Source organism: Oncorhynchus masou, chromosome 11 (assembly GCF_036934945.1).
Source record: "Oncorhynchus masou masou isolate Uvic2021 chromosome 11, UVic_Omas_1.1, whole genome shotgun sequence".
NCBI classification, from domain to species: Eukaryota; Metazoa; Chordata; class Actinopteri; order Salmoniformes; family Salmonidae; genus Oncorhynchus; species Oncorhynchus masou.
This window is the reverse complement of record NC_088222.1, coordinates 23,287,486-23,359,574: the sequence shown is the minus strand read 5'-3', so window position 1 is coordinate 23,359,574 and position 72,089 is coordinate 23,287,486. Positions and strand designations below refer to the sequence as shown.

The 72,089-nt window shown below is 42.8% G+C and overlaps 2 protein-coding genes across 3 annotated transcripts; both read right to left on the bottom strand.

The window, feature by feature from the left end:
• Positions 1 to 4,412: 4,412 nt before the first annotated feature.
• On the bottom strand, positions 4,413 to 15,734 carry LOC135548351 (glycerol-3-phosphate acyltransferase 4-like). Its single transcript, XM_064977863.1, has 13 exons — positions 15,632 to 15,734; positions 14,322 to 14,795; positions 11,164 to 11,233; positions 10,759 to 11,053; positions 10,467 to 10,541; positions 10,269 to 10,358; positions 8,277 to 8,370; positions 7,897 to 8,012; positions 7,691 to 7,746; positions 7,445 to 7,530; positions 7,229 to 7,357; positions 6,962 to 7,041; positions 4,413 to 6,773 (listed from the first exon to the last, which is right to left on the bottom strand). Exons 2-13 carry the CDS (start codon positions 14,484 to 14,486, stop codon positions 6,506 to 6,508), a joined length of 1,524 nt encoding a protein of 507 aa, XP_064833935.1. The 5' UTR covers positions 14,487 to 14,795; positions 15,632 to 15,734; the 3' UTR covers positions 4,413 to 6,505.
• Positions 15,735 to 28,042: 12,308 nt separating this feature from the next.
• On the bottom strand, positions 28,043 to 63,260 carry LOC135548350 (calcium-binding protein 1). Of its 2 annotated transcripts, none has more exons than XM_064977860.1 (7): positions 62,245 to 63,260; positions 38,891 to 38,921; positions 37,975 to 38,118; positions 37,298 to 37,407; positions 36,899 to 36,973; positions 36,694 to 36,766; positions 28,043 to 29,303 (listed from the first exon to the last, which is right to left on the bottom strand). In XM_064977860.1, exons 1-7 carry the CDS (start codon positions 62,935 to 62,937, stop codon positions 29,278 to 29,280), a joined length of 1,152 nt encoding a protein of 383 aa, XP_064833932.1. In that variant the 5' UTR covers positions 62,938 to 63,260; the 3' UTR covers positions 28,043 to 29,277. The 2 variants fall into 2 exon arrangements, with proteins under 2 accessions (XP_064833932.1, XP_064833934.1); XM_064977862.1 differs by lacking the exon at positions 62,245 to 63,260 and adding an exon at positions 39,833 to 40,025.
• Between the last annotated feature and the right edge of the window lie 8,829 nt (positions 63,261 to 72,089).

Sequence of the window (72,089 nt, the reverse complement as noted above, 5' to 3'; positions counted from 1 at the left end):
TTCTTCTCCCGCGCTATCTTCGTCGCGTTCACCCGGTCTTCCATGTCTCCTGTGTTAAGCCCGTTCTTCGCGCCCCGCTCGTCCCTCCCCCCATCCTTGTCGAGGCGCACCCATCTACAGGGTTCGTAAGATTTTGGACATGCGCCCTCGGGGTCGTGGTCATCAGTACCTAGTGGATTGGGAGGGGTACGGTCCTGAGGAGAGGAGTTGGGTTCCCTCTCGGGATGTGCTGGACCGTTCGCTGATCGATGATTTCCTCCGTTGCCGCCAGGTTTCCTCCTCGAGTGCGCCAGGAGGCGCTCGGTGAGTGGGGGGGGGGTACTGTCATGTCTTGTTATGTCTGTTCCTGTCCTTTCTCTTCACTCTGTTTCTCTCTGCTGGTCTTTTTAGGTTACCTTCTCTGTCTCTCATTCTTCAGCTGTTCTACATCTCCCATAACTAGCTCATTCACTCCTTCCCACCTGTTCTCTCTTCCCCCTCTGATTAGGTCTCTATTTCTCTCTCTGTTCCTGCTACTTTCAGTGTCTGATTCTTGTTTGTGTTTTTGATGCCAGAAGCAAGCTGTCGTCCCGTTTGCTTCCACCTTGTCCTATCCTGTCGGAGTCTGCCTGGCAGGTGCATCCTGCATTATACTAACGTTCTTTTTGTTCCATTGACTACGTTGGAAGAGGATTTATGCCATTCCTGTTTTTCATTAAAGAACTCTGTTTTCTGTTAAAACCGCTTTTGGGTCTTCACTCAAGTACATAACAGTTAATGTTGTAAATGACTATTGTAGCTGGAAACGGCAGCTTTTTTATGGAATATCTACATAGGCATACAATCACTCGTGTTCCAATGGCACATAGTGTTAGCTAATCCAAGTATATCATTTAAAAAGGCTAATTGATCATTAGAAAACCCTTTAGCAATTGTGTTAGCACAACAGTTTTCAGCTGTGCTAATTCAAGAAGCAATAATAGTGGCCTTCTTTAGACAAGTTGAGTATCTGGAGCATCAGCATTTGTGGCTTCGATGACAGGCTCAAAATGGCCAGAAACATAACTTTCTCGTCAGTCTATTCTTGTTCTGAGAAATGAAGGCTATTCCATGCGAGAAATTGCCAAGAAATTGAAGATCTCGTACAGCGCAGTGTACTGCTCCCATCACAGAACAGCGCAAACTGGCCCTAACCAGAATAGAAAGAGGAGTGGGAGGCCCCGGTGCACAACTGAGCAAGAGGATAAGTACATTAATGTATCTAGTTTGAGAAACAGATGCCTCCCAAGTCCTCAACTGGCAGCTTCATTAAATACTATCTGCAAAACACTCGTCTCAACATCAACACTGAAGAGGCAACTCCGGGATGCTGACCTTCTAGGCAGAGTTGTCCAGTGTATGTTTACTTTCGCTCATCTTAATCTTTCCATTTTATTGTCTGAGATACGACTTTTTCTTTGCAACTCTGCCTAGAAGGCCAGCATCCCGATGTCGCCGCTTCATTGTTGACGTTGAGACTGGTGTTTTGCGGGCACTATTTAATGAAGCTGCCAGTCAAAGACTTGTGAGGCCAAAAAATTAAGAATACAAAATAGTTGTTTACTTTAGAAGGTGCCCAATTCAGCTTTATGGGACACCATATCATCTGATGTGTCTGAAGTATAAATGTGTCTGAGGTATAATTCTGTATACGGATGGGTTTATTAAGACTTCCTGCCCAAGATGCAGTAAACTCGATTTTGTTTTTTCTTTTTTCTATGAATGATGGAATGTCCGCTACCAAGTCTTTTTTTCTTCTTGTTTATCAATGATTCTGTATCTCTCCCTTTAAAATGCTTCTTGAGGCAGGTGCCTTGGGAGAGGAGATAAAAGTTCCCGGATCCAGCTGTTAACTTCTTTGGGGTAAGGGACAGTATTTTTACATCCGGATGAAAAGCGTGCCCGGAGTAAAATGCCTACTACTCAGGCCCAGAGGCTGGGATATGAATATTATAGTATATTTGGATAGAAAACACTCTGCAGTTTCTAAAACTGTTTAAATGATGTCTGTGAGTATAACAGAACTCATATGGCAGGCAAAAACCTGGGAAAAATCCAACCAGGAAGTGGGAAATCTGAGGTTTGTAGTTTTTCAAGTGATTGCCTATCCAATATACAGTGTAAATGGGGTCAGATTGCACTTCCTAAGGCTTCCACTAAATGTCAACAGTCTTTAGAATGTTGTTTCAGGTTTCTATTCTATGTGAAAGAGGGGCGAATAAGAGCTGTTTCTACCAGGGGTTTGGCTGAAAGCCTTGATTTGTTGAGGGAGCTCCGTTCGCTTTAATTTGTAATGACAAAGGAATTGTCTGGTTGGAATATTATTGAAGATTTATGATAAAAACATACTAAAGATTGATTCTATACATCGTTTGACATGTTTCTACGAACTATAATGGAACTTTTTTGACTTTTCGTCTGGACTTAGTGCCCGCGCCTTCTGCATATGGATTACTGGACTAAACGCGCAAACAAAAAGGAGGTATTTGGACATAAAGATGAACTTTATCGAACAAAACGAACATTTATTGTCTAACATGGAGACCTGGGAGTGCTATCAGATGAACATCATCAAAGGCAAGTGATTCATTTTAACGCTATTTCTGACTAATGTGACAGAAAATGGCTGTATGGTTGGAAAATGGCTGTATGGTTTTCTGTGGCTAGGTGCTGACCTAACATAATCGCATGGTGTACTTTTGCCGTAAAGCCAATTTGAAATCTGACACAGCGGTTACATTAAGGAGAAGTTTATCTTTAATTGTATGTATAACACTTGTATCTTAGATCAATGTTTATAATGAGTATTTTTGATGTGGCTCTCTGCACTTTCACAGGATGTTTGTTTGAGACAATGCATTTCTGAACATAACGCGCCAATTTCAAATTAGGTTTTTGGACATAAAGATGAACTTTATCGAACAAAACACACATTTATTGTCTAACATGTAGTCCTGGGAGTGCCATCCGGTGAAGATCATCAAAGGTTAGTGATTCATTATAACGCTATTTCTGTCTTTTGTGACATCTCTCCTTCTTTGGGAAATGGCTGTATGGTTTTCTGTGGCTAGGCGCTGACCTAACATAATCGCATGGTGTGCTTTTGCCGTAAATCCTTTTTGAAATCAGACACTGGCTGGATTAACAATAAGTTTATCTTTAAAATGGTGTATAATACTTGTATGTTTGAGGAATTTTAATTATGAGATTTCTGTTGTTTGAATTTGGCGCCCTGCACTTTCACTGGATGTTGGTCAGGTGGGACGGTAACGTCCCACGTACCCTAGAGAAGTTAAGGGGCCTCCCAAATTAAGGCCATTTTGTTTGTGTTTACCCTACGATTTTTGTCAGTCACGCCAGCACTCACACACAACCCACCTGTTAATTTATATTTGTTAGTGGTTAATACTCTGTTTGATTTAGAAATGTGGGGTCTTTTTATTTGATTTTAGTGGGGTTTTCACAGGTCAGAAAGGATGCTGTACACAAATGAGTGTTTCTATTGTCAGAGTTTTGGTTGCACACAAGTACATTCTCTTGAGAAGAAGTGTATTGAAAAACCCATTGTAAACCTGATACACAAAATGTTTGAAATATCTTTAAATAATGTCTGAGGTAAAGGAAAACACTCACTTAATAGGGATGACAGTTACTTCAAATAGATTGATGTTTTCTCCACATCTTGTTTTATATGAAGAAGTGTATTGCTGTTGTTTTCTTTTATTTGTTTTTGCCTTGCTTCAATAACAAATCTCACCAGATTGGGTCTGCTGGATGGTCGGGATTTCTCCCTAAGGATTAGCCCTCTGACTCCCTGACCTGTAACTCTTCATTGAGATCGCCAAGATGATAGGGGAGTATAAGCCAATTGGGTGGGGAAATGGTTTCAACTGTGTGTTGTTATTCTCTTTGACATTTGTCTTAGAAGTCTGGATTTCCTGAAACAGAAATGCCTTAAACTAAACAGTTGTTCTGGTCTGTCCTCTCTCATGGTTATGGTGAAGGTGACCACAGATGGTATCTAGATGCATGAAGGGATAATTCGGCCAAAAAACAGTGTGAACCTCAACACCCTGTCTAATCGGCTGAAGTAATGGCGACAATGGCGTTCATTATGGTCCTTCACCACTTCTACCATGAGACCTGAGTCCAAGCCAGCAACCTGTACACAGCATCCAGTCGACACTATCAACTACCTTTTCTCTCATGTGACATGGGTCCATGTGGAGTGAGCATGGAGAGAGATCCAGTCCTAACTTCTCTCATGCTGCTGGTGTACTGGTAGGAAAATGGACAGAGACATAATGGACTGTAAAGGACGGTGGCTGCTCAGGTGAGAGACATTATCAAGGGCCATCCACTTTGAACATGTTCCGTTAAAAAGGACGAACTGAAACACTATCTGAAGAAGAACTTGAAGAAACGCCAGGAAGGATAAACATTTCCATAACATGTTTTTTGTTAAATGAGTGCTCAGTCCACATGCCCACACACACTGTATATGTAATGTACAAGTCTGCAAAAATGTTTTACTTGGTTCTTCCATGATAGACAGAACAGATAAGGTTAACGTTGATTCTATATGTGCACAGGCTCCACTGTGGGGAAAAAAGCATATGGTTCTCAAAAAGATTTTCAGCAGATGTGGTTTTCTTGCAAGAGTTACATTTAAAAAAGGAAAAATTTAACATTTAAAGAGGAGCTGGGTTGGAGAGGCATATGCTGCCACATACTGCAGTAACAGCAGAGGTATAGGCATCCTGATAAATAAGAATACAAAATGTTCCCTTACATTGACCAAGAAGGCTGTTTTCTAATGATGAATTGTACCTTACATGGTGAAAAATACACATTGATTTCCCACCAGGGGTAAATCTGGTGTTTTTAGATAGAATTCAAGCTATTGAAACATAGGACCAACACTTTAAGTGTTGCATTTATATTTTTGTTCAGTGTATTTTGATCCAATTATTAGTGGGGCTTATATTTAGCCTAATTTCACACACACTGAATTCATGACAATATTGTTAACTTTTAGAAATGCAATACATTTTACCATTAATTGTACAACAAAGCTTATTTAGATAACATGGTAACAGTCTTCCTGTCTAGGACTGTGACACATATTGACCCATTATCTGCATATTTGGTCTGCTGTGGCTTTGTAACCTTTCCTCCTGTTTTCACAATATGCATAAATGGATCGTTCCACGAATAGAGTGCCTTTTGCCTCCTTTTGATATTTGAAGTTGTAATTGTGCACCAATACTGAAAAGCCTGTTATATTAAAGTGCCATTTAACGTTAACAGATTTTTATTTGACTAAAGACTTGCTAAAGTGCCAAAAATCTGCATTTTGACATGTCCCTCGTGTTTTCCAGACTTCCAGACATTTCTCCATCATTGTAAAGCCCTAGTTATTTTATTGCTTTGACAAAGTCATTTCTGAAGATTATTATTTACTTCACGCGATAAGTGAATAACTTACATTTGTCCCTCATTTTAGGGGCCACCCTGTTACATTAATGGAACTCTAATTTAAATGATTCCTTTTATAAAATATTTTCTCTAAAGAAACTATGACATCAAATCATAATGTAAAAGCTTTTTTGTCATTTTCTAGTGTTGTGTGGTGGATAACTGAATGTTTCCCCATAGATAGAGAGGGTAGAAATGTAAAAATAAAATAAAATAATAATTGTGATGAAGCTAGCATTCAATTGCCCATCCCTATTGCACACAAGTTATGGCTAATTTAAGATGAAAACTTCAATCCTGTTAAGTCAACCCTGTTACTTTAAAAGTTCCAATGCAGCCATTTTATCTCAATATCAAATAATTTCTGGGTAAAAAGTTTAATTGAAATTTGAATTGAAAACTAACAGGAATAGCTTCTTAGCAACGAGCAATTTCTCAAGCAAGACTTTTGCTAGGATTGTCTGGGAGTAGTCTGAGTGGGGAGGGGAAAAGTAAAAATGTGCTGTTGGCAAGAGATTTGGCACCCTCTTTCTTATTGGTCTATTCATTTACCTGTATGGTGATGTCACCATGGAAGGCCAAAACAGGCTGAAATTAATTTTATTAAGTTTAACATGTCCTCTTTATGATACATTGTTTTAATCAAGTTTTGGGGGACCTAATTGCACTACCCAAAATTCCCCAAATATACTGGTCAAAATAGCATAAATACAAAGAAAATATTTAAATACAGTATTAAAACAGTTAACATTCATAAAATGACTGTGCATAATGCAGCACAAACTCAAAAGTATGTGGCTTACAGCCTGTAGAAAATGATACTGTTTCAGTTGCACTACATGGTCTCTGAGTAGTTAATTGCTATTGAAATGGTCTCTGAGTAGTTCATTGTTATTGAAATTACTTTAAGGCTTCCAATCCAATAAATCCTCTGGTCTAGTGCCTCACCAAGACAGTGAGTGGGGCTCCGCTGACACTTAATAACCTGGTAGGAATGGAACCCCCACCCTCATTGGTCCTTCATTGGTGTCTCTGAACCTCTCTCCTCCTCTTCTTCTTGTAGTCTCAGAGAGCAGTCTTCCAGTGGTCTGGGTATGTAATCTTCAAGTGGTCTGTCTTCATTTTGGTCCACCTCTTCTAATTCTTCTTCTTCTTCATCTTCCTGTGGTCTGTCTTCACCTTGGTCCTCCTGGTCTCCAACCAGCACCTTGCTGTACAGCTTCTGCTGCTCCTCTTTGAACGTATTTTTCACCTTCCCTCGTTTCAGCCCTCCATCCCTTAGAGCAAATAGATAAACACAGTGAAGAGCAATTTTGTACAACCCTCAACACATGTACACTTGCAAGAATGTACACACCATGATAAACACACAGCTAGGAATCGTGCTAGACAGGATGTGTGTGCAAAAAAAATCGTGCTCGACAGGATGTGTGTGCGTGTGAGATGCGTATTCACTGAAACTCACCACAGCAGGTCCACCAGTCCTCCCTGCGTGGCGATGGCTGCTTTTACTCTGTTGGCAAACTGCACCGCATCCTCTCCCTCCTACGCAGACAACAGAGATGGCTCAGTCAGACAGTTAACATTGAGTCTTCATACCAGGATGGAGTTTTTGACTTATCACTGTCAGGATTATTTAGGTCTAGACCTTAGGGGATTCCCTTGTTTATAACTGCATTATACAAATCAATAATAACAACGTTGCTGGGCTAAACCAAAACAAAGGCCACACCTCTCTGCTCATAGGTGGAAGGTACCAGACACTGCAGACGATGGCCCAACTGCTCATCATCCTCAGCAGGTAGTTGACCATCCCAAACTTACTGCTGTTCCAGAACGCGTCGCCAAACCTAGGGTCATACTGTCACAGGGAGGTCAAAGGGAGAGGGTTAGGTGGTTGAGAGAGAATAATAGATAAAACGGCAGTAGAGAGAGAGGGAGAAACTACCTTAATGGCCACAGGGTAGACAGTACAGCCTATCTCAAAGCTGCCCTTTTTGAACATCATCACTGAGGTATTGTTGACGCATGTGCCTGAGTGAGAAACACATTGTCACGCCGCATCATTACACACTCACACAGATCCGACATAGGGTGAATTTTCATCATCATTACAGCCTTCATTTGTTGCCATATCTCATTTCTATTTGAGCAGCACTCGATCCATCAGAAAAGGGTCCGTTTTCATACTAACCCTCTGGGAAGATGAGGATGGGGTGTTTAGTTTTGTCTGCTACATGATTGCTAAGCCTGGAAAATGAAAATACAGAACAGTGTAAATAACATGTTTATAACTAGGGAAGGGAAAATTACCATATTGCTTTTTAATGCCTTCGCCAAGTCTGACATTGAGAAATGGAAGGAAAGTATGATTTCCACAACATGCAGCTGCAGTATTACCTTTCGGCCACAAGGTGACGGTCTTTGACTTCAGATCTCTCAAACCAGATGTGGGGGCTGGATTTCACCATGGCTCTCTGAACTACCCCGATCAAACCACCATGGATCTGGCCAACCTGAGAGAGGAAGTGATGACTGAGTGGGAATCTTGAACTAAACATCTTGGCAAAGAATGGGTTATACATCTGTCTCCCAAGCACCCCACATATTCCGTACTAGCACACACACACACACACACACACACACACACACACACACACACACACACACACACACACACACACACACACACACACACACACACACACACACACACACACACACAGCTTTAAACAAACAGACAATGCTTACAGTTACACACTAGGATTTACATACAGTACCATAGAATAGCAGCCATCATTGGCCAGGATGATGACGTCAATGGGAGTTGTGTGATTCGCCACACAGATGCCTCCATTCTTTGGTTTGTTCTCACTGTCGGCAGAGCAAAGAAACGACTGAATGAGACACATTAACAAAACCGCCTATCTCATAAAACTACCAACAACCAGTGTGTGCCACCCTAATTGACATACAGTGCCTAAAGAAAGTATTCATACCCCTTGACTTATTCCAAATTTTGTATTACAACTTGAATTGCAACTGGATTACTTTTTTTTTTAAATCACACCCATCTATCTACACACAATACAATAATGACAAAGTGAAAACATGAAAACTGACATTTTTGCTAGTTTATTGAAAATGAAATTCATTTTCACAACCCTTTGCTTTGACACTCCAAATGTAGCTCAGGTGCAGACAATTTCCTTTGATCATCCTTGAGATGTCCCTACAACTTGATTTGGGGCAGCAGATAGCCTAGTGGTTAGAGCGTTGGGCCAGTAACCAAACGGTTTCCAGATCGAATCCCCGAGCTAACAAGGTAAAAATCTGTCGTTCTGCCCCTGAACAAGGCAGTTAACCCACTGTTCCCCGGTAGGCCGTCATTGTAAATAAGAATTTGTTCTTAACTGACTTGCCTAGTTAAATAAATGTTAAATAAAAAATATATATATAAAACATTGGAGTCCACCTGTGGCCAATTCAATTGTTTGGACATGATTTAGAAAGAAACACACCTGTCTATATAAAGGTCCCACAGTTGACAGTGCATGTCAGAGCAGAAACTGTACCATGAAGTCTTGGGAAATGTCTGTAGATCTCTGAGATAGAATTGTGATGAGGCATATATCTGGGGAAGGGTATAAAGCAATTTCTAGAATGTTGAATGTTTCCAAGAGCAGTGGTCATTGGGAAATTGAAAAACATATGGAATTACCCAGACTGCCAAGAGCTGGCCGTCCGACCAAACTGAGCAACCGGGCAAGAAGGACCTTGGTCAGGGAAGTGAACAATCTGTCGTTGCTAATGTTAGCAATCAACCTGCTTCAGAGTGAAAAAGACCTTAGAAAGTAAATCTTCACCCCAGTCTAACAGGACAATGACCCCAAGCATACAGCCAAGGTAACACTGGGATGGCTTTAGAACAAGATTATAAAAGTCCTTGAGTGACCCAGCTAAAGCCCAGACCTGAATAACATAGAAAATCTTGGGAAAGATTTGAAGATTGCTGTTCACTGCCACTCCCCATCGAACTTAACAGAGCTTGAGAAAATCTGCAAGGAAGAATGGGAGAAAATCCCCAAATACAGATGTGCAAAGCTGATACAGACATACCCAAGACAACTCAAAGCTGATACAGACATACCCAAGACAACTCAAAGCTGATACAGACATACCCAAGACGACTCAAAGCAGATACAGACATACCAAGACGACTCAAAGCTGATACAGACATACCCAAGACGACTCAAAGCTGATACAGACATACCCAAGACAACTCAAAGCTGATACAGACATACCCAAGACGACTCAAAGCTGATACAGACATACCCAAGACGACTCAAAGCTGATACAGACATACCCAAGACGACTCAAAGCTGATACAGACATACCCAAGACAACTCAAAGCTGTAATCGCCACCAAAGGTGCTTCTCCAAAGTATTGACTCTGGGGTGTGAATACTTATGTCAATTATTATTTATTTATTTCATGTTCAATAAATTTGCTAACATTTCTAAAAACATGTTTTCACAAAATCTATTTAAACCATTTTGAATTCAGGCTGTAACACAAAATATGGAATAAGTCAAGGGGTATGAATACTTTATGAAGGCACTGTAAGACTGGCTTTGAGCTCAGTACAAGATAGGGTGGTGAGTCACTAAATGGGCAGAAAGCTGTGACAAAATACAGTAGGTTTGTGTCTCTGTTGTCTGAGCTGATGTTGTGAATACTAGCCAGTGAGCATTTGGTTGGTCTACAGTACCTGTTGTGATAGGTGATGATGGCAGTGAGGGATCGGACACAGATGCGATAAGACATCAGATGAATCTTCTCACTGAGGTACGTCCTTAACCTGAGGAGATCAACACACTGACAATAAGGCTTTCACCAACACATAATCTTCTTGTAGATAAGGTACTGTAAGTTTGTGGTAATTCTGAGGGTGTTTGTGGAAACGTACCAGCCGCTTGGTATGAAGCCCACTATGGTAGTCAAGACCACAAGCAGACCAATACCAGAGGCTGCCAGAGTAACCCTGTAGAACACAAAACAGTCCACCACATATCAATTTTGTTTACAACAAAAGTTGTGATGTGCAAAACCCACAAAAAAAATGGTCTTTCATGCTAAATAAACACAATTCTCAAATCTCATTTGTAGACATCTTGATGTCCACAACAGCTCCTTGTCGGCCAATAACTAGCAAAGACGTTTCCTGCTTTAGATGCTGACCCTGACTCTTGACCTCTGACCTGAGTGGCAGCAGGAAGCCATAGCGGATGAAGAGACCCAGTCCCCAGAGCACGCTGAGTCGCAGGCTGATGTGGCGGGCGTTGAAGTTGCTGCGGGTCAGCAGGTTCCAGGACTCCAGCTCCTGAGCAGAAAAGCGTTTGGTCACCTCGTCATCCACGATGCTCTCCACCCCCCGCCGGCAGAAATACATGATGTCCGCCATCTCAAACTCAGGCTCAGAGCTCAGAGTGGTGCTGCTGGCACGGAGCTCCTGGATCTCCTGCTCCAGAGAGGACAGTTCTTTAGCTATGATACCTGAGACAAAGAGGGAGTGAGGGAGAGGGATGGAAAGAGAGACAGAGTTAACACAACAACAGAGACATTGCCATTCCCATTAGTGAGAGATGTACATTAAAAGGTCGTACCATTACTATAGGGTTTATAAAGATGTTGATTCTTCTCCTTTGCGCCCCTCTCCATCCGCACAGTAGCCCACTAAAAAGAGGGGGGTATCATACATTAGTTGTACATTAACTTTAAACCATGAATTCTATCCCAAAGGAATTTATAAGCCATATTCTATAGCTTATGACATTTATATTCATAATTCTTATCATTTGATGAGAAGCAATAATTTCTCTGTGCCAAGATATTGCATTCATAAGCCTGAAGGTGCATCACAGATAGTCTTGGGGACCAGACTGTATCTCCTAAATGATTGTGTTAGCCTGGCCGAGCAAGACTACATCACATGGTACAACTGACAAGGAGTCAAGAGCTGAGTAAGCAGATCCACAGAGAATAGAAACACAACAGCTATCTTAGACAGGGCAGGGTATTTGGGGGGCATGTGGTTTCCCCTGAGGGACAGACTGAAAACAGCCCACAGCACTGCATGACCGCAAAATATGTTCACTGTGTCTTTTAACGGTCAGCAATTAGCAATCAATATAATTACAGTAGCTATGCTTCAAGTTGGCCAACTCAACTATTTGTGGCTCCCATAATGTAAACAGTGCCACCTGCAAAGACCACGTCACTGCATGTTATACACATAACCACAGAACACATATTACAGAGCAGTGTACCTCTCCATGTTATTGTATATTAGGAGGTATGGACCCGGAAGGACTCAAACCATCCCAATCATTTAAAAAAAATATTTGACATTTAACTAGGCAAGTCAGTTAAGAACAAATTATTATTTACAATGACAGCCTAGAAACAGTGGGTTAACTGCCTTGTTCAGGGACAGAATGGCAGATTTTTATCTTGTCAGCTCTGGGATGTGATCGAGCAACTTTTCGGCCCAACACTCTAACCACTAGGCTACCTGCCACCCCATAGAAAAGGAGGATCCGAACTGACCCGAGGACAATCAGACCCAAACCAGAAGTGGTCAGGTCTATTCGGGTCTATCAGCTGTAGTTACATAGAATTTGGACCTGCTCGGGTCCCGGGCCGGGTATTCAGGTTCGGGTGGACCAGTGAAGACTACTGTATATCCCTTCCTAAACCATTTCCTCCACATTTCCTGTGGCTGCCCCACACCTAGGCCTAATTCACTCATGATTTCCTTGAAAAGAACCTCAATCCTGTGTTTGAATGTGTAGGAGATTATAATCATATTGATATGAAATCCCTAGTAATTTGAAAGTGCAATGCTGCTAGGCTAATTCAGCACTTACAGCCAAAGGCACTGTGACATGCCCCTGACAGATGCAAAAGGTTGATGTCAAATGTCATGTGGTAGGAGAGAACCAAACACACACACTGCCACCAGAGGACACATTTGACAAATCCACTGAGGGTAGTGGTCTCTCGTGCTCACTTTAGTTAATGAAAAATAAAATTATATGAATTGCTCCACAGAACAATGTCTATAATGCCATTTATTGTCAGTGAAGTTGACTGACCACATTAGGAAAAAACAGAGCCAAGCTGAAGTGACTAGTCTCTCCACAAAGCCGATCAGACACAACCTGGGGTGTAATAAGGGCAGCTATTCTAAATTGAGCCTGGCCTTAGATGAACGCCCCTTACTGCTAAGCGAATTCAAAATATAGGCATAGTTCAAGTTCATACATTAAAACTGGAATACAATTACTTTGTATTGGAGTATGAAAGTCGCCTATCAAAGTTTTTCAAAAATATCTCGAAGCAGGCATTCACTAAGGGCCCAATTCTGAGTTAGGAATTGACGCCTTTTCTACGCACTTCTCAGTAGTTGGTATTCAGACTTACCTTATTCAGTCGCGTAACACTCTTGCGCGCTCTGAATAAATTTCATAAACTATTGAAAACCCTCCCATTTGCTGGCAAACAGATTTTCTCGTGTAGTTTTTATTCAATAGGGTTTTCAGGACTTTTATCTTAAGCCATCCTTTTAGTAGAATTTTGTCTACATACACACAATAATATATCGACAGAACGGGTTCTGAATATTAGGGATCAATTAAAGAAATCCATCTAAATAAATGCATATTCGTCTCCGTTTCAGCACCAATTGGTAGATTTAAAAATACAAAGATTTTGTAGATTATTTAGGTATAGGAAAGTATTTATGAATCATTAAAAAAAAAACAGGTTTGGAGAGCCTTTACAAACAAAAGAAGGAAAACGGTGGTTTGATTCATTCAGAAAATTTCCACATTCATTTCTTCAACCCATGGTAATGTTGGAAGATTAGTGTAGATATAATTATAATAGGGAGAACAGTCTACAACAGTATACCCTGTTACCCTTGTCTACTGCCTGCACTAAACATGGCTGTGTCATCAAACGGTTACAAGTGTTGCGCCATGCGTCGGGTTCAGACTGTTACGGCTTGGTCTGCGCACCACTCCATTACGATTTAATTAGCCTGCAATAACAACAGGACCTTACAGGAGTTCACAGAGGAAACAAACGAAGGTAAACGAAACAATGTAATTAAATAGAATGATAATGTAACCTATATCAACTAAGGGAACTAACAGTAAATTGGCAGTTGAATATGTGTGGTTATTAGGCCTACTGACGGTCGATACTGATAGTGGCTAATATTTAACGTGATAGAAATAGGAAAAAGAGAAAGTCGGGGGTAGCCTGTAACTAAGACATTTGAGTGACCATCCCTGCAAGTTAAAAGGCTGTACAATTTAAATTCTGCATAATGTCACAGCATTTCATTTACTTTACTGTGGGGAAGTTGATCTGTTGCTATGCTTCAGTTTGCTTCCATATGACTGGTTTCACATGTCTCCAGTGATTATAAGGTCAAATAGACCTAAAACAAGTGTTATTTTTATTTATAATTCCCTTATCCAAACTGATTACTCATTTAACTAGCTCTTATCAAGTTGTAAATTACAGTGCATGGAGAATGGTGGTATTTCTATCAGAAAAAAATAAAGATGCTTTTTCCACTTGGACATGGTAGTTTCGCTAGATCTTAAGCATGAGAAAAGGTGTGTAAGTTCAAGGTCAGAATACGCATATAGAGAAAAGTGCATAAAAAAGGGAATTTTTTAAAACGTTCCATTTACGCACACTTAAGTAGAGTCGGAATCGGACCCATTGTGACAGTGTGAAGCGAACTCACCTCAAAGACCTTGAGAAGACTCTTCATGTACAGTCTGCGGATCCCAATGGACACTCCAAGGACGGCTGGCACGACTATGACTAGCAGCGAGCTGAATCCCAGAGTGAAGGATATGCCAAGGACTATACACAGCAAGTTATCAAATGGGAGGAGGAACCAGCCCATGTTGGCCACAGGTGAAGCCGGGGCTGTGGTGCAGTGGAGTGGTGAGGGGATATGGCAGGGAACAGGGAGGACTGATAAAGGACTGAAGAGAAGTCCAGGACCAAGACTAAGGCTGCAGATTAGTCCTCTCGTCCTTTTATAGCCTCAGCTTCTGAAGCCTGCACTGAAACAAGGGCTTCATGGGCACATTGGGCCTGGGGAAGCTCAAGTCAATGTCTAGGAGAGCAGACTGATCTCATCATGAAGACTATAATAAAGGATCCAGTCATGTCAGAGCATCCAAAACTTCAGTCCTCAACTTGATCCATCCTTCAAAAGAAAAAGGAAAATGGTAAACCACCAGTCTGTTTGTATAGGTTGTTTTTTTATGGTTCCTTTGCAAAAGGAATGAGACTGCCCTGGAAAAATGCAGATATTGGTGTAACTATCCTGTATAGTGAAGGCTGGTTAAATAGTTAGATGTGGGACACAACTGATGTTCAATTGCCATGTTAACTGAACAGTTAGCTAGCTCAGTGTTATGATGCTCTTACGCAGAGTTATTAAACGTCAGTAGATACAGTACATAACTAGTAGAGGTCCCATATGGTGCTGTTATAAACAACACAGCAACAGCTGGTTAGCAGCTTACTAAATTGCTAGCTAAGTAGTGTTACCTAGCAACCATCACTGATCTTTCCCATTTGGACAATAGATGCAGAACACACAGAACTAGTTCGAACTCAGAAAATCTATTGTTTCAAGGCAGATTTGCTTGTTAACATTTAGATAGCGAAAGATATCTAAAAATATCTAGCTAGCTAGCTAACATAACAATCTTGAAGCTAGCTAGCGAGCAAGTCAGCTAACTAAGCTGCTTACTAGCTCTCGAAAGCCCTTCTCTGTATGTAGCTAACGTTAGGGTTTTCAGCCATTCTCCTCTGTCAGAGCGTCTAGTGTGTGTGCTCGGGAAGCGCACTGAACGACCGAGAACACACTGGCACACAGGAGGCAATTTATGAACGCAACCTCAGACGAGCGTGCTATAATAATAATAATAAATAATTGCAAAATGTGTCGTTTAGCAAACAGTAATGATGTCCAAACCCTATTGCGATTATACTCACAAAATATGCAAATTACTTCTTCAGAGTGTGTTTACTCACTTCTTTTTAACTTGGCGGGCTCCATCAAGGAAAACGTATATGAGAAACTCATCATCAATCATTAGCAGGACTCCCTCCCTGTCTGCAATCATCGACCTCATACTGCGAGCTAATCCTCTCTGTTTTAAACCTGAGTCTGGTCTGCAGTGCCCCGAGTGGGGAAAGGGGGGGGGCTCAATCTGGTTTTAATGTCTATGCTCAATGCAGAAGTTCCAGGAGTGGCCCTGCTCTTCATTCCATCCTCTCTGGTTCCGTATATTTTTGTTACATTATACCCTCTGTCACTAGTAGCATAGGCCAGGGATTTGCAAGGGGTCCACGATTTTTTTGTGGTTAATTTGTGGAAATATATTGTTGGTGATTTGCATTTGTGATAAATTATATATTTTTATTAGTATCGCTATCTACAACAGAATAACATCGTGGATACCATTTTATTTCTAGTGCTTCCAGTATAAGGGAAGTTCTAGGTAGTTTTGCGAGCCAATCCTAACTAGTGTTAGACAAAAAAAAAAAAAAAATATTTCACCTTTATTTAACCAGGTAGGCAAGTTGAGAACAAGTTCTCATTTACAATTGCGACCTGGCCATGATAAAGCAAAGCAGTTCGACACATACAACAACACAGAGTTACACATAGAGTAGAGCAAACATACAGTCAATAATACAGTACAAAAATAAGTCTATATACAATGTGAGCAAGTGAGGTGAGATAAGGGAGGTAAAGGCAAAAAAGGGCCATGGTGGCGAAGTAAATACAAGTAAAACACTGGAATGGTTGATTTGCAGTGGAAGAATGTGCAAAGTAGAGATAGAAATAATGGTGCAAAGGAGCTAAATAAATACAGTAGGGAAATGTATTTTCGATACTGTCGCTAAGCTAACTAAAAAGCAGCATTCCCCAGGTGAGGATGGCTTTCACTTCAGCAGTAATAAATTCATGAACTTCTTTGAGGAAAAGATCCTGATTATTAGAAAGCAAATTACGGACTCCTCTTTAAATCTGCGTATTCCTTCAAAGCTCAGTTGTCCTGAGTCTGCACAACTCTGCCAGGACCTAGGATCAAGAAAGACACTCAAGTGATTTAGTACTATATCTCTTGACACAATTATGAAAATAATCATGGCCTCTAAACCTTCAAGCTACATACTGGACCCTATCCCAACTAACTACTGAAAGAGCTGCTTCCTGTACTTGGCCCTCCTATGTTGAACATAATAAACGGCTCTCTATCCACCGGATGTGTAGCAAACTCACTAAAAATGGCAGTAATAAAGCCTATCTTGAAAAAGCCAAACCTTGACCTAGAAAATATTTTAAAAACTATCGGCCTATATCGAATCGTCCATTCCTCTCAAAACTTTTACAAAAGGCTGTTGCGAAGCAACTCACTGCCTTCCTGAAGACAAACAATGTATACGAAATGCTTCAGTCTGGTTTTAGATCCCATCATAGCTCTGAGACTGCACTTGTGAAGGTGGTAAATGACCTTTTAATGGCATCAGACCGAGGCTCTGCATCTGTCCTCATGCTCCTAGACCTTAGTGCTGCTTTGATACCATTGATCACCACATTCTTTTGGAGAGATTGGAAACCCAAATTGGTCTACAAGGACAAGTTCTGGCCTGGTTTAGATCTTATCTGTCGGAAAGATATCAGTTTGTCTCTGTGAATGGTTTTCCACTGACAAATCAACTGTAAATTTCGGTGTTCCTCAAAGTTCCGTTTTAGGACCACTATATGTTTTCACTATATATATATATATATATATATATATATATGTCATTCGAAAACATTATGTTAACTTTCACTGCTATGCGGATGACACACAGCTGTACATTTCGATGAAACATGGTGAAGCCCCAAAATTGTCCTCGCTAGAAGCCTGTGTTTCAGACATAAGGAAGTGGACAAAACAGAGATGCTTGTTCTAGGTCCCAAGAAACAAAGAGATCTTCTGTTGAATCTGACAATTAATCTTAATGGTTGTACAGTCGTCTCAAATAAAACTGTGAAGGACCTCGGCGTTACTCTGGACCCTGATCTCTCTTTTGACGAACATATCAAGACTGTTTCACGGACAGCTTTTTTCCATCTACGTAACATTGCAAAAATCAGAAACTTTCTGTCCAGAAATGATGCAGAAAAATTAATCCATGCTTTTGTTACTTCTAGTTTAGACTACTGCAATGCTCTACTTTCCGGCTACCCGGATAAAGCACAAAATAAACTTCAGTTAGTGCTAAATACGGTTGCTAGAATCCTGTCTAGAACCAAACATTTGATCATATTACTCCAGTGCTAGCTTCCCTACACTGGCTTCCTGTCAAGGCAAGGGCTGATTTTAAGGTTTTACTGCTAACCTACAAAGCATTACATGGGCTTGCTCCTACCTATCTCTCTGATTTGGTCCTGCCGTACATACACGTACGCTATGGTCACAAGACGCAGGCCTCCTAATTGTCCCTAGAATGTCTAAGCAAACAGCTGGAGGCAGGGCCTTCTCCTATAGAGCTCAATTTTTATGGAATGGTCTGCCTGCCCATGTGAGACACGCAAACTAGGTCTCACCTTTAAGTCTTTACTGAAGACTCATCTTGTTATGAACTTGAGTGAAGACCCAAAAGCGGTTTTAACAGAAAACAGAGTTCTTTAATGAAAAAACAGGAATGGCATAATCCTCTTCCAACGTTGTCAGCGGAACAAAAAGAACGTTAGTATAGTGCAGGTTGCACCTGCCAGGCAGACTCCGACAGGACAGGACAAGGTGGAAGCAAACGAGACGACAGCTTGCTTCTGGCATCAAAAAACACAAACAAGAATCAGACACTGAAAGTAGCAGGAACAGAGAAAGAAATAGAGACCTAATCAGAGGGGGAAGAGAGAACAGGTGTGAAGAGTGAAAGAGCTAGTTAGGGCAGATGTAGAACAGCTGAGGAATGAGAGACAGAGAAGGTAACCTAAAAAGACCAGCAGAGAGAGAGAATGAAGAGAAAGGACAGGAACAGACATAACAAGACATGACAGTACCCCCCCCACTCACCGAGCGCCTCCTGGCGCACTCGAGGAGGAAACCTGGCGGCAACGGAGGAAATCATCGATCAGCGAACGGTCCAGCACGTCCCGAGAGGGAACCCAACTCCTCTCCTCAGGACCGTACCCCTCCCAATCCACTAGGTACTGATGACCACGGCCCCGAGGGCGCATGTCCAAAATCTTACGAACCCTGTAGATGGGTGCGCCCTCGACAAGGATGGGGGGGGAGGGACGAGCGGGGGCGCGAAGAACGGGCTTAACACAGGAGACATGGAAGACCGGGTGAACGCGACGAAGATAGCGCTGGAGAAGAAGTCGACTGCGACAGGATTAATGACCTGGGAAATACGGAACGGACCAATGAACCGCGGGGCCAACTTGCGAGAAGCTGTCTTAAGGGGAAGGTTCTGAGTGGAGAGCCATACTCTCTGACCGCAACAATATCTAGGACTCTTGGTCCTACGCTTCAACGGCCCTCACAGTCTGCGCCCTATTACGGCAAAGTGCCGACCTGACCCCTTCCAGGTGCGCTCGCAACGCTGGACAAAAGCCTGAGCGGAGGGGACGCAGGACTCGGCGAGCTGAGATGAGAACAGCGGAGGCTGGTACCCGAGGCTACACTGAAAAGGGGATAGACCGGTAGCAGACGAGGGAAGCGAGTTGTGGGCGTACTCTGCCCAGGGAGCTGTTCTGACCAAGACGCAGGGTTACGAAAAGAAAGACTGCGTAAAATGCGACCAACAGTCTGATTGGCCCGTTCGACCAGACCGTTAGACTGGGGATGAAAGCCGGACGAGAGACTGACGGAAGCCCCAATCAAACGGCAAAACTCCCTCCAAAATTGAGACGTGAACTGCGTGCCTCTGTCGGAAACGACGTCAGACGGAAGGCCATGAATTGGAAAACATTCTCGATAATGATCTGAGCCGTCTCCTTAGCAGAAGGGAGCTTATCGAGAGGAATGAAATGAGCCGCCTTAGAGAATCTATCGACAACCGTAAGAATAACTGTCTTCCCCGCTGATGAAGGCAGTCCGGTGATAAAATCTAAAGCGATGTGAGACCACGGTCGAGAGGGAATGGGAAGCGGTCTGAGACGGCCGGCAGGAGGAGAGTTCCCAGATTTAGTCTGCGCGCAGACCGAACAAGCGGCGACAAATCGACGCGCGTCACGTTCCCGAGTGGGCCACCAGAAACGCTGGCGAATGGAAGCAAGCGTACCCCGAACGCCGGGGTGGCCGGCTAACTTGGCAGAGTGGGCCCACTGAAGAACGGCCGGACGAGTAGGAACGGGAACGAACAGAAGGTTCCTAGGACAAGCTCGCGGCGACGGAGTGTGAGCGAGTGCTTGCTTTACCTGCCTCTCAATTCCCCAGACAGTCAACCCGACAACGCGCCCCTCAGGGAGAATCCCATCGGGGTCGGTGGAGACCTCAGAAGAACTGAAGAGACGAGATAAAGCATCAGGTTTGGTGTTTTTTGAGCCCGGACGATAAGAAATAACAAACTCGAAACGAGCAAAAAACAGAGCCCAACTGAGCCTGACGCGCATTAAGTCGTTTGGCTGAACGGATGTACTCAAGGTTCCTATGGTCAGTCCAAACGACAAAAGGAACGGTCGCCCCTCCAACCACTGTCGCCATTCGCCTAGGGCTAAGCGGATGGCGAGCAGTTCGCGATTACCAACATCATAGTTACGTTCTGACGGCGATAAGCGATGAGAGAAAACGCGCAAGGATGGACCTTGCCGTCAGAGAGAGAGCGCTGAGAAAGAATGGCTCCCACGCCCACCTCTGACGCGTCAACCTCAACAACAAACTGTCTAGAGATGTCAGGTGTAACAAGAATAGGTGCGGATGTAAAACGATTCTTAAGAAGATCAAAAGCTCCCTGGGCGGAAACGGACCACTTAAAGCACGTCTTAACAGAAGTAAGGGCTGTGAGAGGAGCTGCCACCTGACCGAAATTACGGATGAAACGACGGTAGAAATTAGCGAAGCCCAGAAAGCGCTGCAGCTCGACGCGTGACTTAGGAACGGGCCAATCAATGACAGCCTGGACCTTAGCGGGATCCATCTTAATGCCCTCAGCGGAAATAACGGAACCGAGAAAAGGGACAGAGGCGGCATGAAAAATGCACTTCTCAGCCTTCACATAAAGACAGTTCTCCAAAAGGCGCTGGAGGACGCGTGCACGTGCTGAACATGAATCGAGAGAGACGGAGAAAAATCAGGATATCGTCCATGTAAACGAAAACAAAAATGTTCAGCATGTCTCAGGACGTCGTTAACTAGTGCCTGAAAGACAGCTGGAGCGTTAACGAGGCCGAAAGGAAGAACCCGGTATTCAAAGTGCCCTAACGGAGTGTTAAACGCCGTCTTCCACTCGTCCCCTCCCTGATGCCCACGAGATGGTAGGCGTTACGAAGGTCCAATTTGGTGAAAAACCTGGCTCCCTGCAGGATCTCGAAGGCTGAAGACATAAGAGGAAGCGGATAACGATTCTTAACAGTTATGTCATTCAGCCCTCGATAATCCACGCAAGGGCGCAGGGACCCGTCCTTCTTCTGAACAAAAAACCCCGCTCCGGCGGGAGAGGAGGAGGAGACAATGGTACCGGCGTTGAGCGAAACCGACAAATAATCCTCGAGAGCCTTACGTTCGGGAGCCGACAGAGAGTATAATCTACCCCGGGGGAGTAGTTCCCGGAAGGAGATCAATACTACAGTCATACGACCGGTGTGGAGGGAGAGAAGTGGCCTTGGAACGACTGAACACCGTGCGCAGATCGTGATACTCCTCCGGCACCCCTGTCAAATCGCCAGGCTCCTCCTGTGAAGTAGAGACAGAGGAAACAGGAGGGATAGCAGACATTAAACAGGTTACATGACAAGAAACATTCCAGGATAGGATAGTATTACTAGACCAATTAATAGAAGGGTTATGGCGCACTAGCCAGGGATGACCCAAAACAACAGGTGTAAAAGGTGAACGAAAAATTAAAAAAGAAATGGTTTCGCTATGATTACCAGAGACAGTGAGGGTTAAAGGCAGCGTCTCACGCTGAATCTTGGGGAGAGAACTACCATCTAAAGCGAACAAGGCCCTGGGCTCCCTAACTGTCTGAGAGGAATGTCATGTTCCCGAGCCCAGGTCTCGTCCATAAAACAGCCCTCCGCCCCAGAGTCTATCAAGGCACTGCAGGAAGCAGATGAACCGGGCCAGCGGAGATGGACCGGAAAGGTAGTGCGTGATCCAGAAGGAGAGGCCTGAGTAGTTGCGCTCACCAGTAGCCCTCCTCTTACTGATGAGCTCTGGCCCTTTACTGGACATGAGGTGACAAAATGACCAGCGGAGCCGCAGTAGAGACAGAGGCGATTGGTGATTCTCCGTTCCCTCTCCTTGGCCGAGATGCGAATACCCCCAGCTGCATAGGCTCAGCATCCGAGCCGGCGGAGGAGGGTGGCAGTGATGCGGCAGGTGGCAGTGATGTGGAGAGGGGAGCAACGGAGAACGTGAGCTCCTTTCCACGAGCTCGGCGACGAAGATCAAACCGTCGCTCTATGCGAATAGCGAGAGCTATTAAGGAGTCCAGACTGGAAGGAACCTCCCGGGAGAGGATCTCATCCTTAACCTCGACGTGGAGACCCTCCAGAAAACGAGCGAGCAAAGCCGGCTCGTTCCAGTCACTAGAGGCAGCGAGAGTGCGAAACTCAATAGAATAATCCGTTATGGATCGATTCCCCTGACATAGGGAAGACAGGGCCCTGGAAGCCTCCTCGCCAAAAACAGAACGGTCAAAAACCCGTATCATCTCCTCCTTAAAGTCCTGATACTGGTTAATACACTCAGCCCTCGCCTCCCAGACTGCCGTGCCCCACTCACGCGCCCGTCCGGTAAGGAGAGAAATGACGTTCAGGCGATGCGGGCTGCGCTCCTGGAGTAAGTGTTGGGCTGGAGAGAGAACACCACATCACACTGAGTGAGGAATGAGCGGCACTCAGTGGGCTCCCAGAGTAACACGGCGGGTTGTTGATCCTGGGCTCCGGAGACTCGGAAACCCTGGAAGTGGGCGGTGGATCGAGGTGGAGTTGGAGAACCTGTCTTGTGAGGTCGGAGACTTGGACGGCCAGGGTCTCAACGGCATGTTGAGCAGCAGACAATTCCTCCTCGTGTCTGCCTAGCATCGCTCCCTGGATCTCGACGGCGGAGTGAAAAGGGTCCGGAGCCGCTGGGTCCATTCTTGGTCTGATTCTTCTGTTATGAACTTGAGTGAAGACCCAAAAGCGGTTTTAACAGAAAACAGAGTTCTTTAATGAAAAAACAGGAATGGCATAATCCTCTTCCAACGTTGTCAGCGGAACAAAAAGAACGTTAGTATAGTGCAGGTTGCACCTGCCAGGCAGACTCCGACAGGACAGGACAAGGTGGAAGCAAACGAGACGACAGCTTGCTTCTGGCATCAAAAAACACAAACAAGAATCAGACACTGAAAGTAGCAGGAACAGAGAAAGAAATAGAGACCTAATCAGAGGGGGAAGAGAGAACAGGTGTGAAGAGTGAAAGAGCTAGTTAGGGCAGATGTAGAACAGCTGAGGAATGAGAGACAGAGAAGGTAACCTAAAAAGACCAGCAGAGAGAGAGAATGAAGAGAAAGGACAGGAACAGACATAACAAGACATGACACATCTCTTCCGTGGGTCATATGATTGACTGCAGTCTGGTCCAGGAATGTGAAGGTGAACGGAAAGGCTCTGGAGCAACGAACCGCCCTTGCTGTCTCTGCCTGGCCGGTTCCCCTCTTCCCACTGGGATTCTCTGCCTCTAACCCTATTACAGGGGCTGAATCATTTGAATGGGTTGAGTCACTGATGTGATCTTCCTGTCTGGGTTGGCGCCCCCCTTGGGTTGTGCAGTGGCGGAGATCTTTGTGGGCTATACTCTGGCCTTGTCTCAGGATGGTAAGTTGGTGGTTGAAGATATCCCTCTAGTGGTGTGGGGGCTGTGCTTTGGCAAAGTGGGTTGGGTTATATCCTTCCTGTTTGGCCCTGTCCGGGGGTATCATCAGATGGGGCCACAGTGTCTCCTGGCCCCTCCTGTCTCAGCCTCCAGTATTTATGCTGCAGTAGTTTATGTGTCGGGGGGCTAGGGTCAGTTTGTTATATCTGGAGTACTTCTTCTGTCTTATCTGGTGTCCTGTGTGAATTTAAGTGTGCTCTCTCTAATTCTCTCTTTCTCTCTTTCTTTCTCTCTCTCAGAGGACCTGAGCCCTAGGACCATGCCTCAGGACTACCTGGCATGATGACTCCTTGCTATCCCCAGTCCACCTGACCGTGCTGCTGTTCCAGTTTCAACTGTTCTGCCTGCGGCTATGAAATCCTGACCTGTTCACCGGACGTGTTACCTGTCCCAGACCTATTATTTTACCATGCTGGTCATTTATGAACATTTGAACATCTTGGCCATGTTCTGTTATAATCTCCACCCGGCACAGCCAGAAGAGGACTGGCTCTTATAGCCTGGTTCCTTTCTAGGTTTCTTCCTAGGTTTTGGCCATTCTAGGGAGTTTTTCCTAGCCAACATGCTTCAACACCTGCATTGCTTGCTGTTTGTGGTTTTAGGCTGGGTTTCTGTACAGAACTTTGAGATATCAGCTGATGTACGAAGGGCTATATAAATACATTTGATTTGAGTAGGGAAAGAGGTAGTTGTTTGGGCTAAATTATAGATGGACTATGTACAGGTGCAGTAATCTGTGAGCTGCTCTGACAGTTGGTGCTTAAAGCTAGTGAGGGAAATACGTGTTTCCAGTTTCAGAGATTTTTGTAGTTCGTTCCAGTTGTTGGCAGCAGAGAACTGGAAGGAGAGGCGGCCAAAGGAAGAATTGGTTTTGGGGGTGACCAGAGAGATATACCTGCTGGAGCGTGTGCTACAGGTGGGTGCTGCTATGGTGACCAACGAGCTGAGATAAGGGGGGATTTTACCTAGCAGGGTCTTGTAAATGACCTGGAGCCAGTGGGTTTGGCACCGAGTATGAAACGAGGGCCAGCCAACGAGAGGTCGCAGTGGTGGGTAGTATATGGGGCTTTGATGACAAAACGTATGGCACTGTGATAGACTGCATCCAATTTATTCAGTAGGGTATTGGAGGCTATTTTGTAAATGACATCGCCGAAGTCGAGGATTGGTAGGATGGTCAGTTTTACAAGGGTATGTTTGGCAGCATGAGTGAAGGATGCTTTGTTGCGAAATAGGAAGCCAATTCTAGATTTAACTTTGGATTGGAGATGTTTGATGTGAGTCTGGAAGGAGAGTTTACAGTCTAACCAGACACCTAGGTATTTGTAGTTGTCCACATATTCTAAGTCAGAGCCGTCCAGAGTAGTGATGTTGGACAGGCGGGCAGGTGCAGGCAGCGATCGGGTGAAGAGCATGCATTTAGTTTTACTTGTATTCAAAAGCAATTGGAGGCCATGGAAGGAGAGTTGTATGGCATTGAAGCTCGTCTGGAGGGTTGTGTCCAAAGAAGGGACAGAAGTATACAGAATGGTGTCGTCTGCTTAGAGGTGGATCAGAGACTCACCTGCAGCAAGAGCGACATCATTGATGTGTATAGAGAAGAGAGTCGGTTCAAGAATTGAACCCTGTGGCACCCCCATAGAGACTGCCAGAGGCCCGGACAGCAGACCCTCTGATTTGACACACTGAACTCTATCAGAGAATTAGTTGGTGAACCAGGTGAGGCAACCATTTGAGAAACCAAGGCTGTCGAGTCTTCCGATGAGGACGTGGTGATTGACAGAGTCGAAAGCCTTGGCCAGGTCAATGAATACGGCTGCACAGTATTGTTTCTTATCGATGGCGGTTAAGATATCGTTTAGGACCTTGAGTGTGGCTGAGGTGCACCCATGACCAGCTCTGAAACCAGATTGCATAGTGGAGGTATGGTGGGATTCGAAATGGTCGGTAATCTGTTTGTTGACTTGGCTTTCGAAGACCTTAGAAAGGCAGGGTAGGATAGATGTAGGTCTGTGGCAGTTTGGGTCAAGAGTGTGACCGCAGCTGCTTTCCAATCTTTGGGAATCTCAGATGACACGAAAGAGAGGTTGAACAGGCTAGTAATAGGGCTGGCAACAATTTCGGCAGATAATTTTAGAAAGAAAGGGTCCAGATTGTCTAGCCCAGCTGATTTGTAGGGGTCCAGATTTTGCAGCTCTTTCAGAACATCAGCTGACTGGATTTGGGAGAAGGAGAAATGGCAAAGGCTTGTGCGATTTGCTGTGGGGGGTGCAGTGCTGTTGACCGGAGTAGAGGTAGCCAGGTGGAAAGCATGGCCAGCCGTAGAAAAATGCTTATTGAAATTCTCAATTATAGTGGATTTATCGGTGGTGACAGTGTTTCCTATCTTCAGTGCTGTGGGCATCTGGGAGGAGGTGTTCTTATTCTCCATGGACTTTACAGTGTCCCAGAACTTTTTTGAGTTTTTTTTGCAGGAAGCAAATTGATGCTTGAAGAAGCTAGCCTTGGCTTTTCTAACTGCCTGTGTGTTTTGGTTTCTAGCTTGCCTGAAAAGTTGCATATCACGGAGGCTGTTCGATGCTAATGCAGAACTCCATAGGATGTTTTTGTGTTGGTTAAGGGCAGTCAAGTCTGGAGAGAACCAAGGGCCATATCTGTTCCTGGTTCTAAATTTCTTGAATGGGGCATGCTGTCATGTTCTGACCTTGGTTATTTTAGTTGTGGGTGATTGTTTCTGTCTCTGTGTCTGTCTCTGTGTCTTTACCAGACAGAACTGTTTCGTTTTCGTTCGTTCCTTGTTATTTTGTTTTTGGTGTTCAATGTTAATAAATTATCAACATGGACACGTACCATGCTGCATATTGGTCCGATCCTTCATACTCCTCGTCAGAGGAAGACGAATATCGTTACACGTGCTTATTTAAGATGGTGAGGAAGGCATTTTAAAAACAAAAACAAAACAGGCATCCTCTACTGACGGGATGAGATCAATATGCTTCCAGGATACCCCGGCCAGGTTGATTAGAAAGGCCTGCTCGCTAAAGTGTATCAGGGAGCGTTTGACAGTGATGAGTGGGGGTTGTTTGACCGCTGACCCATTACGGATGCAGGCAATGAGGCAGTGATCGCTGAGATCTTGGTTGAAAACAGCAGAGGTGTATTTAGAGGGCAAGTTGGTTAGGATGATATCCTGGGTCCTGTGTGGCTCAGTCGGTAGAGCATGGCGCTTGCAACGCCAAGCGTCGTGGGTTCGATTCCCGCTGGGGCCACCCATATGTAAAAAAGTAGTGGCCCCAGCCGACTTGTAAGTCGCTTTGGACAAAAGCGTCTGCTAAATGGGATATATTATTATTATTATATTATTATGACTGGAAGTCTACAGGAACTGTACTTCCCCGACTCTGGGGAAGTAGATACATGCTTTTATTGATAAAATCTTGAACTATTCCTTTAATATGGGGCAAATTACAGTTTTTTTCTGTATTGAAAATGATTAGGCAGGTCTCTTAGTGTTTGTTTTCAGGATGAAAAAGCAGTTTTAGTGTCAATTTAAACAACCAAAACCAGATAGAAAGCATGCAGAAAATAAATATTTTTTAATAATACCATATTTGACAACTAACAATCAAATAAAAGTTAGACAGTCTGGGAGAATCAAAAACTGGTCATTCAGGGCACATACCCATTGGTTTTGTTCTAATGTTTGACCAGAGGAACATAGCATTAGCTATGGGAAAATGCATAGAATTGCAGGAATTAAAACTGTAAAATTGTCTCTCAGCTCCATGCCAAACTGTGTAGAATGGCTGAAATTTGCTTAAAATCTGCAAACTGTTTTCTCCACCAACAAAAAAAATAAATGTACCTTTCTAGCTAGTAGCAAAGAAGAGGTGACGTGAGAGAGTTTTTTCACCCCAAATCTGCCCAAGTTAAGCTGATCATTAATTATTAAGGGGGGGGTGAGTGTCGAAATTAGTGAAGATAAAATTAGTGAAGATAAAAGGAATTGCTATTTTGATATGTGAGGCTTATTTGATCTAATATAAGTTTAGTAATGCTTAGGTTATTACGAGTGTACAGATATAAGTGTGATGCACGTGACATCCCAGCAACGTTGAGAAAAAACACTTTATTGCAGTTGTCCCTGTTGAAATTCGAGTTGGTCTATGCATATTCATATTCTCAAAATATTTTGTAATCAAAGATATTATTTCTGATCTGACAGGTTTTTGCAACCTATAGGCTAATGGGTGTATATCCAGCTAGTTCAGGTCCTGTCTGACTGTTTTCTGCTCTGAATGCGGATAGAGGTCTCACATACACACAAACACACACACACACACACACAGTGTTTTTGCAACAAAAATCTTTATTCTCATCTACTATGCTACAAATTGTTTTACTATTTGGCATGCATAGAATCACACAAGGAAGACACATGCAAAGTCACAAATAAGACTGCCCTAAGGGAGACTCGCACAAAAAAATACACAAGCACTCATACATAAACACTCTCATCAGTACATAAATACACACACACACACATTCTCACACAGGTTTCAGTGTTATGTTGATCACCACAATAATATACTGTGTGTATGTTTGTTCGTGGTGCACATTGTTTATTTGCATGGGGAGTGACAGTGTGTCTGGTTAAATCATAAGTGGAGCATGCATTCTTAGTATTCATGCAAAAAAATGTGCAAAACTGTGTATTGGGTTGGCTCGAAGAAACCAATGAATTATGATTGCTACCGCATTCCCCAGAGTATTCGGTTCTCGAGAAACAGACCTTCCATTTATCAAAGCAGGTACCCATCTATGTTCAAAACTCGTATAATGTAACTCGATATGTGTTGATAATAATAAAATCTCAAAAAGTGCATCCGTGGTAATACATGGCATGTAATTCAAGATAGAGCCAGCATATGCCATGGGTTTGACACTAACCGTACAGTAGCTTAAGACATATGAAATCTTACAGGAAAGGATAATTGAGGTGCACAAACACACATGAACGCACACACAAACAATACATATTTTGAGAGTTGGTACACTGATATAATAATATTGCCACTAAAACGTTTATTTTATGAGTCCAAAGCCCCAGAGGGGAATATGCTGCTTTAGACTAGTTATAGGAGACGTTGGCATAAGTAAGAAAGTGTTGAAAATGTAAATGTGTCTCCTTTACATTGCTACAGCATTAACAAACCATTGCAATGAGTGTAAGTAGCTCAAACATCACATTGCTCTTTAGACCCTGTAAACACCTAGATATGTTTTCTCTAATATCTGAAATGTACAATGTAAAACTGTGGGAGGCTGGCTGTTGTTCTGATTTGCTCTTAGGGACAGCAGTAACAGCATCATCGTGATCACTGGTGTTGTTCCTTCAGCTTCTGTGCATGTCTTCAAAAGTGGCAGTAGCAGAGCGGGGTTGATATGTCGTTTTCTCCTTCTGTAGTTCAGAAGTCTGAGGTAAGAGGTCTGTCGGTAAGGGCTCTGCCATCTCTGCCTCTCCTTCACTTCTTCTTCTCCTTCTCCTCCTCTCTTACCAGGAAAGGAACCAGTCGGTATCATGACCTACACTCAGCGAGACATCATGCGCACAAACTCTGAGGGAGATTCGTAAAAGAGAGAGATTAATAAAACTGATACAATAATAATTAATACAACAACAGGGAAAGAGTGTGAACATGATTCACATAAAGTTTAGGGGCTGATTTTATTTGCCCCCCCCCCATAAAAGACTGTAAAACACCAGCAGATCAGCTCCAAGAGATTTTAATTTTGGAAATCTGTTCCATAGTATTCCCACGCATAATAGAGAGATACTGTATATGAGATCGTAAACAAATGTAAGCAGTGTTTGAAATTATGATGTTTCAGTCAAATGTTATATCTGTTTGGGCTTCTTGCGGCCAATTTGCAGTCTACAAATGATTTGTAATTATGTCCTAGCGTGTAGGGAATGCATGGTACTGAAGGTCACAGTGCTTTTAAGAACTGTATGTGCTGCTATCAGCCAATAAAAATAAATACATTTTCATAGCAACGACTCTATTTCTAAATGAGCACTGTGGATTATAAATATGAATGTATTTAGAGCGTAAAACGTGTGGGCGAAACTAACGTTTGGAGAATGCAGAGCATACGGATGACTCTAGCAAGAATACCAGCACATTGCTATTTTTGTCCCACTGGCAGTATGCTTCCCTTGTTCTCCTGGTAATCTGTGAGGTGACATAATCCTTTGGTGTGGAGATAATCTGACAGACAGCCTGACTCCCTTCATCCTCCCACCTCGCTCTTAGCATGATGCTAGAGTATCAGCCTGCCTCAAACTGTATCTGTGGGGATTGGCACTGAGAGAGTGTGTATATGCATGTGCTTGGGTATGTGTGTGTGTGACGGGATTATTGTGATGGGATTATTGGCATAGCCATAAAAGGGTGCTGCAGCACCCCCTGAAAAATTGGGGGAAAATATATATATATATATACTGGCAGCCCGATATATCCGTCTGGAACGCCAGCACTGGCAAAAATATTTGTTTGATGTGTTTTCTACCATTCCCTTTTATCCATTCCAGCTATTACAATGAGCCTGTCCTCCTATCGTTCCTCCAACAGCCTCCTCTGGACTGTATATATGAATGGACAAAACCATCAATCATGTGACACCATTAATTCCTATTTGAACACTCAATAGCGCATTGAAGCCAAATGAAGGTTTAGATGGCATATCATGAAGACATAACATGTGCAGTTTGAGCTATTCTAGGTTGTGACGTTGTAGGCTTGATCAGTGCTGCTGACTCTCATTGAGGAACTCAATTTGAAGGCTGACCGGGTACTGCAGGCTGCCATTAGCAACTCAATTATTCTTATAACTCCTTCTGTGTGCAATTTTCAAATAATTGGTTCAAGGACCTACATCTGGTGTATTAGAAGCAATTATTGGTATCATGATCGTCTTCGATTTTTTGTTTGTTATTTACACAAAGTTTGACCAAGAAGATTGCCATTTTTCCACATACTACAGTATAGTGGGGCATCCTATTTTCTGCTAACTGCAATACTGCAGTGGCCATCGAACTTCTATGGCTTCAATGAGAGGGGGCTGTCGTTCTCCCCTGATATGAACAGTGGACCATGACAGGGATTTGTCAAGCACTGCAATATCATACAACAAAATAATAATGAACATAAAGTGAATTTGGAAAGTATTCAGACCCCTTGACTTTTTCCACATTTTGTTACATTACATTACTTATTCCAAAATTGATTAAATGACATTTTTCCCTCATCCATCTACACATAATAGCGCATAATGACAATGCAAAAAAGAGATTTTTAGAAATGCTTTCAAAAGTATATAAAAAAAGAAAAACATAAATACCTTATTTGCAAAATTATTCAAACTCTTTGCTATGAGACTCGAAATAGAGCTCAGCTGCATACTGTTTCCATTGATCATCCTTGAGATGTTTCTACAACTTGATTGGAGTCCGCCTGTGGTAAATTCCATTAATTGGACATGATTTGGAAAGGCACACACCTGTCTATATAAGGTCCCACAGTTGACAGTGTATGTCAGAGAAAAAAGAGAAAAAACTAAGCCATGAGGTCGAAGGAATTGTCTGTAGAGCTCCGAGACAGGATTGGGTCGAAGCACAGATCTGGGGAAGGGTACCAAAACATTGAAGGTCGCCAAGAACACAGTGGCCTCCATCATTCTTAAATGGAAGAAGTTTGGAACCACCAAGACTCTTCTTAGAGCTGGCCACCCAGCCAAACTGAGCAATCGGGGGAAAAGGTTCTTGGTTAGGGAGGTGACCAAGAACCCGATGGTCACTCTGACAGAGCTCCAGATTTCCTCTGTGGAGATGGGAGAACCTTCCAGAAGGACAACCATCTCTGCAGCACTCCACCAATCAGGATTTTATGGTAGAGTGGCCAGACGGAAGCCACTCCGCAGTAAAAGGCACATGACAGCCCGCTTGGAGTTTGCCAAAAGGTACCTAAAGAATGTCAGACCATGATAAACAAGATTATCTGGTCTGATGAAACCAAGATTGAACTCTTTGGCCTGAATGCCAAGCATCACGTCTGGAGGAACCCTGGCACCATCCCTACGCTGAAACCTGGCACCATCCCTACGCCGAGGCCTCGTGGTGGCAGCATCATGCTATGGTGATATTACTCAGCAGCAGGGACTGTAAGACTAGACAAGATTGAGGAAAAGATAAACGGAGCAAAGTACAGAGAGATCCTTGACGAAAACCTGCTCCAGAGTGCTCAGGACCTCAGACTGGTGTGAAGGTTCACCTTCCAACAGGACAACAACACGAAGCACACAGCCAAGAGTGGCTTCAAGACAAGTCTCTGAAAGTCCTTGAGTGGCCCAGTCAGAGCCCGGACTTGAACCCGATTGAACATCTCTGGAAACCTGAAAATAGCTGTGCAACGACACTCCCCATCCAACCTGACAGAGCTGTCATGACGATGGCCTCTGGATGAGGTTTATGACCCCATCATAAATACCTTTCTCCCTTTCCTGTCTCTTGACTCTACGAAGGACCCTTGAAAAGCCTTTGTTACAAATAGAGTCTGGGAACATCAAAAGGTGGGGGGAAAGGAACTATATTTCGGTAATCAAACCAGCTATAAATACGTGTTGGTACTAAATGAATATGATGCCAGATCAGTTGGCGTCTGAGACATTATTACTGATGATAGGACGACATAAACTGTATCTTGGAAAGTCTACAAATTTTTGTTATCAGATTCACATGGAATTGTTGTGCAATTTAAATGTTTAAATATGAAACTATTTGTGAAAAGATTAAATGTAATTTAGCTTCTTAATGAGAGAACGGTTTGTCATAGAGTAAACTATGCTCAACTCAGTGGCCCTGCCCATGTGCACAGACATTGGTTATAAACTATGAAACACGCCCATTCTCTCCCCTCCTATATAAAGCCCTTGACGAAAATGTAACTTTCTGTTCCGAGGACGTTAGGGCGACAGTCCTACGTTAAAAGGGCTCAGATAATAAGCTGTTCCAAAGACGTGTGGACTTGAGGTCCCCATGTTGAAAGGACAAAGACCACCTACAGAACTAAGCCAATCTTAGAGAACCTAACAAAATTAGCATGATGACCTACACCCCGGAAGGATGAATTTCGACTATACCAGCCAGAATATAGCATGAGCTTAAAAGTATGGCAACTTGGTATGAACTTTGAACTCTTATTCACTCCAGAAGTGATACCTCCTAGCCGTTGAATTAGCAGCAGTCGCTAAAAGTGGGCTAGGAGAGGATGGACAGAGTATCCATTCTACCACGCTCCAGCTCACCACTAGACATTCTTCAGAGGACCAGAGATCCATAAAGGACAAACCGGTCTTCCATCGACGACCAATCTACCGAAGCGCAGCTCAGAGTAAATATTTATTGCATTCTCCTTTTTCAAATGGGCGGTTATTTAGAATGCATAAGATTCTGTATTTACGATAACATACCTTCTGCCTTTGTTATTCAGTCTGCCCGCTCTTTCACTCAAACCCAACCCCCTCTCTTTGTTTAACCAGCTGTCCAACAGGGAAGTTTTCTTTATGACATAATTTGTAATCAATCAATCAATCCATTCTGTGTGATTATTTAGGTATTTAGTAAATAGTAAGTAACCAAATTTTGTATTGCTGATTCAACTTGTTAGCCACGGTTCGTGAAGATAACCAAGAATTTACAACTTTCAGATGAGACTGAATAAAGTGACGATTAAATATTGACTGCTATTGATGCAAAAGATTACTAGGTCTTTAAGGGTTTATTCAGAAGTTAACAGCTCTATAAACATTATTTCTAGTTAATTACATTCACCTGATTAGCTTAATCAGGTAATATTAATTACAGACAAATGATTTTAAAGAATAGCATGTCATATCACTTAATCCAGCATAGCCAAAGACACGACAGCTTTGTATTTTTTATAAATTTGCAAAAATGTATAAAACCTGTTTTTGATTTGTCATTATTGTCACACTCTGACCATAGTTTGCTTTGTATGTTTATACAGTGCCTTGCGAAAGTATTGTGGAAAGTGAAACTGAAAACTGAAAACTGCTGTTCACAAATGCTCTCCATCCAACCTCACTGAGCTCGAGCTGTTTTGCAAGGAGGAATGGGAAAAAATCTCTCGATGTGCAAAACTGATAGAGACATACCCCAAGCAACTTACAGCTGTAATCGCAGCAAAAGGTGGCGCTACAAAGTATTAACTTAAGGGGGCTGAATAATTTTGCACGCCCAATTTTTCAGTTTTTGATTTGTTAAAAAAGTTTGAAATATCCAATAAATGTCGTTCCACTTCATGATTGTGTCCCACTTGTTGTTGATTCTTCACAAAAAAATACAGTTTTATATCTTTATGTTTGAAGCCTGAAATGTGGCAAAAGGTCGCAAAGTTCAAAGGGGCCTTTCGCAAGGCACTGTATGTTTTGTTTGGTCAGGGTGTGATATGAGTGGGCATTCTATGTTACATGTCTAGTTTGTCTAGTTCTATGTTTGGCCTGATATGGTTCTCAATCAGAGGCAGGTGTTAGTCATTGTCCTTGTTTCTGTCTCTGTGTTACTTTGCACCAGTATAGGCTGTTTCGGTTTTCACGTCACGTTACGTTTATTGTTTTTGTATTGATTCGTGTTTCCTTTGTTTCATTAAACATGAATCTCAATAGCCACGCCGCATTTTGGTCCGACTCTCCTTCGCATAAAGAAAACCATTACAGAATCACCCACCACAGCAGGACCAAGCGGCGTGGTAACGGGCAGGAGCAGCGAAATAAAGACTTCTGGACTTGGGAAGAAACGGGAGAGGACCCTGGGCTAAACCAGGGGAGTGTAGCCGCCCCAAGGTGCAGCTGGAGAAGAGGCAACAAGAGCAGCTCAAAAAGGATCGCCTTCCATGAGAACAGGTGGAGGCAGCGAGGAGAGCAGAGGCAGCCGGAGAGAGGAGTCGGTGATATGAGGGAACACGGTTGGCAAGGAAGCCCGGGAGTCAGCCCCAAAAATGTCTTGGGGGGGGGGGGTCTCACAGGGAGTATGGCGACGCTAGGTAGGAGACCTACGCCAACTTCCTGTGCTTACCGGGGGCTAGAGAGACCAGGCAGGCACCGTGTTATGCTGTGGTGCGCACGGTGTCCCCAGTGCGGGTGCGTAGCCCGGTGCGGTACATTCCAGCTCCGCGTATTGGCCGGGCTAGAGTGAGCATCGAGCTAAATGCCATGAAGCCGGCTCTACGCATCTGGTCCCCAGTGCGTCTCCTTGGGCCGGCTTACATGGCACCAGCCTTGCACACGGTGTCCCTGGTTCGCCTGCATAGCCCAGTGCGGGCTATTCCACCTCGCCGCACTGGCAGAGCGACCGGGAGTATTCAACCAGGTAAGGTTGGGCAGGCTCGGTGCTCAAGAGCTCCAGTGCGCCTGCACGGTCCGGTCTACCCAGTACCACCTCCATGCACCAGCCCTCCGGTGGCAGCACCCCGCACCAGGCTTCCTGTGCGTGTCCTCGGCCCAGTACCACCAGTGCCAGCACCACGCATCAGGCCTACAGTGCGCCTCGCCTCTCCAGCGCTGCCAGAGCCTTCCTCCTCTCCAGCGCTGCCGGAATCTCCCGCCTGTTTAGCGCTGCCAGAGCCTTCCTCCTCTACAGCGCTGCCGGAGTCTCCCGCCTGTTCAGAGCTGCCAGTCTGCAAGGAGCTGCCAGTCTGCAAGGAGCTGCCAGAGCTGCCAGTCTGCATGAAGCCGCCAGAGCTGCCAGTCTGCAATAAGCCGCCAGAGCTGCCAGTCTGCAAGAAGCCGCCAGAGCAGCCAGTCTGCAAGAAGCCGCCAGAGCCGTCAGTCAGCATGGAGCAGCCAGAGCCGTCAGTCAGCATGGAGCAGCCAGAGCCGTCAGTCAGCATGGAGCAGCCAGAGTGGCCAGTCAGCATGGAGCAGCCAGAGCCGTCAGTCTGCCAGGATCCGCCAGTCAGCCAGACTCTTCCTGGTCCGCCAGTCAGCCAGGATCTTCCAGATCCGCCAGTCTGCCAGGATCCGCCAGTCAGCCCAGAGGCGCCAGAGCCCCTCAGCCCAGAGGCGCCAGAGCCCCTCAACCCAGAGCAGCTGTCCCTCTGTCCCGAGCAGCTGCCCCTCTGTCCTGAGCTGCCCCTCTGTCCCGAGCTGCCCCTCAGTCCAGTGGGGTCATTAAGTAGGGTCGCCGTGGTTCGGAGACCTCGGAAGCGGACAAGGTGGGGGACTAAAACTATGGTGAAGTGGGGGCCACATCCAGCACCAGAGCCGCCACCGCGGACAGATGCCCACCCAGACCCTCCCCAATAGGTTCAGGTTTTGTGGCCAGAGTCCGCACCTTGGGGGGTACTGTCACACCCTGACCATAGTTTGCTTTGTATGTTTATATGTTTTGTTTGGTCAGGTTGTGATATGAGTGGGCATTCTATGTTACATGTCTAGTTTGTCTAGTTCTATGTTTGGCCTGATATGGTTCTCAATCAGAGGCAGGTGTTAGTCATTGTCTCTGATTGGGAACCATATTTAGGTAGCCTGTTTGGTGTTGGGTTTTGTGGGTGATTGTCCTTGTTTCTGTCTCTGTGTTACTTTGCACCAGTTTAGGCTGTTTCGGTTTTCACGTTACGTTTATTGTTTTTGTATTGATTCATGTTTCCTTTGTTTCATTAAACATGAATCTCAATAGCCACGCCGCATTTTGGTCCGACTCTCCTTCGCATAAAGAAAACCGTTACAATTATGGGGTATTGTTTGTAGATTGATGAGGGGGGGAAAACTATTTAATCAATTTTAGGCTGTAACGTAACAAAGGCTGTAACATAACAAATATTTGGAAAAAGTCAAGGGGTCTGAATACTTTCCGAATGCACTGTAATACCTGTCAAATAACATCCTACAGAGAGGTGTCTTAGAACCCACTGAGATACTGTAGCTCACCTTCAAAGTCGACATGGCCGTCTCCATTCAGGTCAATGTCCCGTAGGATGTCCTCTAGGTCTCTATGACCAACCTAGTAGAATAGGGAAAGAACCAAGAAAAAGCACTGCTCAAATGTAGGCTACAGTGAGACATGATCAGACAGATGCGTGGACAAGTTGAGTGAAAGACGGAAAAACTCAAACAGAAGGACCACTTTTCTTACCTGTTGACCTAAAAGTTTCTTCATTGCTTCTCTGAGTTCAGATGTGCTGATCTGGCCATCACCATTTGTGTCAAACTGAGAGAGAAGGAGAGAATAGAATAATGAATAATTAACTAGCTAATCATGCAGTATTGTATTCTGCACTTTCCCCAATACAGTCGTCTTTCCTATATTACTAATGAGTTCCCCATACACATGAATGCTTCTCCTAACTTAATCAAATTTATATTAGCTTAAATCTTTCTAGCTTTCTTTCATCCCCTTTGGATTTTGTTCTTTCTTTCTCTATTATATAATTTATATGTAAAAAAAAAGGTTCTCCTCACTCTATTCATATCTCTCGCTGTCTTATTTTTCCATTCCATACCAACCTTCTCTCTCTCAATCTCTTATCCTCACCTCTTTGAAAGCATCCCTTAGCTCCTTGACCCCGATCATATCTGCTGTTTCAGCCAGAAGTTTGGGCCCCATCAACTCCACAAAGTCCTCAAAGTCCACATGTCCTCCCACTGTGTGATGAAGAGTAAACGTAGGTTGAAGGATGTCAGATATAAATTCACAAAACATGTCACACGAATACATCTACAGGGACATTTGTACAATGTCAGAAATATGCAGCTTTGAAAGAGGAGAGAGAGAGAGAGAAAAGACTGGCAAAATTTAAGCTACTGTCATGTCTACATCATATTCAGTCATCAATTTTCTCCAAGCCCAGATAGTATCTATAGAAGTGAATGTTATGTTCTTTTCGGGGTTAATTGTTAAAGGGATCAACATCAGAGGTATTGGACCTTGAATGTTCAGAGCCTCTGTGTGTAATGGTGTGTGCAAGTGTCTTTTGGTGTGTGTTAGTGGAAGGGGACGGGGGGGATTGAGGGGGACGGGGGGTATAGAGCACGGGACGGGGGGTACATAGAGCATGAATTAGAGAGAAAGAAGGAAGAAAGGACATAATATGATAATGTAATAAAAGAGAAAAGGATAGAGGAAAATGCAAGAGCATAGAAAAAAGGAACGCAGGACCTCCCATATTGCTCTCTTTTATAGACACACATACCGTACGTACGGTTACTCACAGTTCATGTTGATCTGCTGGCTCAGTTCTATCAGCTCCATCTCAGTAGGCATGTAGCCCATGGTTCTCATGCAGTTGCCTAGGTCTTTACAGCCAATGAAGCCATCTTTGTCTTTGTCAAACTCTTTAAAAGCCTCGCGCAACTCTGAGAAAGGAAAGCATAGATGGAGAAATATCAATTGTGCTTTTTAATCACATTATAAAAACCATCAGTTGGCTTATTGTTTTACTACACTACAATGAGTGTGGTGTTATAATACACATGACAGGGAGAGTGAGAGGTAAGCTTGAAACAGTCCGCAGGCTGAAAATATTCCAAAGGTACTCAACACGAGAAGGAGATTTTACCAAGGTCAGGCAGATCCTTTGTTTGTATGGATCTAAACCAGTAAGGACTGCTCAATGACTGTATATATGAATGTACAAAGCCATTGATCACATGACACCATTCATTCCTATGTGAAGACTCAATAGCGCATTGAAGTCAAATGAAGTCGGTTAAGATGGCGTCTCATGGAGACACAACATGAGCAGTTTGAGCTACACTAGGAAGTGACGTTGCAGGTTAGCTCAGTGCTGCTCCCTCTAAATTGAGTAACGCAGTTGAAGGCCGACTGGGTTACTGCAGGCTGCCATTAGCAACTAAATTATCCTTATCACTTTGTGTGCGATTTTAAAATATTTGATTCAAGGACCTACATCTGGTGTATTACAGAAAGCTTGACCACGAAGATTGCCATTTTTCCATTCACTATAATGAGGGATCTAACCTTGCCTACAGTACCGTGGTCAGCCTTGGACTTCGGTTGCTTCAATGAGAGGGGGCAGTTTTTCTCCCCTGGGAATGCTACAGTCCAATATGCAATATGAAAGCTCATTGTAATTCATACTGTTTGCTCCTGTATAATGAAACTTACCATCCATCTCCTCCGGCCTCAGCTCTCTATCCTGTAAAGAATCACAAGTCAGGGTTAGGATCCAGCAAGTGGCATTCCACAATTGATGGCTCATAACAGTACAAAACTCTTGTGTGAGACATCATCAACTTAACAATCGTTATACATCGTAGAGTACTTTTGTTACATGTGCAATCACAGTTTTTTTTGTTTGTTAAATCATGTAATGATGAACCCAAATGCAACTTAGTTTAGAGCATTTGTTTGATGCTTGAGTAGCCCATCTACTTAGCTGAGAGGTGCATGCCAACTTTGAGGGTTGGTGGTGAGTCCTGGGGGAACATATGATGAAGGAGTTCCATTTGTTCTCTCTTAAGATTAACGTCTAGCCTTTGAATTAGCTCGACCCACCCCTGCATTCCCTAATAGCATCACAGAACAGAACATATCATCATGACAGGCTATGAACGGTGCCAGTCTACCAAGGAGAGGTCAGTGCACATCTTCCCTTAATGACAATGCCTTGCTACTGAGTCTACTGATCACAGTGAGACTGATACAGACAAAGACAGATGACCTTGTTGCTGCTCCACAGACTTTAGTAAACATTCCGTCAAGGCAATACTACATGGAACACAACGACTGACATTCTATCAGAGTGGCACAAATGGCAGTGAGTGCTAACACTCACACACAGTCGCACGCGCTCATTTTCACACCAACTGACAAGCATTCTATATGTAGGTTACTGTGGATATTTTGAGTCCATTACCTTCTTCTTTGAGTCCATAAGGAGTGTATTGGTCAACGTGGGTGAAAAAGAAGCAGACAAAGACAAAATGTCTGTATGATTGTGTGTAAGTTTGTATGAAAATGTTTGTTTTCTTACATGTAGCTACAAACTGTAAATGTGTCTCTGCATGCATTATGGGCATGTGTCTGTTTGTGTCTGGACTTACGTACAGCCTGCCGGCTCTCAGCGAAGCCCTTGCGTAGAAAGATGCAGGCAGGCCCCAGTACGTTGTGCATGTTGCCTCCATTCTGAGCCATAGCAACTAGTGGCTCAAGATAGGCCCCCCCAGTCCCCTCCTCACAGGACTGCACTGCTCTGTAGTTCTTCTTCTGGTCCTGGGGTCACAGATATCCAGGGTGTGGGGCCAGGAGATAGAGGCGCAGGGGCAGAGACAGGGACACAGACTGTGACTCAGCTTGTGGATGGACAACATGGAGTCAGTCAACAACAAGGGGCTAGCTGGTATGAGGGTGGGTGGATGGAAGTGGAGGTGGTGGTGGAGAGGCTGAGAGCATGTCTGTTAGTCCCTGTGAGTGAGGTCAGAGGTCATGATAGTAATGGGGCTAGTCAGTCAGTCATGTGGAAGGAACACAGTCAAGGATTGGGTTCAGTGAACGGGGCAATTAATGCCACCCATCCATCCCAAAGATGTCTCCGTACTGCTGAGGACACTGATTTGACCCTAGCACACTGCTAGGGTTAGATAATCAAAGAGACACAACAGCTAACTAAGACAATCAGCACAATCCAAGAGAGGGCACGCAGAGAGACCCAAACATATATCTGCAAGCCATTCTGCTTTTGACATATGCACAGTGTAATAGTGGCACAATGATCCCTGTGTAAGGTACCCAGACAATGATCACACTCATTATTGGTTGAAAATGTAGGGTTCTCAATACATAATTTTGTCTAAATACCATTTAAATACAGGGTTTTATTCACGACAGGAAAGCCACGCGCATATAAAAGAGACGGATGGCTTCGTGCTCATTCCAATTAACCATTGTCCCAATGATGGAAAGAATGAAATACATCCAGCCATTACATTATAATGACTAATTTGTCTGTGGACCAGGGGGCATTGACAGGCCATACAATGCACAGACCTAATTACAGACAGAGCCACAGGTTAATTAAATAGGAAGGGTGTCACGCCCTGACCTTAGAGAGCCTGTTTATTTCTCTATTTGGTTAGGTCAGGGTGTAATTTGGGTGGGCATTCTAGTTTTCTATTTCTTTGTTGGCCGGGTATGGTTCCCAATCAGAGGCAGCTGTCTATCGTTGTCTCTGGTTGCAAATCATACTTAGGCAGCCTGTTTTCCACCTGAGTTTGTGGGATCTTGATTTTGTATGGGTGCTGTGTAGCCTGCAGAACTTTAGATTCGGTTAGCTTTTTTTTTCTTCATAAAATTAAAGAAAGATGTACACTTTCCACTCTGCGCTTTGGTCTCGACGACGGACGTAACAAAGGGAACATCGGCCACCATAAGAAACCTTTAAAAGTAAAAAAATAAGGGCCAACCTTTCGGCAGTGTAATGACAGACAAAGAGAAAAGTGGCATCAGTGGACAGAGAGGAGCTGTGGTAAGAGACTAGAATGCTGACTGGCTTATGACAGAAAGTGTCACTATACATGGAACACTGAGCAGTTAACTTAAAGTGGAACTGACAGCATTGTTGGCAGAATAGATGGATGCAGTTTAATGTATGATTCATATAATTCACCAATACATGTCTTGGTAGTCTGAATATTGCTATCAGGTTGGTACATTGTTTGCTGCCTCCATTCGGGATGCACTGTCTCAATATTTTGGTAAAAACTAACAAATGTAACGAAGGCTGGGAATGTAATTTGGTTAGCTAGCAAGAATTTGAACAAATGTTATCCAGTTAGCATATCTCTTGCGTTCGCAAATTCCCTCTGGCTATCTACTCCAATTTCAGAGCACTCTCATCTGAGTGCCAGAGCCCAGAATAACTGATGAATTTACGTACGCGCAACATCTGTTGAATATGATCGGTGTTAGTAAACGTAGGCAAAAATAAATTATAGTAAACGCTATAGATAACATATAAAGAGCCTAACCAACTCTGCTAGGGTGAGTAAAATGGTCAGTGAGGTGAGGTGCTCTCTCATTTGTGTCTGTAAGTAGCTAGCTAGCAAGCTAACCATCTTTAGCCAGTAAGCTTGGGTGCTTGGTTGGGACAAGCATGCATTGGCAGAAAAGCTGCAGAAGGCTACAATTCCCCATCGTTTATCAGTGCAATTTTGAAAGCCAACTAGCTGAAAAGGTTTGATAGGGTTTATAAAATGTTCCTTAGTTAGATTTTCTCTCATCTTGCTCTGGCTAGCATTAGTTGTTAATCTTGTTGGTGCATAACTGAGGGAGAGAGCCTACCTTTTCATGTTGTTTGATCAAAATAACTGTAAAGTTCCCAAATTTAAGACGACTCCCGTGGTATTTAGATATATGCAGAAATCCATTCAAGTGTATTTTGTGGCATTTGGCGAATGTGTTCTAATGGTCTAAAGTCATGCTGTTGCAACTTCATGTAAACACACTGTCCAGTTAAAAGTGAATGATGGCAGGCCTGTGTGACAAATGGCTTATTTGCCGACTGTAGCCCTGATTGGCTATGGCTCACCGGTCTGCGTAGACTCCGGTCCTGGACAAGACAGAAGTTTTTATTAGGTTTTATTGACTGCAGTGTCTTAATTGTCCAAACTTATGGCCGCTTTCCCACTCTATAATGCTATACAATTTTCACAAAAGCTGTATTTTACGTAATTTATTTATGAAAACGTGAAAATGGCCATATCTAAGTGCCCGCCTGTCAGAAAAAAAATAAAAATAAAATAAAGTGTCATATTCTTCCTGGGGGTGTATTGAACAGATTTTAATAAGATGTAATGTTGCTAAAATGCTGTCAGTTGATCTTTGAGGACAAATGTGAAAAGAGATGCATGCCAAGAGTGTGCAAAACTGTCATCAAGGCAAAGGGTGGTTACTTTGAATAATAATGTGTTTAACAATTGTTTTGGTTACTACATGATTCCATATGTATTATTTCATAGTTTTGATGTCTGACAATTATTTTACAATGTAGAAAATAGTACAAATAAAGAAAAATTCTTGAATGGGTAGGTGTGTTCAAACTTTTGACTGGTAAATTACTGTATCTCTATATGACATTCCTCTAATGTGAATGATTCAGGAAACTAGGCATATGAATTTGTTCTTAACCGACTTGCCTAGTTAAAAATTGGTTCAATGAACGCTTTTGTCTATTTCAGCTGGTCAGTCTGTGTTGGTAATCCTGATGTACGCGGCTTTTTTTTATGTAGCTGCATAAGTGTTGCTCTCCACTTTCTGGAGGATGGAGTGTTGAAATCAGTGGAAATAGAGTACGATAGCTAAAGAGATGGGAAAACACCTGTTTCCAGATTACGCTTTCAAACTAAGGACATTTGTGGCATGGATCCGTGACAGGGAGACGCGTCCATAATGCATGATGATGTATACGGGTAAGATTAGCTAGCTACATTTTCAGATATTACACGTTTATAATTTTGACAAAGTGGTTTCATTTCAAGCTAAAGTGTACTTTTAGCTAACGTTAGGTGGCTGGCTCATAAGCTAACGTGATGTGTGTGATCGTACAAGTTGTTTGCCTAACTAGGTTCCTTGTTTACTTAGGTAGCTAGCTACATGTCTTAAGCTAAAGTGTACAATACCCGTTGACTATGGCCAGTGTCAGTAAACATCGGCAAAAAATTGTTGTAAGCATTGTTTGCAAAATTATTGTAAGCAGAGCTGGTTAGGCTGTTTTCATGTTATCCAGAGGTAAACAAATCATCGGCCAGAGCGCCAAGAGTGCACTCTGAATGCAACAAGATATGTGGGGCTAAAGCTTAAGAGGGTGTGAACGATGCTGAATGGGTGTAGACGAAGAAGAGGTCTCTCACATAAACACTAAAATGCCATTTTCTCAAAAGTGAGTTTACAAGTTTATCAACTTTCAAAGCAGAATTATTTTCCCATTGTTCCTCAAATGCAGTGTATGATATACCATTTTGTATCTCTGAGTTGGGTTTTGAGAATATGGAGAGAGGGCACAAGGAGTATGAATGAGATTCTCCCCCTCTATCCCTGCCCATTTTCCAGACCCCCCCCCCCACACACACACACACACACACTGCATTTGCCCTCCAATGTACATGACCTTCACACTCCATCTGTTACAGTGGCATTTCCAGCGCCAGCTCCTGCCCTGCTACACAGAGCACATCAGCAAGTGATACACGAAGCAGTGCTGATTATCTGATGGTCCATTGTGTCACCAACCTCTACTAATGTTTAAAAAAATGTATTACATTGAAATGACAGCTAAAACAATATTCTAATGTGAGAAGCAGTAACTTCCCTAGCTACAAGGTGGCTTCAACAGTTGCTTGTCATATTGTACTGTACACGCTCAAGGATGTACAGCTGCTGAAGGGGATGAATCTCACTGATGCATGGTGAAGCAATGCTCCCACTGAACATGAAATCCTGTCTTTACTGTGCAGACACTGGATGGCTAAAGATATATGGCTGTCATTGTTGATCCTTCTGTTAAATCACTGAATTATTGTTGTACATGTACTAATCATATACTACTGGCAGATAATGTAAAAATCCCTTCATGATAAGTCCAATATATCCATTCTATAGTCCATGTATAGTACAATGAACATTAACTGGTTGGAAACCCAACTGTTAAGATCAGGCTAAAATCCATCATGCTCCTGCAGGCATGGTTCAAGACTATAGCGCCACCTGTTGGTATGTCTGCGCCACATAATCCCCTCTGAAGATGTGAAGTGTTGATGCTTGAAACATGTGGTTGATCATGACAGGAGCCTGATCATCGACAACACTCATCCCAGCTATCAGATTCAAGAACAACACAAGACACTGTCTACTATACTAAGGACTCCCACACAGTCACTCCAGCACAACTGTTATATTCACATCTATGACAAATAAATGTGTAAAAAGAGTCACAATGTAGCACTAATGCGCGGTAGAGTTCATATAGTCCATGTACAACTATACTGCCGTCTTTCTGTCCACAAAATATTTCAAGCTTCACAGTCAGTATTCTACGCTGGTCAGCTGACTATTTTAGTCCTTGAGGTTCAGTGGGGTTGATGAGACCATAGCATGAGACACTAGGTTGTCCTGTCTCCTCTAATATTCACAACTAGTCTGTAACAGCGAGAGCACAGCTCCTCAGACCAGAAGACTGACAGAGATGCCCCACAGTCAATATAAAAAAAAAATCCATGTCCAGTGTGGTCCAATAGCCTCCAGTCAAGTTAAGGACAGGGTGAGACAGACATGCACCACAGACAGTCAGGGGTTCAGGTGGTCCACAGCCAGAACACAGTACACAAAACCTTACCTTCTTGGAGAAGTGAGATTTGACTGAGTTCCCCATGGTAAAGTCCCTCTCGGTGTGTGTTGTGTGTCTAACCGTGTCTTTGTTAGTATGTCTGTGTGGTGTGTGTGCATGTGTATGCGTGTGTGTTTGCATGTGCATGTGTTTCTATGCATGCATGGGATAAAGAGAAAGGAGGTTCAGTGGGTCACAAACTAAGACAAAAGGGAATTTAGGGGGAAAGAGAGACACAAAGAGAGAAAGAAAGAGCGGGAAAGTGAGGTTGCACAAGATCCACAGAAGACCTAGAGGGAAGGACACTGGGAGTCACGGTGAGAGAGGTAGAGAGGGAAGAGGGGAGGTAAACTGAAATGGAGGAAAGCAAAGAAATGCAACAAAGAATGAAAGATCAGAGAGACAAAGACATGAGAGGGAGAGGAGGCAGGCATGCGTGTCTTAGCGAGATGCAAGCACTCAAAGTAGAAAATGCAAGATTGCTTATTCATTAGCTCACCATCCTCTCTCTCCCTCAGCCTCTCTCTTTTTCTCCCTCCCCCTCTCGTCTCTCCCTCACTCTGTTGCACAGTTTCAAACCATCTCTACAAAGCGAGAGAGTGACAAAGAAGCTTGTTCGGACAAGCATATTACCTTCCCCCGAGCAAGATACTGGAGACAGTAATCCAAACACACACGCGCGCATACACTCGATTAAACACACTCACGGATGTGGGGCTGTGGAGCTAAAAATATAACGCACCCTCTCTCTCTCTTCCCCCTCTCTTTTTCCCTCCCTCTTTCCCCTATTTCCCCTCTCCCCCTTCTCTCTCCCTCCTGTCTCCCCTCCTCTCTCCCCCTCTCTTTCCCCTCCTCTCTCTCTCCCTCCCCTCCTCTCTCTCTCCGCTCCTCTCCGCTCCTCTCTCCCCCTCTCTTTCCCCTCCTCTCTCTCTCCCTCTCCTCCTCTCTCTCCGCTCCTCTCCCCTCCTCTCTCCCCCCTCCTCTCTTCTCTCTCTCCCCTCCTCTCTCTCTCCCTCCCCTCCTCTCTCTCTCCACTCCTCTCTCCCTCTTCCTCTCTCCCCCCTCCTCTCTTCCCCCTCTCTCTCTCCCCTCCTCTCTCTCCCGCTTTCTCTTACACACGTATGCACATACACAGAAGTAATTTTAAGCTAGAAGGGACAGTATTGAGATCAAAGCTCTACAAAATACACAAGAATTTAACATAAAAGGCATGTGGATGATGGACCACACACACACACACATGCATACATGTACAACACACACCACAAATCACTGCACACTTGTTATATATCTACAGGGTTCTGAGCATTTAGGCAATAAGCACCACATGTATGATGATAGCAATCTCTGCAATCACCTGCAGTGGCTGCCACTGGTCAATCGTTTCCCATAGTTACACACACCAAGGTCCTTTCTCTCGTCTATCCTCTACCTCTTTTATTCATTTATACTTTGTCTGCCTCTCTGTTCTACTCCTGATGATTCATCCAGCCTCTCACCGGAGGCTCATTGTGAACATCAGAACACATCAGAACACATCAGAAATCAGACACAGGAGCCGTTGGCTCTCATAATGTCAGCCCAGTGTGTGCACAGGCATAACACACACACACACACACACACACACACACACACACACACACACACACACACACACACACACACACACACACCTGTTTATGTGCCAATTCACATAAACAATAACACTCACTGTGTTCACCTCCTGATATACACTCATCCATACAACATCCCTCTATATGTTCCTTTCATAACAAGGCACAGTCAGCACACAAAGGAAAGCATGCATTCGTATTTCCATACCCACATTCACACACATGCAGACACATACAGTTTGCCACGGGAGAGACATGCCACTAATTCTAAGAGGAAATTTGATGTTAATAATTGCTTTTGCAGTTTAATGAAGATTTGAGGTCAAAGTTAATCCCATTTGATCCAGTGCCATCTAGTGAGCTAAATGGCTTGGGAGAGGAGGGAGAGGAGACTGGACTGGTAGGGCTGGTAAATCAAATCAAATCAAATTTTTATTTGTCACATACACATGGTTAGCAGATGTTAATGCGAGTGTAGCGAAATGCTTGTGCTTCCAGTTCCGACAATGCAGTAATAACCAACAAGTAATCTAACTAACAATTCCAAAACTAATTTCTTATACACAGTGTAAGGGGATAAAGAATATGTACATAAAGATATGAATGAGTGATGGTGCAGAGCAGCATAGGCAAGATACACTAGATGGTATCGAGTACAGTATATACATATGAGATGAGTATGTAAACAAAGTGGCATAGTTAAAGTGGCTAGTGATACATGTATTACATAAGGATGCAGTAGATGATAGAGTACAGTATATGCGTATACATATGAGATGAATAATGTAGGGTATGTAAACATTATATTAGGTAGCATTGTTTAAAGTGGCTAGTGATATCTTTTACATCCTTTCCCATCAATTCCCATTATTGAAGTGGCTGGAGTTGAGTCAGTGTGTTGGCAGCAGCCACTCAATGTTAGTGGTTGCTGTTTAACAGTCTGATGGCCTTGAGATAGAAGCTGTTTTTCAGTCTCTCGGTCCCAGCTTTGATGCACCTGTACTGACCTCGCCTTCTGGATGATAGCGGGGTGAACAGGCAGTGGCTTGGGTGGGTGTTGTCCTTGATGATGTTTGTGGCCTTCCTGTAACATCGGGTGGTGTAGGTGTCCTGGAGGGCAGGTAGTTTGCCCCCGGTGATACATTGTGCAGACCTCACTACCCTCTGGAGAGCCTTACGGTTCTGGGCGGAGCAGTTGCCGTACCAGGCGGTGATACAGCCCGCCAGGATGCTCTCGATTGTGCATCTGTAGAAGTTTGTGAGTGTTTTTGGTGACAAGCCAATTTTTTTAAGCCTCCTGAGGTTGAAGAGGCGCTGCTGCGCCTTCTCAACGATGCTGTCTGTGTGAGTGGACCAATTCAGTTTGTCTGTGATGTGTATGCCGAGGAACTTAAAACTTACTACCCTCTCCACTACTGTTCCATCGATGTGGATAGGGGGGTGTTCCCTCTGCTGTTTCCTGAAGTCCACAATCATCTCCTTAGTTTTGTTGACGTTGAGTGTGAGGTTATTGTCCTGACACCACACTCCGAGGGCCCTCACCTCCTCCCTGTAGGCCGTCTCGTCGTTGTTGGTAATCAAGCCTACCACTGTTGTGTCGTCCGCAAACTTGATGATTGAGTTGGAGGCGTGCGTTGCCGCGCAGTTGTGGGTGAACAGGGAGTACAGGAGAGGACTCAGAACGCACCCTTGTGGGGCCCCAGTGTTGGGGATCAGCGGGTGGAGATGTTGTTGCCTACCCTCACCACCTGGGGGCGGCCCGTAGCATCATCTCTCATGATTCTGCCATGGCATGTCTTTTTTCTCATTCCATGTATGTACTATACTGCACTACTGTATGTGAGTGTGGGTTCATTCTGTAACCTCCATATGATGATGAATATATCTGCCTTTACAGTCCATTTTAGTTCCTCATCCAATTGCCTATAATTATTACCGTATTATAATGCTACCTTAATATTCCCATCAATATTCACAAGTCAGATACAGATGTTCTTCAGAGATATTACATTAATAATGTACTTTATACCTTATATGTTAGTTTCATCTGGTGTAGATATTGAAGAATGGATAACCCATATGTCTGGCTCCTTATGGAGGAGAGAAGAGCCTGAGAAACAAATTGATTTGGGATGATGACCTCATAGCATCTGTATGTTAAAATCACCCGAGGAGGATTCAGTCAGTGACCTGTAAACAGCCCAAGTAGGGAGAGATTATGGTGACGACACACCATATCAACCCCTGAGTTGAAATAACAGCCTTTTTAATTAAAAGTCTGAAAAATGTATTAGGTTAAATAGGTTGTTATTTTTATGGCAATGAAAGTATCATCTTTCATTTGAAACTAATTTATTCCATGCTAGGAATAGTTAAGTGAAGCTCATGAAAAGATTTCTCCTTTTTCTAAAGGAGAATGGATGGGGAATAGTTTGCCGTTAACATTTCAAATAGCATAGCACATAGTATCATGATACAACCTTAGCCAATATTACTATTCTCTTCTTCTGCCTCTTGCCTCTGTGTCCCCTTTCACTCTCTCTCCTTTCCCTGTTTCCCTGTCTCCCTGATTTCCTCTTCCAGTGGCTATGGACAGCCTCAGGTTCCCATGAATATTCATCATTAGCACTCACACACATAAACACACACATGCGCACAGACACACACATCTTCTACACAGTCTCTTGAATTTCACGGTCTAATCCTTCACATTTCAATGGGGATTTAACTGAATAGTGAAAATGTCTACCTCCTTCACAACCATCCAATAATGGACTGTATAAATAGCCATCTGTGGCTATAAATAGTCTTTGGGCTATACACATATTGAAGACAGAAATTACAGTTGATACGACAACACTTATACATGTATCATGGCAGCTTGTCCACACCTCCTTTTCACTTCCCTTTACCACCCAGTCCTTTCATTTTTCTCTCTCTTTCCCGTCATTCATGCTCTATTTCTTTCCCGTCATCCATGCTCTCTTTCTTTCCCGTCATCCATGCTCTCTTTCTTTTCCGTCATCCATGCTCTCTTTCTTTTCCGTCATCCATGCTCTCTTTCTTTCCCGTCATCCATGCTCTCTTTCTTTCCCGTCATCCATGCTCTCTCTCCATTTTCTCTGCCCCCGCTTTCCCTTTCAGACCTCATCAAGGTCAGTATGACCTGGCAGGAGAGAGGGAGGGAGAGATGGAGAGGAAGACAGGAAATGATGGAGCGAGGGTCAGAGAACTAATAAAAAAGGGAAAGGAATGAGACTTACAAAGGAGAGAGAGAGAGCGAGAGAGAGATGACATTTGAAATGTCTATTCCTTTAGAACTTTGGGAGTGTAATGTTTACTGTTCTTTTTTTGAGAGAGAGCAACAGTGGGGGGGGGGGTCCATAGAGTGAAATAGGAAATTATTCAGTGGAATAGTGACAAGGGAAGTTAGGGAGGAGGGAGCATGCCACCAGCAGGTAAAGGAGGCTTTAGCTGTGTTTTTACCGGAGAGGTTTCCTTGCTGTCACGTTCGTTGAAATGATTGGACCAAGGCGCAGCGTGCGTAGAGTTCCAAATATTTTAATCAATCGAAACTCACCAAACAAAACAATAAAGCACAAACGAAACGTGAAGCTAACAGTGCTACTAGGCAACTATACATAGACAAGATCCCACAAATCGCAATGGGGAAAATGGCTACCTAAATATGATCCCCAATCAGAGACAACGATAAACAGCTATCTCTAATTGGGCACCATACCAGGCCAACATAAACCATTAATCACCTAGATGACCCACCCTAGTCACTATCACGCCCCAACCAACAGAGAATAAACAGCTCTCTATGGTCAGGGCGTGACACGTGCATTATCTCCAGAGCTGTCAAATGCTCCGTGACCAAGGAGCTGAAGGGGGAAAATAAAGTTCTGTATTTTCCTTACATAACCTAGGTCTGTTAGCATGACTGCCTTCCCACATAGCTCAGAATCTTCCTCCTATTTATCCAATTCCTTCACTCTTTCAATTCCTGTCACCCCTGTGGCTGCTCGTATGACACACAGAGGTTGGGTTTGCGAACTGTGAATTTGCTAATGTGGGATTGGCAGGATCATTACCCTAATACACACACACACACACACACACATCATTATCACACAATCACACACACAGTTTATTAATGAGTGTAACTTATCTCAAGCGGGGTAAACTGGATAAGAACCGACACAGCATGTTATCAAATACTGTTGTTCACATAAATTAAGAGTTTATTTCCAAAATAATATAGCCACCTACTTTTCACTTGTTTTTTCATCAGAAATTATTGCTTATGGGTACCTTCATGTGTGTGTAAAATATTACTGTTCTTAGAGTTTTTATTCATAGATTTGAGATGTTTATGAACATTTATTTTTTTGCAAAACCCTATACTGTATTTACATTTGTTTCGCTGGAATGGAATGTTCAAATCCTGTATATTTGATTGTAATATGTGGTTGTCTCACCTAGCTATCTTAAGATGAATGCACTTACTGTAAGTTGCCCTGGATAAGAGCATCTGCTAAATGACACAAATATCAAATGTAACTGTTTTACATACAGATCTCATATTCATGTATTTAATTATTATTTTTAAACATATTTGAAATATTGATTTCACAAATGATACGTTTGTATAGTTCTTTATTGAAAATGTAGTTATTTGTTACAATTGACTGTGTAAAACCTAGGAGTACTACTTATTTCTCTGAGAGTGAGGCAGATAAATAGCATCAAGTGATAGATTTTAAACAAATGCACTGCATGACCAAAAGTATGTGGACACCTGGACATCTCATTCCAAAAGCATGGGCATTAATTGTCACCCCCCTTTGCTGCTATAACAGCCTCCACTCTTCTGGGAAGGCTTTCCACTAGATGTTGGAACATTGAAGCGAGGACTTGCTTCCATTCAGCCACAAGAGCATTAGTGAAGTCGGGCACTGTTGTTTGACGATTAGGTCTAGCTTGCATTCGGTGTTCCAATTCATCCCAAAGGTGTTTAATGGGGTTATGGCCAGGGCTCTGTGCAGGCCAGTCAAGTTATTCCGCACCAATCTCAACAAACAATTTCTGTATCAACCTAGCTTTGTGCATGGGGACATTGTCATGCTGAAACAGGAAAGGGCCTTCCCCACTATGTTGCCACAAAGTTGGAAGCACAAAATTGTCTAGAATGTCATTGTATGCTTTAGCGTTAAGATTCACTGGAACTAAGAGGCCTAGCCCGAATGATGAAAAACAGCCCCAGACCATTAATTCCTCCTTCACCAAACTTTACAGTTGGCAGTAAGCATACAGGCAGCGTTCTCCTGGCATCCGCCAAACCCATATTCGTTTGTCAGACTGTCAGATGGAGAAGCATGAAGCATCACTACAAAGAACGCATTCCACTGTGCCAGAGTCCATTGGCGGCGAGCTTTACACTACTCCAGCCGACGCTTGGCATTGCACATGGTGAGGCTTGTGTGTGGCTGCTCGGCCATGGAAACCCATTTCATGAAGCTCCCGATGAGCAGTTCTTGTGCTGGACATTGCTTCCAACGGATGTGACTAAAATAGCCGAATCCACTCATTTGAACAGGTGTCCATATACGTTTGTATATATAATGGACATGTCTGTCATTGAAGAACACCATGCCATGATTAGACAGTGTGTATTTTTTACCAACATTTCTCTTTTATTTAATTTTACCATGCACCTGCAACAAAGATAGCTCAGATGTGCCAATCCCTTTTGAATTCTGTACCCACATTACTGAAAATGGATGTATAGCGTTTTGGAATGAAACTCTTTAAAAATACCACTTTTAATACATTGAATAAACTGTGTGTTTTAGGGTTTCTAGTTATAGTTTATAGTAATACAAATGCTTAACACACATTGAATCTTACAAACAGACACACACTCTCTGACTTACAGTACATATTGTGAGCAGCCACCATCATCTGGTGGCGTCATCTGGTGATTAGGCATTGGTGAAAAACAATCATTTACATTTAACATTTACATTTAAGTAATTTAGCAGACGCTCTTATCCAGAGCATTTACTTCTCTGCCCAGACTTCCAAAGAATATTTTTCTTTCCTCAGAAGTGGTAGCTTAAGGTTAAAAAAAGTCAGGGTCGCAACTTTGGTTTTCGAAATGGGGAGGCCATAATATATATGTATATATTTTTAAACACTCCAAACAGCGTATCCGACCGCTTGGAGGTGTCCACCTGGTCCTAAAGCACACCGTTGCCTTGTTTTGTATCACATTCCAATGATAAAACTGGGGGGGGACAAAAATGCAATTTCAGAATTTGGAGGGGACATGTCCCCCACGTCCCCAGTGAAGGTCGCGCCCCTGAATAAAGTACTCAATACAACAGCAAAATCTGTGAATAGACTGCTGTAAACCTGGATTGGTCTATAAATGGAAAGAGTTGGAAATTGTAGCCTACATACATTAATTAAAGTATGACTACAATGACAATGTGCAGACTGCTATGTATGACACAGATTAATAGAAAATATGAAAGCAGTTATTTTTGTGATAATTATGATCCATGTGAATTGAGTGTATGACCCACTGGGCACAGACGTCAATTCAATGTCTATTCCACGTTGGTTCATTGAAATGACGTGGAAACAACGTTGATTCAACCAGTGAGTGCCCAGTGGGGAGTGTAATGATGAGTATGGAGAGTATAGTGTAATGATGTTATCATTCATAACTGATGAAAATGTGTGTTTTATTTATAGCTATGCATGAATTCATATGTCTAGACAGGGATATTGTATTTATATCAGGATTTTCCTTTATTGATAGGAATCATTCATCATTAAACACTCCTTATTTTCATGTCCAATTCTCACAATGCCCCCTCCTCATCACTTTCCTCATAACGCCCCCTCCTCATCACATTCCTCATAACGCACCCCTCCTCATCCCTTTACTCAAAACACCCCCCTCCTCATCCCTTTACTCGTAATGCACCCTCCTCATCCCTTTACTCAAAACACCCCCCTCATCATCCCTTTACTCATAATGCTCCCTCCTCATCCCTATTCTCACAACGCCCCCCTCCTCATCCCTTTACTCATAATGCCCCCTCCTCATCCCCTTTACTCATAATGCCCCCCCCTCCACCCCTTTCCTCATAACGCCCCCTCCTCATCACTTTCCTCATAACGCCCCCTCCTCATCACTTTCCTCATAATGCACCCCTCCTCATCCCTTTACTCATAATGCCCCCTCCACATCATTTTCCTCATAATGCCCCCTCCTCATCCCCTTTACTCAGAACGCCCCCCCTTCATCCCTTTCCTCATAACGCCCCCTCCTCATCACTTTCCTCATAATGCCACCTCCTCATTCATTTCCTCACAATGCCCCCTCCTTATCCCTTTTTTCCTCATAATGCCCCCTTTGTCATCCCTTTCCTCACAATGCCCCCCCTCATCCCCTTTACTCATAATGGCCCCCTCCTCATCCTTTTCTCATAATGCCCCCTCCTCATCCCCTTTACTCATAATGGCCCCCTCCTCATCCCCTTTACTCATAATGCCCCCTCCTCATCCCCTTTAATCATAACGCCCCCTCCTCATCACTTTCCTCATAACGTCCCCCTCCTCATCACTTTCATCAGTTAAGAACAAATTCTTATTTAAATGACAGCCTACCCCAGCCAAACCCGGACGATGCTGGGCCAATTGTGTGCCTCCCTATTTAACTTAAAATCATAGCCAGTTGTGATACAGCCTGGAAAATGGCGGCCCCCTCATCCCTTTCCTCACAACGCCAATTCCTCCTCATCATAATGCCCCCCTCATCACTTTCCTTATAACGCCCCCTCCTCATCCCTTTCCTCATAATTCCCCCTCCTCATCCCTTTCCATGACACCCCCCCTCATCACTTTCTTCATAATGCCCCCTCCTCGTCCCTTTACTCATAATGCCCCCTCCTCATCACTTTACTCATTATGCCCCCTCCTCATCCCTTTACTCATAATGCCCCCTCATCCTATTCCTCATAATGCCCCCTCCTCATCCCTTTCCTCAAAACGCCCCCTCCTCATCACTTTCATATATGAAGGGCACATTTTGGCATTTGCTGTATGGTTGATGAGAAACTCCATATTGAAAATGTACCTTACTAGACGTCCGCAAATTTTTCTAAAATTCGCCGACGGTGGCGGCCCGTGCACCAGGGGCAGATCTTACGGGAAGTCATCGAACGAAGTCTCTCGGACATTCGGTTTCCGTTTAATAAAACTTTCAAATTTTGGTCATTTTTCCGCTGTCCCGGTAATCCCCACCAGTGGGCGAATGGAATCATATTGCAAATGTACAAAACATCACCAATCACGATGTGGCCTTTTCTCCTAATCGGAAAATACTTTGAATACGAAACTTGGTGAGCATAGGTTTGGCAAAATGGGCAGTTGGCCCCGAACAATATGCCATCGAGGCCCAAACGCTTTTTGAGATATGACCATTTTTGTGGGATTAAAGGTCATAAACTAAAACAGAGTGCGAATTTGACGAAAGTACATGAACCTGCAGTGTCAGGAATAAAAGAACCAGCCATTTATCTATCGTAATTTAACCTCTTGCGACGAGCAATCCCGTATCCGGGAGCGTAATTATAGCCTCAAGCTCATTACCATAACGCAACTTTAACTATTTTTGAAAATCGCAAATGAAATGAAATAAATATATTGGCTCACATGCTTAGCCTTTTGTTAACAACACTGTCATCTCAGATTTTCAAAATATGCTTTTCAACCATAGCTACACAAGCATTTGTGTAAGAGTATTGATAGCTAGCATAGCATCAAGCCTAGCATTCAGCAGGCAACATTTTCCCAAAAACAAGAAAAGCATTCAAATAAAATAATTTACCTTTGAAGAACTTCGGATGTTTTCAATGAGGAGACTCTCAGTTAGATAGCAAATGTTCAGTTTTTCCAAAAATATTATTTGTGTAGGAGAAATCGCTCCGTTTTTTTCATCACGTTTGGCTAAGAAAAAAAACACGAAAATTCAGTCATTACAACGCCAATTTTTTTTCCAAATTAACTCCATAATATCGACAAACATGGCAAACGTTGTTTAGAATCAATCCTCAAGGTGTTTTTCACATATCTATTCGATGGTAAATCATTCGTGGCAGTTGCCTTTCTCTTCTGAACCAAATGGAAACGTGCATGCAGATGGAGATTACGCAATAATTTTGACGGAGGACACCAGGCGGACACCTGGTAAATGTAGTCTCTTATGGTCAATCTTCCAATGATATGCCTAGAAATACGTCACAATGCTGCAGACACCTTGGGTAAATGACAGAAAGTGTAGGCTCATTCCTTGCGCATTCACAGCCATATAAGGAGACATTGGAACACAGTGCATTCAAAATCTGGGCATTTCCGGTTTGAAATTTCATCTTGGTTTCGCCTGTAGCATCAGTTCTGTGGCACTCACAGATAATATCTTTGCAGTTTTGGAAACGTCAGAGTGTTTTCTTTCCAAAGCTGTCAATTATATGCATAGTCGAGCATCTTTTCGTGACAAAATATCTTGTTTAAAACGGAACGTTTTCATCCAAAAATGAAATACTGCCCCCAGAGGTTCAAGAGGTTAAGAGAAATCGTACAATGTACAATTGGTGATGCTCAAAAAAAATGTTTTTTTTCTTCAAAAAAGTTACAGATCCAGTTGCAGTGTGTTCAGACAAATGCGTTAAGGTGGGTTTCGGAGCTCTACGCGATTTCTGTGATTTTCTGAAATAACACACACTCATTCAACCCTCTGTAAATAAGTCAGTTCTTAACGTAAAGACTCATTATTCTATAAGAGCCTACCCCAAGAAGGATATGTGTTCACTTTCAGCTTCCTGTGTCAACTGGAAGTGCCTTAGAATGGTGTAATAGGGGCTGTTTCGAGGGTTAAAAGATCAGATCTTTTCAAAACGTCATATGTGTGATTAGGCAACCCTCATGAACTGTAAATCAGTCATTTCTCACAACAGATGTCAAAGAAATATAGCACTATGTTAAGCCATGAATCAACCTAGATGGTCTATTTTTTTAAACGATTTTTAAAAAACGTCCAAAATGACCAGGGGCACCCCCTATTGGATGGGCAAGAGTGGGGGTTGCTCCCTACCCAACCGTAGACCCCTTGCACCCCCACCCGTGCCCATCCAATAGGGGGCGCCCCTAGTCATTTTGGACTTTTTTCAAAAATCATTAAAAAATAGACCATCTCGGTTGATTCATGGCTTAACATAGTGCTATATATCATCTGGGCAGTATAAATGCCATTTGGACATGGTTCAATGACTTTTGGGTCTGTAAACCGACTCCCTATGATCGAACATGGCAAATGGACATATCATCCTGATTTGGCACTTTCAATACTTTCACATTGCATTTGTGCATTTCTTACTGCATTTGGCAATGGTTCACTTACTTTTGACTTTGACTTTTGACTTCCTATGAAATCATATTACAAATGGACAAAACTTATGCCTTATGGACAATAAAAAAAATTATGACAATAAAATATGACAAATGTATGTTCATACAGTTCTTATACATGTGTAATTGACAAAAAAATCAAAAGAATTTCAAAAACGGTCCAGAAAGCAGTTTCAAATGTTAAAAATTTTACTCTTGGGTCTTGATTTACAGTGGAGCGTGCTCGCCATCTATTGGATTTTTGCTGTGTGACACTTGGCATTTGCCATATGGCATTTGCAAACAGTTTTGAATGAAACAACGTCCATTTGAGTGGTATTGTACATTGTGTACATGTTTCGTACGGTGCCAATAAGATCCCATTCATTTTGTCCATTTCAGGGGGTGTTCCCTTACTTCATAATGCCCTCCTCATCACTTTCTTCATAATGCCCCCTCCTCATCACTTTCCTCATAACACCCCCTCCTCATCCCTTTCCTCATTAATGCCCTCCTCATCCCTTTCCTCATAACACCCCCTCCTCATCCCTTTCCTCATAACACCCCCTCCTCATCCCTTTCCTCATAATGCCTCCCCCTCATCACTTTTCTCATAACGCCGCCCTCCTCATCACTTTTCTCATAATGCCCCCTCCTCATCACTTTCCTCATAATGCCCCCTCCTCATCCCCTTTACTCATAATGCCCCCCTCCTCATCACTTTCCTCATAACGTCCCCCTCCTCATCCCCTTTCTCATAATGTCCCCCTCCTTAAAACTTTCATCATAACGCCCCCCTCCTCATCCCTTTACTCATAATGCCCCCCTCCTCATCACTTTCCTCATAATGCCCCTCTCCTCATCCTCCTTCTCTTTTTTATTTAATTTAAAATTTTTGATTTAACTAGGCAAGTCAGTTATTTGTTATGTACAAATTGTTATTTAAATGGCGGCCTACCCTGGCCAAACCCAGATTATGCTGGGCCAATTGTGCACCTTCCTATTTGACTCCCAATCATGGCCGGTTGTGATACAGCCTGGAACGCCTCCCTCCTCATCCCTTTATTCACAACGCCCTCCTCCTCATCATTTTCTCATGACACCCCCCCCCCATCACTTTCCTCATAATGCCCCCCTCATCCCTTTCCTCATAATGCCCCCTCCTCATAACGCCCTCCTCCTCATCCCTTTACTCATAGCCCTTCTATTTCAGCAATTCCTTCTCATGAAAATGAAAATGAAAGTGTAGGCTCTGCCCTAATTTATGTGCTCTCTATAATCATAGCATGACAAATGGCCCAAGACGATGCCCAAGGACCAGTCAGCCCTTCCTCCATGAAGGGGCCAACATCTTTCTCTACAGTATCCAAAGGACTGACTATTAAATGTGTGATAGAATAACACTATAGTGTCTATGTTTAGTATGTATAAATAGAACTCTGAAGCTAGCTACAGTATATGGATGTATGATCTCTGTGGTTCCCTATAGTTGTTCAGAGTAAACTCTGATGACACTGTATGCAATTGTCCTACTCTGCCCACCCCCACAGGTCATCACACATAGATGTGACCCCCTTCCTAGGGGCTTCCTTGACAGGTTTGATCTGATTGGATATCTTAGTTTTACTACATTTTTGTTTGGTCTCTGGATTGGACAACAATTTATTTTGAATACAAACAAGTCATATCTGGTATAAATGGAATGAATGTCTGTTGTTCTTGCATCTTGATATTTTCTAATTTCCTAGGTGTCACGGTTTTCTATAGGTGAAAGAGAGTCAGACCAAAATGCGGCGTGGCTATTGCGATCCATGTTTAATGAAACTGAAGTAAACACGAATCAATACAAAAAAAACAATAAACAATACACGAAAACCGAAACAGCCTAATACTGGTGCAAACTAACACACGACAGACATAGGAACAGGAACAGGAACAATCACCCACAACCCCCAACACCAAACAGGCTACCTAAATATGGTTCCCAATCAGAGACAATGACTAACACCTGCCTCTGATTAAGAACCATATCAGGCCAAACACAGAAACAGACAAACTAGACACACAACATAGAATGCCCACTCAGATCACACCCTGACCAAACAAAACATATAAACATACAAAGCAAACTATGGTCAGGGTGTGACACTAGGCTTCTATGCCTCTGGCCTAGTAGGCATCTCTTAGTTCATGCTTTGTCTTGTAACTTAACCTTAGGACCTATATGCCTAGAATTATGTTTTGTTAATAATGTCAGTATTGCCTTGTAATTTTTTAAGCTTTATGCCTTGTATGTGAATCCATTCAATTTATAAAGTTATTTAATAATACTTGCATTTTGCCATCACTTCTCATGACCATTCCTTGATCTTACTCAGCAAAACGCCTAATGCTTGCTTGCATTTTTTCTTCACGTGTGCTCCCTCTACAGCCTGTAGGTCACCAGGCTGCTCGTTAGGGCGCACACCTGTCACCAGCGTTAGGCGCATAATGACACTCACCTCGACTCCATCACCTCCTCGATTACCTGCTCTATATATGTCACTCCCTTTAGTTTCTTCTTGTTCCTGTTCCTGTTCCATGTCGGTGTACTGTTCGTATTTCTTGTTTTGTTCTTTTATTTATTAAATGTATTCACTCCCTGAATTTGCTTCCAGACTTTCAGAGCACATCGTTACAATTTTAAATATCTTTATGGAGTCAGATATAGTTTTAATAGACTTTGTCCATTAATTGAAAAGTCTTATTACAGGTCGCATGTAAGGTACATATACACATATCAAATATTACCCTGCTACAAAAGCATGCTATTTATATGGATGCTTGAGATATGTTTTCTTATGCAGGAATCCCTGCTTTAGTCACCAATTTGCAAACTGGCTTTGTCAGGTAGCGCATTAGCCAAAGGATTTGAATATTTTTACTACCACACGAATGGCTGTTCTCCTCCACTCTCTCATAATCAGGTCTTGGGAGTGTTATATTTAGCTTCCACTGGCAGAGAATGAGTTCTGTAGGGAGACCTTGATGTTACATAAGAAAAATATGAAATATAGAATGTCAGTGGGTACATTCTCACTCCATATCAAAAGATTTATTCAAAGTATACTTGTGCCAGTGCCAATAAAAATATATGATAAGATAGATGATAAGATAGAAATGATATGACATGTAAATGTCACCTATTAGATTATCACAACCAAAGATCCAAACACACGCATGCACCTATGTGCACACACAGGCAAGTGTACACACACACACACACACACACACACATCTTTGTATCAGACAAACAGAACATCTTGCAATATCTAGACACCACCACACAACTCTCAGTTGACTTAAAACTTTGCTATTATGTAATTGGACACAAACGCTGCATATCCAGTTATAGATCTGATCCTACTGAAATAGTCAGAGCTTTCTGACAAGTCTCTGACTTACAGTAACTAGCATTAAGTGACACAGTCCCCTTGCATACTTTTTCTGCTCAAAAACTCCTCCAGCTGAGGAATTTCACAACCAAGTGAGTGAGAAATAGACATATATTGTCATTAAAGGTCCTTCAGTATTCCCATTTCAAAGCACAATGACTGGATAGAGTGATAGAGGGCTACTGCATCGTGTCTCACTGTGGAGGAGATTGAGATTTTGTAGGCACTAAAGAGCACAGCAGTGCTGCATAGATTGGGGTTTGCTGCCTTGAACTCCTGTGACTGATTGAAGCTCTGGCCTGGTTTGAGTGAAGTTATTTCTGGCACACATTAACACATGGGAAACGTGTTGTCTCCTTCTGAGCTTTCTATCTCCCTTAGCACTGAAACTAATATCTCAGCGCCACGGGAAGAAAACAATGGAGAGCCTATGGAGAGCAACAGAGGCACTATAGGAACGGGGTTATTTGATGAGGACATTGAGGAGGACCTTTGTATTAGTAGAGGAGATGGGATGCAGGAATGAAGATTGAGAAGCACACTTCTTTTGCCATCCACAATCACCTATCCATCTTCCGGTGTACGGCCCCAAAGTCTGGCAAAGATTATACCTCTTCCATACCTAAATGATTACAGTGTGATAACTATTCAATCTCACGTTTTTTTAAACCTTGATGTGAGTGTGACTTACCACAAATAGGTGTGTGTGTGTGTGTGTGTGTGTGTGTGTGTGTGTGTGTGTGTGTGTGTGTGTGTGTGTGTGTGTGTGTGTGTGTGTGTGTTCAGCACAATACAATTTCCACAGGATTGGAAAGTTGATCCACCTGCCATTGCTCAGGTGACAGACATGATGAGAGTATACTTCATATCAACACACATGACAGTCTGCCACCCCCTCCATCAAACTAATTACCAGATACACAGATAAGTGAAATTTGGACTCAAAACATATCTACATTTTTGATATGGTCAGCTGGGGTGAATGGGTGTCAGGTCACATTTGGCTTGGGTTCCTGCTCTACCTGTCCCTCACGTTTGACCTTATCCTACCAACCTGACACTGTGAAGCATTCTCATTTTGTCATGCTTGAGCTGTCTAAACTATATAATCTGACCTATAGGCTACTACTCATATCTATCCAACGGTCTTGTTTCAAATAAATTGGAATCTTTTAGGAAAAATCTTTGGGAAATGTTATAGTGCACTGTGCAGTTGGAAAAATTCTGTTGTCACGCATCCTATAGCTATTGCAACTACCTGCTCTGAACGAAAGGTTCATCCTTAATTTCTGTGTTATGAATTACTCTTTAATGGTGTTACACAACAAAACACCTACGTGTTTATCCGTGCATAATAGAGCCTTAATGCCGAAATGCATGAAATGGTCAATTGTGTAAATTAAGTTCAATATTTTTACATTTAGAAATTATAATTCAAATTGACCATTGAAATATAAGTGAGTTTGGGTCGCGCGGCGTTTTTTGGCAAATGTACATAAATGAATTGCCTATTGTGACTAATAATCCCCAGTCTACTTGTTGAATCTTTGAGCTGATTTTGAATGTTTGTTCGAGAGTAGGCAGGCTAATCAATGTGTTGTAGTGCTGTCTAGACACGGATTTACCTACCTGCCCGAAGACTGATTTCACTATCGGATGCAGATTGGAGTCATGTTCAGGTGGAGCTGTGCTGAGTCTTTTGGCGGTGCGGCTGGTAAGGGGACCGGGCACTGGCGTGGACGATACCGGTGGGTCAGAGTTTAAACTCGTGGACGACCCAGCAATTATTCTGTCCTTTGATTCAAAAAAGTACGCAGTTTCGTCGGATTGTTTTGTATGGGATGGAGTTGGCGAGGACCTCCGGTCCGGACGTGCGTTCCCGTGGTGATGCGCAGGCGGCAGGTCACATTTGGAGGTGTTGTGATGGTGGTGGTGTGGGTGGAGGTGTCTGGACGACTTACTGCGGTCTTTCCCACTGCGATCCATCCGCTCTCTCATTTCTTCCTGTCTGTAGCCGTCATCGTAGTGGTTGCTGTGTTGTTGGAAGTGGTGGGAATGTCCCCGTTTATCACTTCCATTCCTGTCTGTCCTGCCACCGGCATGCCTCGGTTGACAAAGCGGTCTGCGCGCGCTTGCCTCGCACTCATCGCTCCAACACGGCTCGTCAGGTACACCGCTACCTCCTTCGGGTTGATGATGGTGACTGCGGTGGCTGCGCGACCCATGATGCTCGGAATGATGTGCGGATCTGCGACTCACCGGTACCGCTGAGGATCTCAACAGAGAGGTCGTAGATTCGCTCTTGGGAAGAGAGGAGCTCATTGCCGTGTGCCGTTCTTTTTACCTTAATGTATTACTTTGTGCAGATACCAGGACAAGACTGAAGGTCGTGTGAAGACAGTTGCAGGTGCTGGGCATTTAGCCGGTATACTGTGTAGTCAGGACAGTCTATTGGATCCCCTCTCAGTAACCTATTCGCGCGTCTCTACAGCCTAGGCTACAGTGCAAACTAGGAACACCCACCCACTGCGAAATGATAAAGTTCTGAATGCCACCTGCTCGCTCTATTGTATAGATGCGAGGCTACGTGTTATACGAAGTGACGAATCAGTCGCTTCTATACACGCGCAGAACGCATCAGTGAATTTGGGTGGCTTTGGAAAGGGACTTTATAGTTGCCTGCTATGCGGCGTGCCGTACACTGTCCTCGCGCAAAGTTTGTTAGGTCCCGCGTCACCACAGATTATAATGAATCGTAAAAGAGCCGTATATCATTATAATTAGTCACTGCTTTACTCATTCATCCCGACCCCGGGGGGCCATGAGGTTGAGCATCACATGATGTGAAGCAAGATAATAGGTGAGAGGGGTACGACATTGTTTTTACTTCACTGCCTTGCCAGAACAATTGTCAATCAAAGGTTTTTTGTTCAGTTATTGATTAAAATACCTAACTAGAACTGCATCTCTTGGACAAATATTCCTATATTCATGTCAAAGTTAAGTACATTAGTATCAGCATGATATTCTCAATTTCATCAATTAATCATATTGCAGGGAATGAACAGTTTTCCTCTTTTCCTCTCATCTTCTGTCTAGTAACTCTACGAGGACCATTAGGAATTGCCATTCGACCAGAGTAAAAAGCAACAGCCTGCATGGAATTCCGACCAAACTCCCCATCCCCAGACCTATCTAACCATCTTCCAACTTTACATCCATCCTATAGTCTACTCTAAACATTTGCAAAATATCTATCAGGTGAAACCCTATTGCTCAATGCCATCAAAACAAAAATCTCTATATTTTTATTTTCCCCACAATGTCTAAATAGGCTATTACCACTCCTGTTGGCAGTTGGCTCTTTCTCAAGTGGCCTCTGTCTTTCTCTGGCCTTTCTCTCTCCCCTAGTGTTCTCCCTCCCTCCCTCCCTCCATCCTCCCTAAACCTAACTCTCTCTCTCTCTAGGGTAAACAGATGCTCTCAAGCTGAAAGTGGAGCTTATGTAACATTGTACCTTCACCTTTCAACCCCATCTCCATACATTTGTAATGGTCAAATCACATGTACAATTACTTAGCACTTCACCTTTTATAAAGGTTTTGTAAGGGATGTATCATTGGTTGTAATTGTGTGATAGTTTGTGCTTGCTAAATAATTGAGTTATATGTCTGTTATAATTCAATCAATTATTTATTACTGTTTAATACCAATAACATAAATGCTCTAGAAACAAACTGTTTTTACAACTTTTGCAAAGCCTTTTTAAAGGGCACTTAAATTGTGTCAAATGTATTTGTCTCAATGGAAATTGTAAAAAAAAATATAAAAACATTTTTTTTAAAGAATAATAAATACTGAAATTCACTATACATTCTTGACCGTACATATTTGGGTTGTTCCACCAATTTGGTCAAAGAAAATGTTTGATTTCACCTAATTTTTACATTCTGTCGTACACTGTAAACCCCAAGGCATGTTTAACTCAAATACTTCTAGTAATTTGTACTCAAAGTCAATGAAAAGTCATTATTACATGAAATGTTTATGTAGTAACTTTTTTTCCCAGCATGCTCTACTGCAGGTTGATTTAAAAAAAATGTTTTTAATATCTGTGTTTTTGCATGTACATTGAGTGATTGATTTATTAAATGCTATGATACACAAAGATAAATAAAACAATTCTAACTAATCCAATTATTGAATTTGTGCACCCATTACTGAAATGGTTGTTCCAGTTTTGCTGGGTTAGGTCATTTCCTCCTACCATTTTTATCCCTGGCAGCCATTATGAATGCAGGTTGTGGATTAATGCAAATTGCAACTATTGGATAACCTAACGCTGGCTGGATTCCAATTGGAATTACATATCACTTTGCAAGACTATAATGCGATTATCAGTACATTTCAGGTACATTTTCCATGCTGCCCATAAATACTTGTTGGAAGATTACCGTGAAATTTTTTGGGAAAGTTTGTAGAATTTTGCAACCCTACTTGCAGGCCTGATGCGGCCTGTAAATTATGTGTTTCAGGCCACTGTATAAGGCCTTATGATATATGTAATGGTTCAATTATAATGATAATATTCACCTTGGAACTCACTTGGTGAAGGCCACGGGAAATGAATGAATCCATTTCTCTGTCACTAACAAATACAGTCATGGGTGGTTTACTCTACAATTCCGTTGAAAAGGCAAGGTACACTCGCAAGTTATTGGAAGTGTGGCTTAGTGGGAGGTTACATTTAAGTATACCTTACCCAAAAAACCTGCATTTGTATTACTCATATGAAGGTAATCAGTTTCCTCAAAATGTTTGAGTAGCCAGAACGTATCCGGTTTTACAGTGTAAGGAGTACACGTTCAACTTAATTAACAAAAAACATATTTCCCATCTCAAGAGGTAAATAAAAACCTATATTATTAACTTGTACCAAACAAAGTAGGGTTGGCGTGATGGGGTTGACGATTTCATCTTGTGACAGGGGGAATGGCAGCTTTTTGTGTGCGACAGAAGGACAAGCTTCATTTTTAAAATGTCATTATCAATACATTTCTAGCCTATCTATGGGTAACAGGAGACGTGTTATTCTCGACTTCTACCGAAGTCGGTTCCTCTCCTTGTTCGGGCGGTATTCGGTGGTCAACGTCACCGGTCTTCTAGCCATTGCTGATCTGTTTTTTTTTTTTTTCCATTTGTTTTGTCTTGTTTTCCCACACACCTGGTTTGCATTCCCTCATTACGTGTTGTGTATTTAACCCTCTGTTCCCCCCATGTCTTTGTGTGGTATTGTTTGTTTGTAAGTGCTTGTGCACATGTTGACTAGTGCGCATCGGGTTTTGTACCCAAGTTGTTATTTTCTTGATGCCGTTGGTTTTGCAATTAAACTGCTCCGGCTATTACCTAGTTCTGCTCTGCTGCGTCTGACTTCCCTGCCACCAGTTACGCACCCCTTACACCCGCTCAGTTTTCCAATGTGTCTATTGAATTTTTTTTATTTTTTATGAATAATTTCACCATATTAAAACGAGAGTTCAGTTCACCTAGCAGGCTTAACTTTAAACAGATGTAAATGGAAATATGTAAATTAATCACTAATAACATTACATAAATAAATAATAATCTTCAGAAATGATTTTGTCAAAGAAACAAAATAACTAGGGCTTTACAATGATGGTGAAAACTTGGAGAAATGTTGGGGTTAAGTGGGTTAAAATCTTCCTAGAGGTCAGAGACGGTACACAGATGGACATGTCAAAATGCAGAATTTTGGCACTTTAGCAAGTCTTTATTCATATTGAAAAGGAGATTTATTGAATTATCTATATGGTCTATATTAAAGGGCTCTTCATTTAATATAATAGACTTTCAAAATTCAATATTGGTCCACAAATTCTACTTAAAATATCAAAGGGATGCAAAAGGAAATAATTTCATGGAACGACCCAATAAATGATAGACCAGAAGATCTAACAGGTGGGGGACGGTAGATCTGAAGCTCTTTATCAATAGCAGGTCTTCAGATAAAAACATAATAACCAATTTCTGTTATGATTATGTAGCACATGGGGATGTGTGAAACTTACTCCTCAGCCTGAAGTGTCCCCACTTGCACCATGAAATAGCTAGCTTTCCACGTGGCGTGACTGGTAATGCGTTGGCAGGGCAGTCACGTGTGCTAGCAAAGCAGTGCTGGGTTTGAGCCTCGGTTTGAGTCAAATCAGGTGTAAGTGGTACTTGCTAAGCAAGAGCGTGAAGTCATTTACAATTGCATCATTAATGAAAGAAGAACTAAGTGAGTGCTGAAAGTGTAGTCAGATAGCTGAAGTCAAATGTGACAGTATCTGTATGCCCATGGTCTTTACTCACACAACAGATGTCCAGGGATCCAGGCACATGTCAAATTCTGTTCATATATAGACACAATTAGACACACAACCCCTCCTAACTGTGCTTCAGTGTGCAAAGCTGAGAAGTGAGCCTCCTCTCCCCTGTCTCTTGGGAGTTTGTGTTTTCTGACATCTGTGTCTCTGTATCCCCTGCTCCAGGGATAGTCGGCAGAATATCTTGCTTCTCTTTTCATTTCTTTCCCATCCATTCCCTGATTTCATCGCCTTCTTCTCCTGCTCTTGTTCCAGCTATTTCTAATTTTGTCATCCTCTCCCCTTCCCTGTCTTTCCTGTTTCTTCTCTGTCCTGCTTTTGTGGTGAGAAATGTCACCAAATGTTGACATGTCACTCTTATGTATGTAGGCCTGGGGAGGAGTAGTTATAGATATTAAAACTTAACATAATAACATATTTACACCAGTGACAGTTAAGATTAGGAAGAACCATTTTTATTAATGAGCATGATTTTATTTCTATTTCAGTCTATTGGGTGACTGTCATTCATATTCCATTCACCTAGCTTAATGTAACATTGATAGGTTTAGGCTACAGTACGACATGATACTCAAATTTGCCCTATACCCATCATTAGGTTGCTGGAACCTAGCCTAAAAATGAACATTTATAAAGTAAGTGCACAGGTCAAGGGACAAATTGTAGTAATCAAGGTGACAGCATAGCCGCGGGAAGTAGAGTGCTAAGGGGGCTGCAGCACCAAAATTCACCAAAATAGTGCACTAGGCCTTTATTACTCCTGTATGAGCAAAGCCAAATATTCGTCAGAAGAGCGGGGAGAAATCTCTCTCTCTCTTGCTCTCTCTCTGCTGCTTCTCCTTAATTTTTGAAGAAATGAATTTGTTCAAAACTGTTCAACTATTTTATTTTTCTCTCGTTGAGTCAACTCCTCACCACATTTTATACACTGCAGTGCTAGCTAGCTGAATGCTTTCTTATGCTTTCAGTACTAGTTTCATTCTCTGATTCTTTGACTGGATTGACAAAATGTCAGTTGATGCTGCAAGAGCTCTGATAGGTTGGAGGACATCCTCCTGAAGTCATCATAATTACTGTGTAAGTCTATGGAAGGGGGTGAGATCCAAGAACCAACTAGGTTTGGTATTGAAGTCAATGTAGCCAGAGGAGGATAGAAAATAGCTGTCCTCTGACTACACCACGGTGCTACCCTACAGAATTCTGTTGAGGCTACTAGAGACCTTCATTGCAATGTGTGTTTTAATCAGTTATTTGGTAATGTGAATATATTTAGTATAGTTTTATCTACAAAGGATAACTTTTAAAAATGTTCCACTATTTTTATTTTTATGAAATTCACTGAGTAGAATGGTCCTCCCCTTTCTCCTATGAGGAGCCCTCACTGATTATATCAAAGCTGCTCCCCTCTCTCTCCCTCTCTCTTATCTCTCTTAGCCCCCCCCCCCTCTCTTTCTTTCTATCTCTTTAGAAAATGTTGGGCTCCAGCAGCAGGGGACATGAGCCTCAGGCTTCAATATGGCCTATTTACAGTCCACACACATGGAAACTAAACAATGTGAAACCATTTCCAGCTCAGTAAACAACCAAAAAGCACATCTACATCAATGTGTGTGTTAATTAAGTAATTTTAGTAATTTGACAACAATATCATATGGTAATATACAACTGTTGGTCTAAATACACCAACTCAACATGACGTGTGAAATTCGAGACAAAGTACCTCTAGTAAGCCATGTAACAGTTACTGTTACACTTGAAGTCACCTTTCTCTCACCCTCACGATCAGTTTACACCAATGAAATGGTTCAATTAAGTCTCAAGGGTCTCGCTCTCTCTCTCTTTGTGCAAAGTCTCCTATTTCATACTTAGTGGACATCTCTTTCTCAGAGTTTACATGCAAAATAAAACATAAAAAGGGAGATATGTGTGTTCCTGGACATGTCCCCCTATAGCGAGGTATGTGTGTTCCTGGACATGTCCCCCTATAGCGAGGTATGTGTGTTCTTGAATGGTGTGTGTTGTTGTCCATGCAGCCCTCTCCCTGCTGTTGGTCTCTTATCTCTGACCGCATCTTGCACCCCCATTAACCCGGTCCCCTGGCACAGTTTGGTAACCCTGAAAAATTAATCGATTGCTTTAATAATTAACCACACAGCAGCTTGTGGCATACAGGTTTTAAGTTGCTATTGTATAATATCATGATTTATATCTTAATGAACCATTCACTTTTACTTCTACTCACAATCATTTTTTGTTCTCCAATAGTTTGGTGTTGCGCTCACACTGTTTTGTGTACTGTGTTTCTCCACTACCCCATGTTCTAATCTTGCCCCCTCGCTCTCTTTCTTTCCAGGAGTGACTCAGTTGGACGAATATTATTCTGGAACTATATTTCCGCCTCAATGGAATAAAGGATTTTTGCTCATTCATCTGTCTGGCTGTCTATCAGCTTCCAAGTATACTATACAGTAATGGTTGTTGCCATCTCGTTACAAAAATAACCAAAATGCACCGAAAAACAAAAGGGTCAATTTTTAAGTGTTGAAGAGAGGATAAAGTAGTATGTTATTTGGGTTTAATGATTTATGGAAGAAAAGAAAGGAAACAGAAATTGCAAAAATGACTTGATGAGTAGCTTCATAGCCCCAAAAACTAAAGGATGGGATGCAGGGTGTGGAAGAGGGGATTTGGTGGGGGGTTGGTATGGCGCAAAAGACTGCAGAATGATAACTAGCTAATGCTATTTATAGAATTATAAAGACCTTTGTCTCTCTGCTTCAACACATACGCCGAGCCCGTCTCTGGGTGTTCTCCTTTTCAATTACACAATTTGTATAACAACAGTCATTATATCATCAACATACAATTATACAGTAGTTACTGATTCAGGTTATGATAATGATAAGACGACTATACTAAGCTGCACAATAGGATATATACAATCCCATTCAAATGAGGTGCTTTCTTTCAGGCACCTACTGTATTTGGATGAATTGATCCTTGCTTTCAAACACAATTCATCATTAGAATAGAAACCTTTACAGTATGCCAACAATTCAGGTCATATGACTGCAGGGTGTGAAATATAGCACATGACCCTACATTAATTACTTGATAAGTATGTTTGTGCATATTTCTAGCCCAGTGTTTTACCTGAAGCAAGACGCCATATGAAAAGGTTACCAGGACTTCCTGAATGAACAGGCTCTAAACAGCTAATTAACATGAGAATGGGATCTCCTACAGACTGGACATACAAAGACTTCTATCCTATCATATTTTGTTGATGAGATGCTGTGTATGCATAGTCTGTGATGGTGTGGAATGGGGCTTGCAGATGTAGCTGGTGCTAGTGATACTGGGTTAACACTGGGGCAATGAAAGGATGGTGCACTTTGTAATTACAGTGCATTCAGGAAAGTATTCAGAGCCCTTGACTTTTTCCACATTTTGTTATGTTACAGCCTTACTCTAAAATGGATTAAATAAATAAAATCCTCATCAATCTACACACAATACCCCATAACGACAAAGTGAAAACAGAAATGCCTTATTTACACAAGTGTTCATACCGTTTGCTATGAGACTCGAAATTGAGCTCAGGTGCATTCTGTTTCCATTGATCATCCTTGAGATGTTTCTACAACTTGATTGGATTCCACCTGTGGTAAATTCAATTGATTGGACATGATTTGGAAAGACACATACAGTACCTTTATTAATAAGGTCCCACAGTTGACAGTGCATCTCAGAGCAAGAGGTCGAAGGTATTGTCCATAGAGCTCAGAGACAGGATTGTGTCGAGGCACAGATCTGGGGAAGGGTACCAAAACATTTCTGCAGCATTGAAGGTCCCAAAGAACACAGTGGCCTCCATCATTCTTAAACGGAAGCAGTTTGGAACCACCAAGGCTCTTCCTTCAGCTGGCTGCCTGGCCAAACTGAGCAATCGAGGGAGAAGAATCAAGATTCTCTGGTCTGAGGAAACTAAGATTGAACCCTTTGGCCTGTAGGCTAAGCATCACGTCTGGAGGACACCTGGCACCCTACGCTGAACGATGTTGGTGGCAGCATCATGCTGTGGGGATGTTTTTCAGAGGCGGGGACTGGCAGACTAGTCAGGATCAAGGGAAAGATGAACGGAGCAAAGTACAGAGAGATCCTTGATGAAAACCTGCTCCAGAGCACTCAGGACCTCAGACTGTGGTGAAGGTTCACCTTCTAACACAACAACGACGCAATAGTGGCTTCGGGACTCTGAATGTCCTTGAGTGGCCCAGCCAGAGCCCGAACTTGAACCCAATCAAACCTCTCTGGAGAGACCTGAAAATAGCTGTGCAGCGACACTCCCCATCCAACCTGACAAAGCTTGAGAGGATCTTCAGAGAAGAATGGGAGAAACTCCCCAAATACAGGTGTGCCAAGCTTGTAGCGTCATACCCATGAAGACACAAGGCTGTAATCGCTGCCAAAGTTGCTTCAACTAACTACTGAGTAAAAGGTCTGAATAGTTATGTAAATGTTATATTTCTGTTTTGATTTTTTATAAATGTGCAAATATTTATAAAAACCTCTTTTTGCTTTGTCATTATTGGTTATTGATTGTAGATTTAATCAATTTTAGAATAAGGTTGTAATGTAACAAAATGTGGAAAATGTCAAGTGGTCTGAATACTTTCCGAATGCACTGTATACTATTAAATGGGGATTAATTAAACTATTTTGTCACGTCCTGACCTTAGTTCCTTTTTGATGTCTCTATTTTAGTTTGGTCAGGGCGTGAGTTGGGGTGGGCATTCTAAGTTTTGTGTTCTATGTTTTCTGTCTTTGTATTAGTTACCAGACGGAACTGTTTCGGTTGTTCTTTTTGTTTACTTTATATTGTAGTTTTCAGTTCAGTTGAATAAAATGACGAACACTAACCACGCTGCATATTGGTCCCATTCTTCCTACTCTTCATCAGGAGAGGAGGACAACCGTTACAGAACTACCCACCACCACCACAACCGGACCAAGCAGCGTGGTAACCAGGAGCAGAGGGTTCTGGACTCCTGGACATGGGAGGAGATTTTGGACAGTAAGGGACCC

Bases quoted from the DNA above. Each gene is read 5' to 3' on its own strand.
- LOC135548350 (XM_064977860.1), bottom strand. From the start codon at position 62,937: ATGAGCTCCTCTCTTCCCAAGAGCGAATCTACGACCTCTCTGTTGAGA. The intron at 38,922-62,244 runs GTAGGTAAATCC...GATTCTTTACAG, and splicing joins TGAAATCAGTCTTCGGGCAG to GATAGAGAGCTGAGGCCGGA. The intron at 36,767-36,898 runs GTAAGAAAAGTG...CTATTCTACTAG, and splicing joins AGAAACTTTTAGGTCAACAG to GTTGGTCATAGAGACCTAGA.
- LOC135548351 (XM_064977863.1), bottom strand. From the start codon at position 14,486: ATGGGCTGGTTCCTCCTCCCATTTGATAACTTGCTGTGTATAGTCCTT. The intron at 10,542-10,758 runs GTCAGAGGTCAA...TGTGTTCTACAG, and splicing joins GGCTTCCTGCTGCCACTCAG to GGTTACTCTGGCAGCCTCTG. The intron at 10,359-10,466 runs GTACGTTTCCAC...TGATCTCCTCAG, and splicing joins GGCTTCATACCAAGCGGCTG to GTTAAGGACGTACCTCAGTG.